The sequence below is a fragment of the Anabrus simplex genome, chromosome 1, assembly GCF_040414725.1.
Source record: "Anabrus simplex isolate iqAnaSimp1 chromosome 1, ASM4041472v1, whole genome shotgun sequence".
Classification (NCBI taxonomy): Eukaryota; Metazoa; Arthropoda; class Insecta; order Orthoptera; family Tettigoniidae; genus Anabrus; species Anabrus simplex.
Genome location: NC_090265.1, coordinates 1,007,529,586 through 1,007,601,674, shown reverse-complemented (window position 1 = coordinate 1,007,601,674; position 72,089 = coordinate 1,007,529,586). Strand labels below are relative to the sequence as shown.

The window sequence follows — 72,089 nt, the reverse complement described above, 5'->3', positions numbered from 1 at the left end:
AACACAGTAACTTGCATGTTTACAGTGGCTCTGTAGTGACGTAAGATGGTGGCGGCCGCAAGTTTCCGGCTTCAGTAGCACCAATGCTACGAGATAGGGCGCTGCCAGTCTGTTTACTAAATGTCTGTGTTTTCAATGTACGAACACTGATCACCTTTTGAAAACATGCTTTAGAGCGCTGAAACCGACACTCTTCACTTCAAAGCCACACAGCAACAACATTTCCAACTAGATGCCCGTCAAATGCACACTACCTGACCGCTCCTGTATCCTATTCGCGCATGCCCGATCCTCTGCGAGTGTCTGGACTACGTTGCCACTGCTTTATTTACAGCCCTCGAAGATGGAACCTAAGACTAGAAATAACAAATGACTGATACTTGCAGGAGGATCCTGATACTTCGCTTCACCCACTCAGAATTCACCAGTCGCTTCTTCCACACACTATGAAAATAAAATGAATTCAAACTCTCGTGTTAACCATACTCAACTATTGTGATGTACGTATTAGTTGACACTCTCGAGGATCAAACAAAGAAACTGCAAAAAACCGTAAAGTCTTGAATTCGTTTTATTTTTACATTAAAGTTTACCACTCATGTCGCCCCCTATTACGAGACACTAGGCAGATGAGATATTTACACGTTGCTACGCTCATTCTCCAACTTTTAATGAAGCAACCCCGCAGTATATTACCTGAGACCAGGGCCTCTCAAACGCCCAAAATCTAACGCGGGCAAACTGAGGCGCAGAGTTCTTGTGCACAGTGCATCGGTTTCCACTCGGCACAGCTCGGACCAACGCTTCATCTCTGGGCTACTCGGCTAAACTCGGCTCAACTCAGCTCGGATTTGGAGCGCTACGGAGCAAGTGAGGAAGAGGGAGGCAGGCGGAGCGAGCGAGACAGGCGTGGGGAAAAAGAGAGACAGCGCTATTGCTCCAAATCGAGGAGTGGGGGTCTGCACTCTGGTCAACCAAGCGAAGTCGTCTTTTGCACCGCGCACAGTGTATGCACCAGATGCATGCGCCCTGATTGGCCCTGCCTGATCCTAGCTACCTCTCCTCCACTCATCAGCATTACACTCGATCTAACTCCTTTCTTACAATAACCATAAATCGTACATCAGTGTATAACCGTTCAGTAGCGTACCAAAGAGGAGGAGGGCTTTAACGAGGTGGCCGTTCCAGGCGACGTAAGGGGGTGGGGGTGGGGGTGGGGCGCCAAAATCCAAAATCGAAAAAATATTTTTTTAGTTTAAGAAAATATGTTTTCGGGGAACAATACGGTTTTATTGGTTAAATTTTCTTTATTACTTTGTTAAATACTGCAGTAATATTATTTAGAAATGAAGTAAACGTTTCGTTTTAAACTATTTATAGACGATACGAAATAGTTCGTGGGCGCCGAGCACACAGGGAAAGTTTACGGTGTGCGGGCGAACAGAGCGCCTGAGCCGGAATCAGAGCGGTGATGAAGAGGGAATTCGTGGTTGATGACGGTGCCGGCCGGCGCGTTGGGGGGCATCAAGTCCCAACAGAATTGACGATTGCTAGTTTGCTAGTCATGAAGTGTATTCCTTAACCTTAGTTTCATCATCATCATCATCATCATCTGTTTACCCTCCAGGTTCGGTTTGTCCCTCGGACTCAGCGAGGGATACCACCTCTACCGCCTCAAGGGCAGTGTCCTGGAGCTTCAGACCCTTGGTCGGGGGATACAACCGGGGAGAATGACCAGTACCTCGCCCAGGCGGTCTCACCTGCTATGCTGAACAGGGGCCTTGCGGGGGATGGGGAAGATTGGAAGGGATAGGCAAGGAAGAGGGAAGGAAGCGGCCGTGGCCTTAAATTAGGTACCATCCCGGCATTTGCCTGGAGGAGAAGTGGGAAACCACGGAAAACCACTTCCAGGATGGCTGAGGTGGGAATCGAACCCACCTCTATTCAGTTGACCTCCCGAGGCTGAGTGGACCCAGTTCCAGCCCTCGTACCACTTTTCAAATTTCGTGGCAGAGCCGGGAATCGAACCCGGACCTCCGGGGGTGGCAGCTAATCACGCTAACCACTACACCACAGAGGCGGTCAACCTTAGTTTACTTTATTCATTTGTGGAGTTGAGTTGCGTTTATTTCGCAGTCGTTGTGTATCAATGAATTGTGAATATACAGTGTGTTTGCACGTTTAGTTGAAAAGTACGATAAATTCCTGTTCATGCACACCTAGAAAATAGGTAACTGTAATTAGCACCAGCAAAAAATATTAGGTGAAATTCTCTAAAACAATTTAAAACTGAAAAAATTACAGTGTTTCCTCTGTATTTCGTTTGCTATTGGCTGAAGCAATTTTAACCTAGAATCATTATTGATCAACACCAAGAATCATAACTGATAACAGTAAAAATAACGTAATAGTAATATGTAATTTGTTTCTTTGTATTTCATTTTCCATTATGAAACGACACAAGGCAAGTAGGGCTCAAAATAGACAATTGAAACAGTACGTACCAAAGCACTTGAGAGTTCGAAATCGTTTATGACAGCTTTTATGAATGGATCACTGAACTCTGAAAACAATGAAACTCAGAAAGAATGTGAATTTGACAGTATCAACAGTGGTTTCCCATTTTCACATCAGGAAAATGGGCTGTACCTTAATTAAGACCTATCTGTGTCGGTGCGACGTAAAGCAGCTTGTAAAAAAAAAAAAAAAAAAAAAGAGAAAAGTAGAAGACTTCGACGGAGTACAGGAAGAGTAATATTGTCTCATACCTCCTTGCATACTTTCCAAAGACCCTCAACAGTGGCGGGACGTCTAGAAGAGGCCGAAGGCACGGAAACCATCGGCGACGAAACCGGGGATTTGACAGCGATGTCACTAAATGGTACGACACGGACACCCGTATCTGCTTCTTTTCTCTCGTAGTAGGTGTCTGATGATCTGGCAGTACCGGTATGACTTTATGCTTTATCCTTGTGCATACAGACATTTGAAGCTTCCTCACCGTACAGCTGAGGGATATCTTCGTCAAAATAGGGGCTCATGACATTCTTCTGGAAGTATATGGCGTTGATCTTCACATTTTTGGGCACTCTAAGGATTCTGAGTTTACCCCGGTTACAGTATCCTGCCACTACCATGAAATCCTAGCAAACATTTCTTTGTTTGCCTTGACGAAGTTTGAATGCCCCGTTTGTCCTTTTGCGCGATAGAAAATTGCGCGGGGTTGTTGGTGTCATCCAAATAAACCAAAGCTTCATCCAAGGTAACAACTGACTGCTATTTATCCCCTGCTAGGTAGTTTTCATATCATTTTCTGGCATTAGTGAACCGTTCTTTAACGTGCCTTGACCGAGCTCGATAGCTGCAGTCGCTTAAGTGCGGCCAGTGTCCAGTATTCGGGAGATAGTAGGTTCGAACCCCACTGTCGGCAGCCCTGAAAATGGTTTTCCGTGGTTTCCCATTTTCACACCAGGCAAATGCTGGGGCTGTACCTTAATTAAGGCCACGGCCGCTTCCTTCCCACTCCTAGCCCTTCCCTGGCCCATCGTCGCCATAAGACCTATCTGTGTCGGTGCGACGTAAAACAACTAGCAAAAAAAAATAACGTGCCTTGCTTTCAAAGCAAGCCCACGTGCCTTATGCCGCTTTACCACGTTCAGATCTTCTTTAATTATATTGTAGAATGTTAGACTGTGTCTTTAGATGTGCTTGTGTGTCGGGCAAAGTGTCTTTGAGTTGGTGGAATTTCCTTTAGGACACTAGCCTTCAACTTTTTAATGATGTCCGGAATCCTGGATGGTCGAACTCTCTTCAGCGGCGGTTTTTTCGAAGTTGTTGCGTCTGTAGGGAAACCATTCTGATGTCATTTTATCTCTTTGTCTACTGACTTGCTAGTTTTTGAGAATTTTCGTTTTACACTGTTGTAAAATCCTCGATAATGAGAAATTAGCATCACAAAGGCCAGCAATGTAGCCTTGCCATATACTGTATCTGCAATTAGGCACGTCATGAGGCAACAATCGTATGATGTTACCATATGCGGCACTTCTCTAAATCACATTGACCAGACAGAACAAACAGGACATGCAGCTGCTTCCAGGAGCGGCATATGCGCTCAAGGTCGCGTCCTGTATTAACTGGGGCAATCCCCCGTAGTATCCTTCCTAACTCGAGAACCAATAGTACCGGGCGAGTTGGCCGTGCTGTTAGGGCCGCGGAGCTGTGAGTTCGCATACGGGAGATAGTGGGTTCGAATCCCACCGTCGGCAGTCCTGAAGATGGTTTACCGTGGTTTAACATTTTCACACCAGGCTGTACCTTAATTAAGGCCACGGCCACTTCCTTCCCATTCCTAGGCTTTTCCTGTCCCATCGTCGCCATAAGACCCATCTCTGCCGGTGCGACGTAAAGCAAATAGCTATTAAAAAAAAGGAACCAATGGTGTATATTATAACTTGTTTGTTTATAAATTATTGTAAGACTCATCATTATTACCCAGTTGCATATAAAATGTTGTCAATATGATATCATATACCTTCTTTTCACTGCAGATTGTTTGTTTAAAGCTCCTCTACTCCCATCACTATCATCATTGTCACAATCATTATCTTATTAATTTTTAGGAATACACAATTTAATCTTTGCCATAGAATGTGGTTAAGTGTAAGAGAGGGCAAAGAACCTTAACGTCGTTATTTCCAAAGATATAAATAAATAAATAAATAAATAAATAAATAAATAAATAAATAAATAAATAAATAAATAAATAAATAAATAAATAAATAAATAAATAAATAAATAAATAAATAAATAAACTATACTCCTTAAGAAAAAACAAAAACATGCCTGGTGGAATGATGAGTGTGATATAATTTAATTTCGTGTGGCTATTTCTAGCCGAGTGCAGCCCTTGTAAGGCAGACCCTCCGATAAGGGTGGGCGGCATCTGCCATGTGAGTGTTATTGTGGTGGAGGATAGTGTTATGTGTGGTGTGTGAGTTGCAGGGATGTTGGGGACAGCACAAACACCCAGGTCCCGGGCCATTGGAATTAACCAATGAAGGTTAAAATCCCCGACCCGGCCGGGAATCGAACCCGGTACCCTCTGAACCGAAGGCCAGTACGCTGACCATTCAGCCAACGACTCGGACATGAGTGTGATGAATTAATCTTAAAAAGACAACGAACTTGGAACATCTGGAATGCAAAAAAAAAAAAAAAAAAAAGATAAGAATAGGTACAACCCGAAAGCTTGCACCAAAAGGCCTCAAAAAGATCAAAATGCAACATATGGAAGACCAACTAACATCAATGGAATCAAACTTCAAATAGAACAACGCAAGGGACTTTCATAAAAACTAGCTTAAAGAAATACACTCCACCAAGTTTACTTTTCACAGATCCAAAAACTCAGAAAACGGCATGTAATAACGCTGAGAATTGCAGAATACTTGCAGAAAGACAATATCATTGATGAATTATGGAAATACTCCAGTGACAATATGATACTGTGTTTAAACAGAGATCATCAAAGAAATTTGGGAAACAAACCGTCTACTATCAGAATGGACATCTGCACTAATACATCAACTACATAAAAAAGGGAAGAAAACAGATCCTAACAACTATAGAGGAATCTCCCTTCTGTTAGTAACCTACAAGATCCTGTCCAAGGCGCTTTTAAAAAGAGTAGAAGATATACTCGACCCACAATTAGGAGAGTATCAATCAGGATTTAGGAAGAGAAGATCATGTGCCGAACAGATATTAAACTTAAAGAACATGCGGTAATTGAAATGAGGAAAATCAGGAACTTGAAATATGTAGGCTAGTTACTTTTGTAGATTTTAAGAAAGCCTACAATTCAATTGACAAAAATGCACTAATTGTCATTATAAAGGAATTAGGACTCGATAATAAAACAACTGAAATAATTAAAGCAACGTTAACAAACACAACATCCAAAGTAAAATTTAGGGGCGAACTCTCAAAATCTTTTGAAATAAAGTCAGGTGTAAGGCAGATGGTTTGTCACCTCTGATTTTCAACTGCGCATTAGAGAAGACAGTTCTATCAATACTAAGGGTGTTCAACCAGGAAAAAATCCAAATAAAATCACTGTAGATTGTCTAGCTTTTGCAGATGACATGGCGTTAATTACTGACTCACTGGATAATGCTCAAGAACAAATCAGAGAATTACAAAAACAAGCAGCTAAAATAGGACTACAAATATCATTTGAAAAAACAAAGTTCATGACAAACATCAGGGATGCCCCGCAAAATATGACAATTCATGATAACACGATATGTAAAACAAATTGCTTTAAATGCTTAGGAGAGTAGATAACGAACTACACAAAAGAAAAAGCAGCTATAAAAACTTGAGTGCACAAAATGGAATGGATGTTTCACATGACAAAAAATGTATACAACAAAAATCCTTATCCTGGAAACACAAAATTGAGACACTACCAAACAGTAGTCAGACCTGAAAATTTCACACGTATATGCGGCAGAAACACTTAAACTAACAAGTAATGGAGATCTCGAAAAACTAGAGAAGGTTGAAAGAAGAATTTTGAGAAAAATACTGGGAGCTAAACAAAATAATAGTACAGAATACAAGTTAAGACCAAACATAGAGCTATATTTGAAAACTGAAAACTAACTGATATAATGAGGAAAAGAAGACTACAATTTTTCGGACTGTTTACAGAATGGATGACAACAGACTAACCAAGCGCATCTTCAACCTTCTGCTTAGTTACAAATCTAAACCCACATGGTTCACTGAAATTGAGAAAGACATGAAAAATGCTGGAATTGAAATAGATACAATAAAAACAGAACACTTTTTAGAGAAGCAGTTCAAAAGGCAGCGTTTCAGAAGCGGAAGAAACCAACAACTAGAAGAAAGTGGATTCAAGAAGAGAAGGAACGACACTCGAAGGATTAAGGAAATTTGGAAGCAAAGGAAATCGAACACAATGAAAAGTAACCAAAGTTGATTCATCGTACCCTCCAAATGGGTTATTCGAAAGAAGAAGAAGGAATACATAAAAAATTAAAAAAATACTTTTAAAAGCTCGTTACGCCCAAGCCTCCCCAGCCCGAAGTTTGCAATATCTTAGTAACACTACTCCTTTGCTGGAAATCACTCAGAACACATCGTGTTGCTTTCCGTTGGATCTTTTCCAGTTCTTGTATCAAGTAGTCGTGGTGCGGGTTCCATACAGTGGAACAATACTCCAGTTGGGGCCTTATCAGAGACTTATACGCACTCTCATTTACATACTTACTACAATTTCTAAATAACCTCGTTAAAGGATCATTCTTTATATTAACACTTAAGTACTTACAGTGATAAACAAGACGAATTATCACCCCAGCAACACAGTAATTAAAACTGAGATGACCCTTCTTCCTGGTAAAACTTGCTGCGGAATCTAAATTGTCATCCCATTCACCATCATACCAATGTCTGATGTCCATTTCACAACGAAGTCCAGGTCTTTTTGCAGTCACTCGCAATTCTGTAACTTATTTTCTACTCTATACAGTACATCATCACCCTCAAATAGCCTTATCTGCGATTCCAGTTCTTTACTCAGTCGATTTATATGTATGAGTGAACATAAAGATCCAACAATACTGCCCCGTAGGAGCCCGTCTTAATCATTACAGGATTAAATACTTCACAAACTCTAATTCTAGAAGTTCTACTTTCTAGAAATGTAGTCATCCATTTAACCACTCCTGTGTCTAGTACAATAGCCCTCAATTTCGTCAGTAATCTCCCATGATCTACCCGATCAAAAGCCTTGAATACGTCAATAGTGATACAGTCCTGAATCTAAAATATATCATGCTGAAATCCTACACGTTCAGCCTCACTGGAATAACCTTTCGGAAATCAGAACTATTTTCAATCAAACCAGTTAGTAATTTCCCAAACGTGTCTAATATAATAAGAAATAACGCTTTTTCAGAGCTTACAAACAACATATGCCAAGCTGACTGGACTGTGAATATCTACTTTATGTTTATCACACTTTCCCTTTTACACAGCGGATACTATTCGAACTCTCCATTCATTTAGTACCGCACCTTCATGCAAACGGTAATCAAGTAAGTATTTCAGGTATGGCACTATATATCAACCCATTACCTTTACCCATAAATGTTATCAATCCCTGCTGTTTTACTGGCTTTCAGCTTTTGTACCTTTTTAAAATATCTTTATTATCATAGGTAAATTCCAATAATTCGCAAGTATTAGTCGCCTCTTCTATCTGGACATTATCCTTATAACCGGTTACCTTTACATACTGCTGACTGAATACTTCTGCCTTCTGTAGGCCTCACATACACACTCCCATTTTTCACTAATGATCCCTGGAATGTCCTTCCTGAAACTTGTTTCTGCCTTAAAGTATCTATACATACAATTCCATTGCTCCCGAAAATTCGTATGGCTGTCAATTGTTTGCCATCGTGTAATCCTTAGTTGACTTTCTTTTTGCTAAATTCAATTTTCTAGTTAGAGCCTTGAATCTCTCCTCTGGAATATGATACCGAGATAGTTTAGGGTAGAAGTTTCGGTGTGAGGCTGATTATTTAGTGTGTGGTGAAGTTGGTCAGTAACACGGTATTTACTTCTATGGTTTTTGAAAATGGCATTTTATTCACATTTATATATATATAATAAGAGTTTTGTCTGTACATTGCTCAGAATTCGAAAAGAATGGTATTTCTGTGTCGGTCATGTCCATATTAACAAGAAAATGCACTTTTTACGTTTCCGTAATTTCTATCTGCCTATCTGTCTATCTGTCTATCTGTCTATCTGTATGTATGTATGTATGTATGTATGTATGTATGTATGTATGTATGTATGTATGTATGCACACGCATCACGCGAAAACGGCTGAAGAGAATTTAATGAAAATCGGTATGTGAAGTCGGGGATGAGCCACTACAATCCAGACTATAAATCATTTTACTCACGCTGAGTGAAATGATAGTTTACAGGAAGGCCTAAAATTAAATTTCCAATATTTATGTTATTAGTGGTCTTATCGATAAATACTACATAAGTTATATAGAATTAAATTTCCGTTCATTTATGTCATACATTGTTACCGTACCGGCTTTGATAACACAGATATTAATGAATTTGTATTTTTGTCCATATCAACGCAGAGCCACGAGAAAATGGGTTAATATAATTTAATGAAAGCCGGTATATAGAGTCGCGGAATAAGAAACTACAGTCCCAGCTATAAACAATTGTATTCGCCCTATATGAAATTGTAGTTTAGGGGAAGGCGCCTAAAATTTAATTTTTAAATACCTGTGTTATTGGTCCTATCGAAAAGTACTATATAACAAAATTCTAGAGAATCCAATTTCCGACCATTTATGTTTTATTCAATTTTACCGTACCGACTATGATAAGAGTGATATATCAGAGTCGGAAGAAAACTAAATGTGAAGGCCTACAATATTGAAAGCGCACAACATTGATCAATAATAACATTACATTGATCATTGTTTGTGGTGATGTTCTTTGTCTCTTATGCTGCCTCTCAACTCCGATAGATGGGGTTACTGCTGCGTACCGTGTATAACAACCTGACTGAATATTGGCGGGAAATAGCTGGGGAGCTAGGAAACTTTCTTCTTTAGCATGCCATTCCTCTGGTTCATACATTTTCTGATACCGTATGCTGGTACGTAACACACTGGTTCATCATAGTATTCCAGCTATTCGATCCCTACTCTGACGAGCTGTTTTGAATGAGCAGTGTGCACTCTTAAGGCAGAGGCTCAGTAGTAGTAGTAATATGACCTGGTCTAGAATTACAATTTAGGCATATTCCAAATTATAGCACCACAATTCACTAAATAACTCAAAGTTCAACCCTGAAAAGAGCCGTTTCTTAAAAAGAACTTCTTTCTCTTCACTTTTATTAAATTCTACATTCATTTTATTCAAAATTAGCAGTGAAGAGGGGGTATCTCCTGAGGCTTGGAGGAAAAAATTGGCTCCAAGTCAGATAGATTTTTCCGCCGCCAGTGTAGTGAATTGAGATTTTCCAACTCATCGGGTACTCCTAGAAAACAGATTAGTGAAAGGGCATAGCTTTTTCCCTGGGACTCTCAACTATTCGACACTTCGCCCTGAAAAAAGACTACGAGTGTTCACGGATCACGGCTGTCTGCGGCCTGGTCATTCCAGCTCTGGAACTTTGGACTGTTAGATCGGCAGCGTAGTACTGTTCATTAAAAGTGAGAAAATGTGTGGTTTTTCATTTGATCGAGTATTTCATGTGAAATCATTGCTTTTACTCGCGCCATTCCTACTGACGTCATTGTAATGACCTATGTTCATTTCAGTTGGGAAAACCATTAAGACAGTCTTTCTGAGGATGTAAAAAGGCAGGTGGAGAGTGAGTGTCTGCCATTATAATGAAAACTCTCCGACCTGATTATTACTGATGGTAGGCAAGCAGGTCTACCATTACAGTGAAAATTCCCTAACGCAGTCTTCATTTGAGAAAAGATGTTTGGTGATTTCTCCGTCGCGTTTCTAGGGTAACGTTAAGAGCTATGCAATTTCATACAGTCTTGTTCACAACGTGTATTCTACCTAACCTACAATTCTGTATACAATGTAAAATTCCGTAGCGAAGCATGGGTACATCAGCTAGTTAATTATATGCCAGAGATTGAGCCATTCTTCGAACACATTCACTCTGTATAAAGACTGAAGGCGGGTTTGTAGGGTTCAAAGGTTTATTACGAGAGCAAGTATTGCAGTATTGTCGGCAAATTGATAAAGTCTAAGCAGTGGGTATTGTTGAGGAAAATCCGTACCATTAAGGACACATATTACTGAGTAAATCGACTACCTTGGGGTACGCCCGCTTTGAGATGAAAGGAGTTTGCTAGGGTATTATGTACTGTAGTTTGAGCGGATTGGGAGTGAGCGAAATTGGCAAGGAAACGAATTATTGTAATAGGAAGAGGAAGTTGATGAAATTTGAAAATGATATCCGAGAACCAAACCTTGTCCAATGCTTTTTCAATATCGAGGCTGATCAAGTCTGCCCGATTTCTTGGTTTTACGTAGGTTTTTATAGATGACGAAAGATGAAATACGTGATCGTGTGTAATATTGGTCGGAAACCTGTTTTGGATTTCGGAATGAGTTGGAGTGATTGTAAATAGCATCGGTACGGCGAGTAAGGATTGTTTCGAGTATTTTGTACAGAGCTTATTGGACAATATGATGATAATTGGAGTAAGCTATTTTGATTGAGCAAGCAGAGACAACAGCTGTGCTAAGCGAGTGCTAACGAGTGGGGACCACATTGCAACAACATAAGGCTGAGATAGGAAGTTGGAAAAGTAGATGGATGAGTAAAGAGGTAAAGAATAAGAAGATGGCGGATGTGAAAGAGGGGATATTGGCAGCGCTGCTTGTTGCAGTGGTGGTAGCAGTGTTGCTAACAATAGCGGGTGGAGATGAATCCGGGTGCAGGACCTGTGAACTGTCTTGGATGGGAAGAAATTAATGCAATAAAGGAGGTGTTGAAGGAGGCATGTCAAACGGGGAAAGTAAGGGAGTTGATAAAGGAGCAGGCTAAGGATATAAAGCAGTGCATCAAAGAGGAGATGAAAGAGTTAAAGGTGAAGGTTGAGAGCAATAAAGAAAAGATAGAAATACTGAGGAAGAAGATCAAATACCTGGAGGTGGAGCTGGTAAAGGTGAAGGAGCTAATGGTTATCAGGAAAAAAGAAGGAGGAATATTTTTATTTATGGAGTGCAAGAAGGTGCAAGAGAAAAGAAAATGGATCTATATAAGGTGGTGGATGTGGTGCAAAATAAAATGAAGATCAGTGAGGTGGACACTGACGATGTGTATAGAATAGGGAAACGGAAGGGCATTAGGCTCATTAAAGTGTCGTTGTCATCCAACCTGATGACGGTTATTGTGCTAAGGAACGCAGGAAACTTGAAAGGGGATGAAGTATTGTTGAAGAGCGTTACGGGTAGTGAAGCTCGTAAATTGAAGATTTTAAGGAAACGTTTACGGGCACCTAGACAGCAAGCAGCAGCTGGCAGTTGGGAACGGAAGATAGTCACGTGTATGGTCGGTGAACAAGCTATAGGAATTGGATGGCAAACATCACCAGGTTGGCGACCAGTCGGCTAGTGAAAGTGAAAGGAAGGTCGAGACAAGCGCAGATGTGATGATGGAGCAGTGAATAGCAGTGACGAAGTGAGCGAAGTCCACTGCACAGAGGAGGAAGGGTAACGGGGAGAACACCGAGTGAGGAGGGTTTGGAGCCGACGCACGCAAGCGGAGCAGTGGAAGGAGAAAGAAAAAGATAACTCGAAGGACTGGATAGGGGAAGAAGGCTAAGTTTAAAAGACTTGTGGGGTAAGAAAAATAAAGGGCAGGACGAAAAGCGGGTAAGGAGTGTGGTAAAATGGTCAGAAAAGAGGATATGGGAGCCGAAAGAGAAGGAGCGAGGGTAACGAGAAGTAAAGCGACCAATGTAACAGAAGGAAACAAGTATAAGGGAGGAAAGGGAGAGGACAGAGAGGGGGATAGATAACTACGTTGGAAGATAGGTTTTGTAAATATTGAAGGGGTGATAAGCAAATTGGGTAACGGGGAGGTGGTAAAATTAGTGGAGAATTTCAATATTGGGGCCCTTTTGAAGACATGGTTAGATGTAGGGAAGAGTCTATCGTGGAAGGGGTTTGAGGCAAGAAACATAATGTTAAAATAGGGGAATAAATCCAGGTGGCATAACATTATTACTTAAGGAAAAAATATGCGATTTGATTGAAGTATTAGGAAATGAGATTCAGGGGTGATTTTGATTAGGTTTAAGCGAGGCATTGGAGATGCAAAAGAGGTGTGCCTGGCTTTTTTATATGACCACCATAGAGGCTCGGCATATGCGAATGATAATTTATTGAGGAGCTGATAGAGGAAATTATCGGAATCAGTGAAAAGTATGAAGAAGATGGGATGATATTGATGGGAGACTGGAATGCAAGAATAAGACGCTTTAATCCAGTATATAACAAAGAGGGGAAGCAAATAATGAGGGCTGAGAGACGGAGTAAACATATAGGGAGAAATAGTTCTCGGTAGGTAATCTGTACATTCCGAATGGATGGTGGACTGGGGATAGGGTGGGGAAGTTGACTTACATTACGAGACAAGGAGGGAGAGTTATTGATTTGGTAATCAGCTCAGGTAACGTGTTGGCAAGAATAAATAAGATTGAGGTTGTAGACTGGGTTTAATCTCACCATGTCCCGATATTTATAAACTTGAGAATGGAGCATGGGGATGGGGTGGGACAAGGAAGGAGGGGTGGAGAAAAGGGTATGAGACTTACTAAATATAAATGGACAACGGAGGTAAAAGTGAAACTAGATAATTATTTAGAAAAGGATTTCCATATTATAAAGGTATGGTGTGAAGTTGCCTTGAAATGTAATTATGTGGATAAGGCTGTACAGCTACAAGAATACCCCATTAAGAGGGTAGCAGAGGTAAAAAGATGCAGGGGAAAAGGAAGAAGAGGCAGAGGGTTGGTATAATAGGGAGTGCAAGGAACTGAGGAAAGTAGCCATGAGGGCGCTAAGAGAGTCCAGGAAGCATGGAGGGAGGGACGAGAGGGAAATTTTTGTAGGCTGAGGAGTGAGTACAAGGGAAAAATAATAGAAAGGAAAAGTTATGGAAGAAGGAACAAACGGAGGCGATTTACAGGGAGTGTAAAAACAAGCTAGGAGAAAATGTATGGGAGAGAATCAACAAAAGTAACAGGGAGGAGAAGAATTACGTAAAACCTAAAATTGACTATGAAACATGGGTGGAATATTTTCATAAACTGTTAGGAGGAAGGATGGGTAGAAGGAAGAGAGAGGGGCTGAAGTGATCGGGAGTGAGATAATAGTACGCAGTTTTGAGCTGTATAAGGAAATACCAGAGGAAGAGGTGTTGGAAGTGTTAGGTAAAGCGAAAAATAGGACAGCATGGGGTGGGAATGGAATAACAAGTGTATCTCGGAAAGAAGCGGAAGAAATAGCCTAATGAGGGAGAGTAAAGCGAAGTTACGTAAAACCTAAAATTGACTATGAAACAAGGGTGGAATGTTTTCGTAAACTGTTATGAGGGAAGGATGGGTGGAAGGAAGAGAGAGGGGCTGAGGTGATCGGGAGTGAGATAGTAGTAGGCAGTTTTGAGCTGGATAACGAAATATCAGAGGAAGAGATGTTGGAAGTGTTAGGTAAAGCGAAAGATAGGACAACATGTGGTGGGAATGGAATAACAAGTGTATTTCGGAAAGTGGCAAAAATAGCCTAATGAGGGAGAGTAAACCGAAGTTATTTAACAAGGTGTTCGAAGGTGCAAAATTTGCGGACGAGTGGAAAAAGGTATCATATTATGTATTATTTATAAAAATAAAGGAGTAAGAAATAATCCTAGTAACTACAGGGGCATAACTTTATTAGACGCATTGAGTAAGGTGTATACGGGCATATTAGCGAACAAGTTGAGAAAATGGGCGGAAGAATTTTCCATACTATCGATTTACCAGAGTGGTTTTAGGAAGGGACGGAGGACGATGGATAATGTAATGATAGTTTAGACAATAATTGATAAATATGTGAGGAAGGAAGGAAGGAAGAAATGTGTATATAGCAGCGGTGGATTTTGAAAAGGCCTTTGATACAGTGAGTAGGAGGGTGCTGCTTGAGAGATTGTGTAGGGTGGGAATTTCAAAAAAGATGAGACACACGATTGAGGCCATATATGAGGAAGTGTATTGTAGCATTAGCATAAAGGAAGGGGTTGTAAGGAGTTTAATTGAATGATATATAGCTTTAAAAGAGGTTGTAAATAATCTCCAATTCTATTTTTGATATTCATAAATGACATATTAGGCGGGCATGGGGAGGAGAATTGGGCTTCTCCTGTATTAGGAGAACAAGAAAACCCAGGTCTGATATTTGCTAATGATGTCTTATTGATGACGCTGACAAGAGGGGTTTGCAAGAAGTATAAATGAGGTATGGGAGTATGCTAGTAAATGGTCACTGAGAATAATAATAAGACAAAGTTGGTGGTATACAGGAAACGCAGGGAAAGGAAGACAAAGAAGAAATGGGTGATGCATGGAGAGGTAATAGAGGAGACTGATAAACTAGAGTATTTGGGTGTTTGTATAAGCAGGAATGGTAAATGGCCCGATCAAATTAAACGAGCAAAGTGGAGGGGGTTGGCAGCACTTTCAGATATAAGAATTTAGGAAAATAAATTCCCGGGTATCGACTATAATATTCAGAGATTGGTGTTTAAAGCAGTGGTATTAAGTAGGGTGTTATATGGAGTATTAGTATGGAGGAGTTTGAAAGGAACGTATTAAACTAAATCAGATAGTAGATTTAGTAAAATTGTGATGGGCCTTTCCAATTGCTCGGCTAATGTAGTGGCTATACTTGTGTGTAATGTGCACATTGAGGTTGATATCATGAAGAGAGTGTTGAATTATTGGAGAAGATTAAAGATGGGTGGGGGTGACCTACTCCTGCAGACGGCTTACCAGCATCAAATAAGAGTATGTATGGGAATTACTGGATAGATAAGGTTAAAAGTATTATTGAGAAGTTGGGTTTGGGAAACTATTGGGAGAAGGATTGAGAAAGGAGGAATGAAGTGTGTTGGAGGAATAATTTAACAAGGATTAAATATGTTCAAGCACAGGAGTTGGAAGCTGACTGCAGGAAAAGAGCGACCCTAACCATGTTTAATAGAATTAATCTAGTAGTTAATATAAGAGAGGAAATTTAAAAATGTTAGAGACAAGGTTACTAATTTGGTGGATGACGGGTATATATTATATGAATAAGGGATGGACGAGGATGAAAGACATTTTGATATGTAAAAATGTTAGAGAAAAGGGACTAATTTGGTGGATGACGGGTATATATTATATGAATAAGGGATGGACGAGGATGAAAGACATTTTGATATGTATATTGTGTGGAGAAACATGAGAACATTTTCACTTGTTAATAGTGTGAACGGTAACTCGAATGGAGAGAGCGAAATACATGACAATTGAAAGTCATGAAACAGCCGGGTAACGAACAGGAAGATCATAGAATGGGTAGTGAAAGAGTGGAAAAACAGGGAATATAAGTTTTTAGAGACAGTTAGAAAACGTTGTATAAAGATGTTAAAGGAAGCGGAATTAAAAAGTAACAGGGAGAATGTGGAAATAAGGTAGTTAGCGCGATATATATTTATTCTTCTTGTCGTAGATTCTGGTTGTTGTAAGTAGAAAGTAAAGATGGTGAGGTACGCAGATCAGCAGTAGAGTACAAGAGAGTATGTCAGAGTGGGTGTCCTAGGTCAGTGCTCAGCTACTTAACTCAGCGTATTAGGCGTTGGTCAGGTGGCGAGCAGTTGATTATCTGTGGGATGGAGTGAAAGAAAAGTGGGGGCCTGAGTAAGCTCAAGACGGTCACGTACGAAAGAATGACTGCAAGGATAGAATAAGAGCAGATGCCCGTGGTGGCAGGTCATCCGGAGCGGAGGTCAGGAGGGAACACCCACGCTGACATACACCTAGAATGAGTAGACATTTTAGTTAACCTTGTATTTGATAATTATATCACATTGTTATTTTTATCAGTATTTTCTCCAAACAGATCCATTATGTTGTGAAACTGTACAGATCTGGAGAAAATGATGGTTTATGTAATGCAACAATTGGAGTAGGAGGGCTGTAGGAGTACTGAATAAAGCGCTGATTGGCTGTTGCGGATCACGTGACTGTGACGTCAAAAAGCGTGGAAATTTTGAAAAGTGGGCGCGGGCCATTTGAAAAGTGGCTGGCGGGTGGCGTGGGCTGAGGTCTGGGGGATGATTTTAAAACTAAGCACGAGAACCGAACAAGGCCTGCAGAGCCAAGTTCGATGTCGATAAGTGTGCAAGCTTAACTTTAAAGGCTCAAAATAACTGGACGAAATGGCCGCTGTAATTCTTCTTATGGGGCATATTTCAGGGTGACCTGAGGGCTTCAAAGCTGAGCTTGGAATTCTGAACGAGATGACGAATATACATAATTCTTATGGGACTAGGGAAATGCTAGTGGGCTTTATGTCGCACCGACACAGATAGGTCTTATGGCGACGATGGGATAGGAAATGGCTAGGAGTGAGAAGGAAGCGGCCGTGGCCTTAATTAAGGTACAGCCCCAGCATTTATCTGGTGTGAAAATGGGAAACCAAGGAAAACCATCTTCAGGGTGTCGGATTCGAACCCACTACCTCCCGGATGCAAGCTCACAGCTGCGCGCCCTAACCGCACGGACAACTCACCCGGTATTAGAGAGGTGTTATAAAGCCTAATACGTATGCATTGCTTATATAGGATTAGCTTTGGCGGACGACTTCAGGGGCTTGGAGATAAGCTTGGAATTCTGAAAATGGCGAATATGCATTGTTCACATAGGACGAAGGATGTGGTGTAAGGCCTAATACGTAGGCATTGATTATATAGGAATAACTTTGGAGGGCTACGTCTGGGAGACGGTTCTGAGCTTGGAATCCTGAAGAAGATGGCGACTGTATATAGTTCGTGTGGGACTAGGGAGGTGTTGTAAGCCTAATGTGTGTACTGTTATGAATAGCTACCTCTGGAGAGCTAACTTATTGATTCACAATTTGTTACTTCGAGCTCAACACTTCATGCCAACCTTGCAGTCTCGTAGGAGCCATAGCACTTGTTTGGGCATTATAGGACCTGTTTTGAGTGATACAGGGCTTCTGTTCGGCATTTTAGGACATGTTTTATGGAGTATAGGACTCCTCTTGGTCATTAATGGCCTTCTTGGGTGCTATAAGACATGGTATAGGCGCTAAAGAGCTTCTTTTGAGCTTTCGTGGGGTAGGGTGGAGGTAGATGATGTGAACTGTCGATTTTTTATTTTTTGGTTATAACATTATGCTGGGAGATGCGGTAGCTATGGGCTCAAATTGGTGCGACAAAGCTTGTTTGGATTGCTATTGAGGCTTCTTTTGGATGCTTTGTGTTTAATTTAAATACTTCAATCTTCGATTCGACTATGAATCGATCCCCTGTAGAGGTAAAGGAGTGTGCGGAGGTAGGAGTTGAATTTGAATTGGAGGTGGGGGCGGAGAAGAAGTTGACTCGGAAATTGAGGTTGTGGTGGAAGCGGAGGCTGAATTTGAGGTGGAGGTGGAAGTTACGTTGGAGATGGAGGTGGAGGCGTAGGTAGAGGTGGAGGCGGAAGTTAAGGTTAAGGTGGAGGTGAATGTAAAAGCTGAGTTTGAAGTTGAGGCAGAGGTGGGGCGGGGCGGGGGAAAATCGAAGCATAAAATAAACTACAAACAAAGAACAGATATCAAATATGTTATTTTCTAAGTACTGAACCGTTCTGTTCATGGCCCATTAGAAGCAATATTAATGTAATTGCGATATGCAGATGAGACCACAATGAGATGTTATAATGTTAGGTAATATTGTGCAACATGACGCAATAGTACGCGTTTTTGAGAGCATCATAACTTCAGTTTACGGTGCACTTCTCAGCCATACAAGAGAGAAATAAAGCCAAGCCAACTGTTGAGAAAAGTGCTTATAATGTAACGTCAACACAATTTAACACAATTGCTCCAGTTTATTTACATAAAACAAGTTTACAAAAACAAGTTTTATAATGTAACGTCAACACAATTTAACACAAATGCTCCAGTTTATTTACATAAAACAAGTTTACAATTCACTGCACTAACCAAGTGATACATTAGACGCCATGAGCTACACTACAACCGAAGATTACACAAACAAGATGTCCCTTGTAATCTCCATAGATATACCAATAACATATGACACGGCAGTTCATGGAATAAATGTGGTTCCGTAACATCCTCCCACCTTGCAATCGTTATTTTCAATTACAAAATACGCCGTACCGCAACTGAAACACAAACACATAACACAATAAATAAGTGAACACAAAAGCAAGGTCACATCAAAAGTATTCACAAATCAAGTCTCGATGGCACTTTAATTCTCGCTCCCCCCCGTTTGACAATTTGATCATTCTAGCGTCTCTATCCGTTAGAGGTGCACACAACTCCAGAGGATTGGAAGCAACCTGAAACTGTGGCGATCACTTCACCACATGAAGAGTTCAAATTATCAGGGCGGGGGGAGGGTTCTAGAGTTGATCGTCGCCTCGCAATCACACAATACAGTATATAACTCTTCACAGTATACAGAGGCTCGTCCCAAGATTCGTCGCGGCAGTTTTTTCTCTGTTCTGACTAGTCTCTACCACCAGGCTGCTGTAGGTGGGATGAATTTCCAAGGAATCCTTCTCACAGCCGAGTGGGTGACAATCTCATCCCAATCCAAAGTTTTCAGGGCATTATTAAGTCCTATGAAATTGGACCCGCTGTCTGCGTACAGCACAGAAATTCTTCCACGCCGGGCAATTAATCTTCCTAACGCCAGAATGAAAGCATCAGTTGTCAAAAAACTGCACCAGCTCCAGATATATCGCACGCTACACCGCACAAGTAAATAATACAACCCACGCCTTGTCTCCAGACTTTAGATATAGTGGTCCGGCATAATCTACCCCCGAGACCTCGAACGCTGCTGTTGAACCCACTCTATCCTTGAGCAATGGAGCAAAAGCTGGTGCTGCAAGAGTAGCCTTGTACCTTTTACATTCGACACATCTTGCAAAAACTCGTTTTGTCACTTTCCTAACTCCAAGAATCCAGAATCTTTCCCTGAGTTTAGCTAACAGCATCAGTAGTCCTGCATGCTGTGACCGATGATGCTCGTCCCAAATCAATCTGGTCACGACGTCATGGTTTGACGGCAACAAGGTGGGTTTCGTGAATTCTTCACTTTCTTCCCCGAAGGTAAGTTTTGTTTCAACCCTCAGAACCCCCTTTTCGTCCTCGAATACCCTGACGTTCTTCTCAAGTTCCTGCTCGTGATCTCGAAACCATTCCTGCTGCACAACTCCCAACAAGGTGTTCTCAGCCTGTTGCATTTCTTCACCAGTGAGTTCACCTCTTCTTGCTTGTTTTGCCTTAGTACGGTTGAGGAAAAATCCGATGATCCAACCAATCATTCTGACTATCTTGACATAACTTGAGAAATACAAGAGGTGCGAGCAAGTCAGGAGAACTACACGCCACACTTGATATAACTGTCTTGCGTTTCTCAATATTGACTTCCTCTTCAGGTGCGGCAATTTCATAAAATGGCCACTGCTATGGATTATCCTTGCCACCGTGTTCCTTCCCACCATTTGCTCTTAATGAGTGCCTTTGGACTACAGCACCTTGATGGAAGATCTGCTGCGTTCAGAGTTCACGGTAGGTGGCGCCAATAATCAGTATTGGTGTACTATCGTATTTCATGACAACGGTTACCCACGAATGTACTCCGGTTGTCCGCCCGTTTTATCCAAGTCAAGGCTAGTGACGAGTCGCTCCGAAAGAATGTTCCGCACCGTTGTAGTCCCAACGCCTCTTTCACTTGGGTAGAAATTCTGGTACCAATGATTGCTGCCAACAGTTCCAAACGTTGTATAATGACATGTTTGACAGGAGCAATCCTCGCTTTAGCCTGGACCAACTGGACCGATACCTCTGCGCCTCTCCTTGCCCTCAAGAATACACAAGCTGCATAAGCAAGTTTACTCGCACCACAAAATACATGAAGACTGATATCTTCCCCTCCCCAGTCCACTTGTACCATTCTCCTTGGAAGGCGACATCTAGCTAACCATTGCATCTGCTCCACCCAGTTCTTGAATTTACTTGTAATGCTATCCGAAAGCTCTTCGTCCCATCGAAATTTGTGTTTCCATGTTTCTTGCAGCATTAGCTTTGGTTGTAAGGTAGACGGACATGTGGAGCCAATTGGGTCGAAAACACGCTGAGCCACAGACAACAGATTCCTCTTGGTAACTGGACAAGTGGTCATCGCAATGGTTTTGACATCACAGAGAAGCTCGTCTGTAGTGACATCCCATAAGAGACCCAGGGCCGGAACAAATCCGTCTTGCATCACAGCTGTCTTCTTGATGAACGGGGCTGCTGACACATCCGCGAAGTTCAAGTTGTGCTGTAGACATCAGTGCAGTAGCTTCCCTCACAAATTTATGTAGCTGTTCTTGACTGGCTTCACTTGTAACACAGTTGTCCACGTAGAATGAGTCTCTGAGTCGCTCTGGGGTACTATTCAGTTCCTCAGGCGCATGTCTCAAGTGATGTGATATAGTCGCACCCAGTAGAAATGGACTAGACGACACTCCAAAAACAAACCTGCAGTGCCTGAGGATTGCCACCTCTTTGTTACGACAGAACTTCCATAGAGAAATCTTAAACAATCCTTGTCACCTTGGGCTAACTTGATTTGTAGAAATGCCTTTCACCAAGCTCGATAGCTGCAGTCGCTTCAGTGCGGCCAGTATCCAGTATTCGGGATATAGTAGGTTCGAACCCCACTGTCGGCAGCCCTGAAAATGGTTTTCCGTGGTTTCCCATTTTCACACCAGGCAAATGCTGGGGCTGTACCTTAATTAAGGCCACGGCCACTTCCTTCCCACTCCCAGCCCTTCCCTGTCCCATCGTCGCCACAAAACCTATCTGTGTCGGTGCGACGTAAAGCAACTAGCCAAAAAAAATGCCTTTCTGATATCAGCTATCACTCCAATAGCATGTTTTCTGAACTGTGTCAACAGGTTGGGTATTAATTCCACCAAATTGCACCCCTTTTCCAGACAGCCGTTAAGTGAGTTGACTCTTTTATCTTGGGCTGAGGCATCGAATACAGGCCTAATTTTGTTGGTCATACTATATTCTTTTATTACTGGCTGGTGAGGGAGTTAGTGACTATCATTCTTGCTGGCAAAGGGTAACATTTCCACTATGCCTTCTCGCAACCATTCACGAAATATTTCATCATACGCTTCCAAATTGCCAATGGTTTCTAGTCTTTTGCTTACACTCAATAATCTCCGCTAGATCGTAGTTGTCTCTCAGCTGCGGATGTCCCACATTCCAGGGTAGGCATACCTCGTATCTTCCTTTTTGGTCAACTTTCACTGCCTTCTCTAAGAATTCAAGTGTCTCTGCTTCCAGAACACCTTTGGTTTTGACATCTGCTGGATCGCTAATGCCTATGGCTTCCAGACGCCACAAATAAGCTACAGTAAAATCTGCCGTACAAAAGAGGTCAGTTACTGTATTGCAGTTGCTGATTATGCTACGCTGCCCCATCACCGTCCAGACCAGCTTATTTTCGAGAGCAACCATCGTGTCATCTAAAACTAATCTGCAGCCTGTTAGCAATTGCCCAATTACGTCTGCCCCAAGTAATATCTTTACATCAGGAACATTATAGCCTACATCTGACAAGGTTATCTTGCGGTTTCGAAGCACTGGGTAATACCGCTGGGTCTCAAGCCGGGGTACAAAATCACAAATTTTCTGTTGGTCCAACATAGTAATGGTGCACTCAAGTTTTTAATCTAAACTTCTAAGAGTAACCTCATATATAGCATGTACTTCTCGCCCTGTCTCTACTCCACCAAACAGATTATGTATTAACGTCTCTTCCCCTATATTCTCCAGCTCAAGCTTATGAACACTGTCCTTCGTGATGCATGATCGGTGAGATCTCGAGTCTAGTAATACTCTTGCCAAATTAACAACCTTGTCCACAGACACTTTAACTACAACAATGTCTGACCCTTTTGATGAGACAGTAAGTTTTATGTTCTACCTGGTTCATTTCCTTTCTCGACTGAACTTTTCTTGTTGCTATCGACTGGAATTATATCCTTTAAACCCTTGCACATAATAGTGCGATGCAGGGTGCGAAATCAGAAATAAATGGTGGGGGGGAAGGGACATAGGGCTTAACTGCTAGTGCTTATTTCAGGCAGTATTTCGCGGGAGGGGGGTATAATTTCTCCTGTAATTGAATTACCCCCTCCTCCTAGACAAATGTAAATTGTAGATCTTTTTGTTTGAATTTTGTTGTTATAACGAGAATGATAAACATTAGAACATTATTCCCATCAGCTGAGAAGTTTTGTGAGACTGTCGCTTTCTTACGAAAGGCCAGACCAGGCGCGATTTGTCCTGGTTTATTGCTTTATTAGTGGAACCATCCTCTATCAGGGCAAAGTTTTGACTGAAAAAAATTGTCGGGTTGTACACTGCTTAAGTGAATATTGTCCTATTGGCTACTTATCGGAAACACACCCACTCCAATTACAGGAGTGGTGTAAGCTCGAGCTACTTAGAGAAATGACTAAGGAGGAGAGCTTCAAGAAATTCATATTTTTTCCCGGGTTACAGATGGACTTGTCAGAGTGAAACATGAATAATAGGTTGCAGGTCCAAATTGCCACTGCTACATTGTTTCATTGCTGAAGGTCTGGCAGTCACTTGAATTATTGCTGATGTTTCCATAAAAATAAGTACAGTAAAAATCATTAATTTCAGTCATAAATTATATGTTTTCTACATTTTCCTCATAATTTTATAATGAAATAATCCCACCGGAAATTTTAGTGTGGGGGTGAACCTTTGAGATAAAATAGTCGGTGGGGGGTAAATTCCTCCCTTCCCTCCGCGATTTCGTACCATGGACTGCGATGCCCCTTAAAACAAATCTAGCATTTAAGTACAACTTTGCACTTTTTGCACCATAGCTCACCTTGAGGCAATGAAAACATGCTCCTTTCTTTTCCAAAACTTCTTGTTTTTCCTCGGTAGTGAGACCCCTAGCATTAAAACGTCCTGAGACATGTGGTTCCCCTTATCGCATCAAATACATGCCCTATCACTCCTTTCCTCTTCACTCGAGAAAATTACTGCTGCTGTCGGTAGATTTTCTTTGTTGTTTTGCGATGCACCCTCACAGCCACCTAGTAAATTGGTACGAGCCAGAAGGAGACGTTCTTCACTTTCTACCTCTTGTCTCAAAAATCTCAAAAGTGTCTCGAGATAATTAGATTGGTCACCCTTCTTATATGCATGTGACAAACGAGACCGCTCCCATGCTTTCAAAATGTCATCTGGTAGTGCTAATTCTACAAGCGGGTAAAGCATTGCCGCATATTTATCGCTAATAACCCCTAGTGACTCTAGTGCCCTTAACTGGGTCTCCAGTTTATCAAAAAGACTCCGTAGACTGTTGTCATTTAGTATGTTACTCCTTTGAAGTAATAATTGCAAGAGTTCACGAACGTAAATCTCAATCAGAAGTTCATCTCATGCAAACCTCGATTTTATTTGCTCTATAGCTTTCTGATAATTTGATTCTGATGGTGGGAAACTATCCACGAGTTCTCTATCTGATGTCCCGAGTACAGAAGCCTGGCAAAGGTATTGGAATTTATCCTCTTCCTTGATTTCGTCATCCTCATGTATCTTTTTGAACTGCCCCCAGTAGTCTGTCCAGTTACGTACATCTCCATCGAACTGTTTAAGTTCTAATTTAGGCAATCTTAAATTTCTTTTACTCCTGGATTTACTAGAACTAGTACTAGCAATACTATTTTCACCATTATCACCGAGTGTGTCATCATGCAAAAAATTCTCATACCTGGTCATTAAGGTTAACCACAATTCGCGGTATCCCTCCATGATTTCGTATTCGGCAGTGATTTCTTCTTCTTCGTGCTCTGCGGCGTACCAAACATCACGAATTCTTTCATCGAACCCGAATAATCGTTCAGCTTTGTCCTCGAAGATGTTGAATCCTGCGGAGACCTCTTCTCTTGTGGGTTGTTCTGCATTTAGCTTCTGTTCAAAGTCATTGCCAGCAAGTGTAAACAATCGGCGCAATTGTGTTCGTTCACTTTTCAATTTCGTAATTTCTGCAATACTTACGCGGAAACTACTCCTGTCGCCGTCGCCAGATGTTGAGAAAACTGCTTATGACGTAACATTAACACAATTTAACACAAATGCTCCAGTTTATTTACCTAAAACAAGTTTACAATTCATTGCACTAACCAAGTGAAACATTAGATGCTATGAGCTACACTACAACCGAAGATTACACAAACAAGATAAACAGTGCTGTGTCCCTTGTAATGTCCATAGATATACCAATAAGATATGACACGACAATCCATGGAATAAATGTGGTTCCGTAACAGTAACCACTTGACTTCGGGGATTTCTGATGCCAGTACCTCTGCCAGAAATAAGAGGATAATTCAGACCTGATGGAAAGAAAACTTGAGACATATCTCCATCCATGGAGGGAATATAAAAATTATAAAACGATAGGAATAATAAGAGCAATTTTATGAGTGATTTGATATGCCTCATCAAGCTAATTATCATCTCTTCGAATTAATTGACATTTATCTCAAATGCCGTGAGAAAAATTCCATCCCCAGGAGAGAAACTCAAGTGGCCAACGCGGGGAAAAACATCGCGTGGCTTGGGACAGTCACTCCAATAAATACTGCGCTGAGGGGATTCTTTACTCTGTACGTCTCGTGTGTCGATTGCTCTTAGATAGAACAAAGCATTCATACTTGTGACTCGAAGTTAGAGATATTTCTTTGTCTGTGTGTCAAGCGAACAACAAATATAGTAACTGTGCATCTTAAATTTGAACAGTAAACTGATTAAGATGATACTAGGTAGAAATAATTTATTTTGCCAAATCATCCTTCGCATAATTAAATCCAATGTAGCCTGATGATCACTTGTTCCAAGTCGGTGTAAGCTCGGAGTGAACAGAATAAATTCAATTGCCTTAGAATGAACTATTTCACGTGGACAGAAAGTAAGTCGCAGAAACATTAGGCGCTTAGCTTGAATAAACGCCGTAAACTGTATATATGTTAATTTGTGTGGCATAGTGTAAGAAAGCTGAAGCCAGAACTTTATTTGTACGCGAAGTCTGTGTGCGATCTTATACAAGTATCAGTCCAAATTTTAGGCAAGTAGCTACAAGGAGTGCACTAAAATGCAAGATAAGCACACACGCATACAACCAGTTACGTATGATAACACTGCATTTTCTTACAGTTGCCTTAGATCACAAACATTCGCCCGCCAGGGCTAATCTATCACGGCGCGTGCCTGTTGAACGAGAGGGTGAAGGTGGACATCATTAGCCGCTGGGAGAAGATGCATTACCAAGCGTTGGTCATCACGTCCGCTTGAGACATTGTTAGCAGTAGGTCATCACGTTCCGTACGAGACATCAGTACGAGGTTCCAGTTAGAAGAAAGAAGACCATGGTGATGTTGCTGGTGTCGAACCGAGGATTGCTGCCTTGTGCCAACGACGGTAACATGAGTTACTAAAGCTGTTGTCTCCCATGGAGGATCGTTAAGTGTAGCAACTAATAAAGGTCAGATAGATTCTAACTTATAAGCATGAGATAGAATTAGGATAGCTTCGCCAAACATGTAAATAGAGATTTAATGCCCTTTAGGCGAACATGTAAATAGAGTTTACACTCAGGACAGGCATGTACAGTCAATGTAGTTTATTTGTTTGCATGTTATTTTCCATTGATTATAGTTTAGGATGTTTTCTTTATTGCTGTACATAAATTTGCCATTCCGTGAAGAAGGGATTGTTTTGTAAGATCGTCAATAGAAGGACCTGCGCAATCTAGACAAATTTGTAGGCAGACCTTGTGCCTTAGGCATTAGCTAGACAAATGCATGAGCATGTTTAGAAATAAATTTCCTTTGATTGCCAGCTGTATAAGCTGTAAGATCATCACAATAGTTCCTTTAAATGCATCTTCAGACAATAAGCGGGAGTCGAACAGCAGAATATTCATGCAGAGAAGTAAGGCCCAGGTGAGATGAATGTGTTTAATCAGCCCAATGATGCTAAGAGAGAATGTGCCCTAATTTGTGTAAGGAACGCGAGAATAAGCGTGTTAATATGATTTATAATGGTTTGTATTGAGCTTTGTAGATGAGAATATGTGCGTGTAGAAATATGCACAGGAAATAAGAGTTACGAATGCTCTGAACTGAGCTCTATTGATGAATAAATTTGTGTGCTTGTATACGCAGAATAAGTAATAAGAATAAGAGTGACGGTTTCACGCTAAACAATGTCATGAAAGGGCAAGCTAATCTAATTATTATGTGTGGGCTTGTGTTGTATGAAAGAAGTCTCGCCATTAGACGGAACTGCTAACCTACCAGCTGGGTAGACTCGTAAATGACCTCAGGAATGCATGATGGCCCCTACACCACCCCTGCCGCTTGTCTGGAGTTGTCGAGGGAGAGAGTTCTGACGTAATTTGTTTGGGTTAGCTGTTCTTTCACCGAGCAGATAAGAAGGTCGTTGCCTCCACCGACAGTTTTAACCAGGTTTATGCACGCTCTAAAAGTTGAAATAAAAACGCCTTTCTGTTTGTATTTTAATTTACAGGAATGTGGAGACACCTGACCTACTCTGCGCATTGCCATTATGTTGTTTCAGCATTGTGATTTATTTTGAGGAATTGCATGTCTCCAAGATGAATCGTAGGTTCATGTCTCAGTCATGAAGCGACGAGACTTGCATGTCTAGTGTTAAGTTCATGTTTATAGTTTAAAATGTCCTGTTGTGTAATGCAAATATCCCTAAATATAGGGGAATTGTTAGGTTAATTTGTGAGAAGTTATTCATCTTTAACTCATTTTTAATGTTGAATTTAAGGTACCAATGCCCCTATTAGGATCTGTCTGAACCATGAGAAAGCAGAATGAGAACGTATTCAGCAAACAGCTCTAAAGAAGAATGCATAGGACTTCCTTTGCTGGAAAGCTGGCAATGATCGAAGATGCCACTCCTTGGCCTTCAATTCGTTCAATATTTAATGTAAATTCATACAATTACATCGCCAGTTAAACATTATTGGAATTTCATCTCTCAGTTTTGTTAAATAAAATGTGTTATTTGATTATGAATCTTTGTTCCCAACTCACCTTATTTAGGTAAGTTTGAGGTAGTTAAACCCGAATTGTCCTGTTCCTCTTCAATTTAATTTATTTGCGCCCTTATTTAACCCACATAATTCGCCTGCTGAGTTACCTGAAGCTGTAGAAGAGGAAATCAGGAGTTCAGGTAAGCTATGTGCCAGGGTTTACGCACTGTTTATGTGATTAATTTTACCCACTATAGTATTTTTGGTTTGTTCTCAGAGAAAGCTTGAAAGAAACCGGATGCTACACGGCACAGTACACCTACCTTATATTTAAAAATATACGCATGAATGGTGGTAACGTTATGTGGAAATGTAACGAAACATTTTAAGCTCTAGAACAGTTTTCTATAATTACTAGTTTGGGAGATATTGAATTTAAAAGTGTTTTCACTCCTAACGTATTTCTTTACCCTGAAGTTTAAAGCACCTTCCGAGACTCAATTTTCATGTTGGAGGTTAATTTTACCTTGAAACTTTGAAAAGAAACAGTCGGGAGTGAGTTCATATATATCATCAATAAGAGAATTGTTTTTGATAAATTTTAAGCTAAAAAACCGAAACAAGTTCTGCATTCGGGAAACGCATGGATTTCAGCACTGTCGGTAGTCGTGAAGTTCATTTCCTTAAAATTTGAGGATCCAGTCCACTTTCGTACTAAATACCCACCATACATACACAACAAGAAAAAATTACCAACCGAGTTGGACATGTAGTTTGAGTTGCGCAGCTGTGTGCTTGCATTCGGGAGATGGTGAAACTTTAAACTAAATATTGCCAAGGTTACGTACAGTAGAAGCCTTTACAGTCCTCTCTCCGACACGCCTTCATAGCCAGCATGGATAATAATAATAATAATAATAATAATAATAATAATAATAATAATAATAATAATAATAATAATAATTCACAACTCAAGGATCAAAGTAGTTTATTTATTCAGGACTATTTCATAGTAAATTTTAATATCATTCATTTGAGTATTATTATCCCAATATTATTCTGAGGCAAATTCGCAGACATATGCCAGCTTCCATTCACAAGGTCCATCATGAAACTTCGCGTCTCTACTTGCATAACCGCAGTTTTGAGACGTGCTCTTCTCAGGTTGACCTCTATCCCAAATGGCGTATCCAGCTTTTTCCAGCGTGTCACCTGGAACAAAAATACTTATGGAGGCCTGGCAATTAAAACTATCTTCCTAGGACAGGTTACTTATTGAATATAAGCTCTAACTACTGACGGTCTCATTAGTTGCTCGACACTAATGTTATGATGTCAGATAATGCAGTTTCTTGTATCAGTATTTTCTGGTTTTGAATAGATATAATTCATTGGCATTACAAGAAATTTCATGGAATGTCTGCAAAATATTTTGATCTGAACACAGCTCCCCTGTGCCTTAATAAATTGTATTCTACAAAGTAAAGTGGAGATGATTAATGGCTCTCTGGTTTTCTATCACCTAGAGACAATTACCTGTAAGAAACATACATTAGGCAGTGACCCGAATGCGTCCACATTTATCGTGGTATTTAATGAAAACGGCGAACCTTCAATTAATGTGTCTAATGATCTCATTGGTTTATCCCTAAGGGATATAATCACCACATCTGCAAACCTGAGCTGGATTGGTGTAACGTTCTTCGCGTTTTTGGTATTGAAATCAAAGCAATATTTATTGATTACCTAACCAGTTATGGAGATGCGGGAAACCAATACAAAATCTCGTAGGGCAGTGTTGAGAGAGCTGGAAGATTAAGTGTATTCTTGTTGTTGAAATGAAATGGCGTAGCCTATAGCCTTTAGTGCTGGGAATGTCCGAGGACAATGTCGGCTCACCAGATGCAGGTCTTTTGATTTGACTCCCATAGGTGACCTGCACGTCTTGATGAGGATGAAATGATGATAAAGACGACACATACACTCAGTCCCCGATCCAGTGAAATTAAACAATTATGGTTAAAATTTGCGACCCTGCCGGGAATCGAACCAAAGGCAGCACGCTAACCATTTAGCCATGGAGCCGGACTTTTTGTTGTTGAGAACTACACACGCGTTGTCGAAAGATTTGCTGTGGGACTTTCCTACTTATGACCATTTTTCGATGGCTTGGTGAATTACAGTGATGTACCTACGCCGGGTTTTGTTAAGTGCAGGGTCATTAGTGCATTTTTTCAAAATCGACATTATCGGTATTTAAAATCGTGTATTATTATTATTATTATTATTATTATTATTATTATTATTATTATTATTATTATTATTAGCGTATTCTCCCAATAATGGAAGACGTTAAGCAAACAACTTAATCAAGCTTTCTTTGGGTTCTTCTTGTTCTTCCAATAGGCTTTCCCTCTCTCTGAGAAGGCTTGTTTACGTTCTTCCGACCATTTCGGTCTGCACTGTTTTTGCTTTGTTTGCTCTGATGTAACTTCCCACTTGTTGACTTTGTGTCTGAAGGTGTCTCTTTCTAAAATGTCTGTTGCACATATGTTTGCGTTTTTGAGGTCCTTTCAAAGTTCGTCCAGCCAAGGTGTTGAATTCTTAAGTGAGCTAACATAATTTAATATTCTTTTTGACAGTCGATTTTCTGGTTATTATTATTATTATTATTATTATTATTATTATTATTATTATTATTATTATTATTATTATTATTGCTTGTCCAACCTTTGTCCCGTTTCTCTACAGCGTCGGATATGAGGTGAGATTGATCTGTCGTGGCGGGGTTTTATGACCGGACGCCCTTCCTGAATCAAACTCATCGGAGGTGTTGATGAGATGAAATGAATGACGTGATATATGGTAGTAGGAAGGGAGAGAAGGAAACCGAAACTCCTGTCGAATAGCACCAAAGGGTCTGCTGAAAGCTTAACATATCTAACAGACGAATCGCCATCAACAGCGTCATATGCCCTCACTCCATATGAGAACTGGGGAAAGGTTTGGAATTTAATCCAGACTTTCGGCACGCAATCTAGTGATTATACATTGCATACCACCACCTCTCCTACTCTGCCGGCCAACATTCTACTGGTGAAAATCTTTCGACCAACGGGACTCGAACCACGGTGTCAGGCCATTTAGACTTTAACGCCTTAACGATCATGGTCACCAGGCGGGATTATTATTATTATTATTATTATTATTATTATTATTATTATTATTATTATTATTATTATTATTATTATTATTATTATTATTATTATATCACGTTATTATATATTTATTATTTTGTGTTCGAATAGAATATATTCGTAAATACGCTGTTAAAATCTTCTAAACGTACTTTTTCACTGCCTTAGGCTACAAGTTTTTAACATCTGTTTCATTTTGTACAATGAAAGTTATTGAGGCAGTGCCATATGCCATTAGGCTTTTCAATAATTATTATATATTGTAGTTAACGTTAATTCGTATGTACGATAGTTTTGACCCTTTACATTTACCGTAATATACCGTAACTCACCAAGATTGATGAATGAAACTGACATGATTAATCCATCCACTATGAAGATTCTATTTTAAAATATGAACTCCCAAATGCACAAAACATTAAATGAACTCAGGCTAATGAATGAAGACCACTTGACAATGCACAATGTTTCACATATGCACTGCAGAACTGTGAAAACGTTATGTTTCACAACAAGTAAGTTTATATGGTGTCAGCCTTATTTTAGTACGAGGTCGGTACCGGTATTGTTATTGTAAACGACACAGCTTTGATGCGCTCTTCTCTCTTCCAGTAGAAGAGGAGGAGTATTTATGCTTTGAGATCCACCGCACCAGTCACAGCACTGCCGCGTTCTAAGAATGCTGAATGACAGCTGCTTGTGACCCACGTTGAGTGATTTTCTGTACATATCGCAGTCCCAAGCACAAGGATTATATTACTGAAAAAGGGGAGGGTGGACTGTACCTTATTTCAATAGATTTTATTATTCTGATAATGAGAATTAGAGGAGAGAAAACGATTATGGATTTTTTAAAGATACCCAAACATAAATAGGCCCACATCAATTTAATTTTAATATAGGCTCAGTATTAAAAGTGGTTAACATTTCAAGGGGATTCAAACCCGGTAAATCCACCCCCACCCTTTTGCGTACTCCTCTGGTGAATTATGACATACGTGAGTCTGGTACAACTGATGCACGCATATAGTAGAATTTGGGTTACTTCCTCAATTTCGTTATTAAACCAAATAAAATATATAAAAATACTGTGATAATTATAAGTAATTTGTTCTCACATTACAAAGAATGAACAAATATAATGAAGGGATACCAAGAAAACCATTTAGAATTTTAATACTGTGCTTTAGTCATAAATGTTTTGCAAATATGAGCTTGAATGAATTGCCTTTTCCTACTGACAAACTCTATGGTTGCTAGACGATCTCCTTGTGTCACATTAGAACATTCACGATTATACCGGTTCATAGCACCAACTCGACGACGCAGCAAAAACACTCGAGAAAGTAATAATTGAAGCAGTCATCCCACAAAGAGAGAGGAAAGCAAAACCCTGGTTCGATGCTCAATGCTACAGGTAGAGACAATTCACACTGAGTCTCCTACAGCTTGCAAAACAAAACAATAGACCTCCTGATCTTCAGAAATACACAGAAACAAGAAGAAAATATAAAGAACTAATAAAAGAAAAGAAAGCCGCACATATAGATGATGAAGCCAGAAAAACGGCAGAAAATGCTATGAAAGATCCATACGTAGCACTCAGACGGAAGAAACCACAATATGCAAATGTCATAGGCATATCCAGGTGGGAGAAATACGAGCGATGGTCATTGCTTTGACGTTTTGTAAATGGAACGATGTGTCAGATACTTACATTATAACGTGCTTTAGATTTCCATCGTTCTCATTTGAGGTTTGGGTCTCACCGATAGCGTTGGCAGCCCTCAATATACGCCAATGATGTTGGTATTCATTTAATCAGACAAGGTAGATGAATTCCGTAAATTGTACGAGTATTTTAAGTTTTGAACCTAGACTAGAATTAAAGAAGTTAGGGCCTCTTCTACCGAACAAGAACAGAATGTTTATAAAAACTGAAAAACGTAAACTAGGAAGTTTAGTCCGGCACTTGTTATGTACTCCATCGAGAGATAGGTGTTGGCCTAAATCATACAACTCGACGTATCTCTCTTACGGTTGGGTTTACACGAAAATAGCTCATAGCCAATTTTTGCTATATATATATATATATATTTAAAATGCAGTGAAATATAAGGGAAATGTCAGTGAGAGGCATGTGGAAGTTAGTTCAGAAGCCGGTAACTAGCTGTATAGATTGCAAAGAGAGTTGCTGTGGAGATCGTTCCTCCAGCGTTTTAAAGGATTTGTACACCTGTCAGCAGGGCGCGTAGCCAAGGAGGTCGGGCGTAGTTACTGAAGGTTAGAACAATCCCTCCCCCATGGGGTTTTTACGAAAGAAAGTGAACAGAAGCTGGTAGTAAACAAGTGAATTTCGACTCAGTGTGTTGACTCTTTTGAATATTCACACAGACATGATCGTAAAACGGACAGATCTCTTGAATCTATTTTCCATTTTCTAAGAAGCCTCGAAAATTGGATTTCAGATCGTAATCTGAACATACCACTCGCTATGTGTCTCAGAATCTGGGAAACTATGTGAGAGGTGGACAAAACAATCATCATACACATGTTTGTCCTGTCAACGACGAGTACAAATACTACAGCGAGTCTCACTATAAATTACCACTACACTTGCGGAGAACTGTTCTATTAATGTCTTTCGAATGCATTCACACTCTATTTTCAGATTTTCATATCAACATGTCTGACTACAGATTTCCGCCATCATTGTTAGTCAGTTCTTGTAAATTTCTTTCAGTTATCAGTATAATTTCATGCGGTTTTTGCAATAACATGGAGCGAAGGAAATCATTTACTTACCAAGCAATGTAACATACTTTCCCTCTGTGTAACGGTCGTGAAAGCCGATGTGGGCGTAAACCTCTCTGGTTGCTCCCGGGATCTTAGGGTGTCTTGCAAAGAGAGTGCGAACTACATCGGCTTCTTGTTCTGAGTTGATGACTATGAGATGTGCTCCATCCAAACCACAGTTCTCCCGAGCCTGGTCCCATGTTACTGGAGTTGTGTACATCTTATAGTAGCCCAGTCCATTGATAACCTCGTAGCCATCTGGAGGAGAGGATCCGCTAACTGCAGAAAATGAAGAGGAATTTTATAATAATGAGATGCACATTCTATCGCAGACCTGATCCTGCTTAGTGCCAATGAGGCTAGTCTACCTGCATCTCGTTGGTCATCTCTTTAAGCTTTTATGTCTTAAGAACATTATATTGAATTCATGGGCCAAGATATCTCACAATACTACCATTCTGATGAATGTAAGTGATTGAACGAATATTTCATTGTTTAATAGTAAAGGAGCATTTTCTTCTTAACATACCAGTCCAATAAATTCAGAGACCACCGGTAGTGAAAATTAATTTAATTTGAAAACACGAGAAAAATAAAGTTATACACTAATATACTGATGTAGGCTTTTATACTGATGTATGTATTGTGACAGTTTCGATAGGCCGGATGGCTCGAATATATGAACCGAGTGGTATATCTTGGAGTTAGTGCTGTTTGCATTCACATTGACTTCACATGTGGACTTAGTAATCTTCTAATTAGTTGATCTGAGCCATATGACTTCATACTGGTGTCGGCGGGTAGGAACGAACCCGTTAGTGAAAGAAGGAAAGAAAGAAAGAAAGAAAGAAAGAAAGAAAGAAAGAAAGAAAGAAAGAAGGAAAGAAAAAAGAAAGAAAGAAACGCGCCTCGCGAGCGTACGATAAACCTGTAGACTATCATCGGCTGTATCCAACTTAGTAAACGACTAGTGATACTATTAAACAGCGTGCTGGAAAGGCAATGTGTGTTCCAATAATAGTAATTAGAATAATGATAATAATCAGAACATTTCTGAACATTATCTTGCGAGTAAAACAAATATGGGAACTTATTACAGTTGTGAATTTGACGAGGTTTCCGGTTGAGCACGCGTGCGCATGGCTTCAGGGACTCCAACTCGCCAGCTGATGTGAAAGTAGGTTACTGGGTCAGTGAGTCGCCGTACGTCAGTAGTCTTCGACACGCCATTCAGCGAAGGACTTGGTTCGATAGCAGACGGTGATACCTTATGCAGGATCTGAAGAAGTCGAACTTTGATTTAACGTAGTTGTATGCCCCGCAAATATATATCATTTGGGCTATTCTGTTTGTCAACGCACAAAATACAACAGACGAGTTTCCTACAGTATATATATTTTTGGACAATATTTCCAGGAATTGGTGGTGTGACAAATTTATTAATTTTTATTGTACCAGTTTCAGCTTCAAATCCAAGAAGAGGGCAGTTACAAATTTCATCATGGTGATGTTACATAACGCCGTGTGTGTGTGAGTGCTGTGATGCAGGCCTAAACTATGAGACCGTAGCTGACAGCAATGGGTTGAGAGGAAGGCACATATAATTGTACCATTGAGGACGACCAGCCATCCAGCATCATGAAGACATTGTAAAGCTAAGTCGACGCAATTGTATAATAATATCTGTTCTGTAGTGGGATAGTTATGTAGTTATAATTGGTAAATGGTCTTGCAGTTTGTTGCAGTTGTGTAGTTGTAGTATTTTGCCATATTGTAGTACCAATAGATTGACCGTCACATATTTATCTCCGTTAGATAGGTTTAATATAATACTGAATGGTATACGTGATTTTTAATTATGCTCGGTGAACCAGTTGGTAATAATTCTCATGGTTTCATCTTATAAATTCATTATAGCCACGATTGGTGGAGAATGATGTTAGAATATTCGAGTACAAAGATCAGATTTTATGGATGTACTGTCATCGCACTGAAGCGGATTATACTTGCATATGTTATCCGCTGGAATATAATGGTGTGTGATCTTTGAACTTAAGTCTTGAAAAATGATTTTGTTACTTTGAATCAGAACCCGTGTATGTAAATGCAGAGTAGAGGTAGTTAAATCGAGACTCGAGAACCGGTAGATGGATTGGATCTTCGAGAATTACATACGCGTAGGACTTGTTGCGTGATGCTATTGTAATGAAATTTTGACATCCCGGGGTGGATCACAAATGTATCGCCGTGTAATATGGGTTTTATTATAGATTTTACTATTATTAATGTGATAATTTTGTATCTTCGAGAGAGATTAGATTGTAGTGCATAATTGATGTATTTCTTCGAGAATAGAGTCACGCCATGATTATAGAAAATGATTGATGAGGCATATGATAATTAGGTATTGTAATATGGTGAATATTTGCGTGATTTTGGATAATGAGTCTGCGTATATCTGAGTTTGACTATGTCTTCGATGAATTATGTCTAATTAGGTTCTATCCCGAGTTCTCCGTAATTTGTAACTGTAATGTTTGCGTTAACTTACAGTGGTTTTGGAACAATCTTCGAGACCTTGCCCGAATTCGAGACCTTTCCCGAATGTTCGAGGACTTTCATTCGGGTCATCTGCCTGAATATTAGAAACTTTCAGGTACACTTAACTATGATCGGATTATTCAATGGTATTCGGACGCTATGATCATCTTCCGTGTAGCCAAATGTGTAGATATTGTAATATATTTTGTATATTTTAGTGTAACGTAATATTATAATTATGGTTATGGTAGTTTGAGTTCACCTTTTATCTTATTGTCTCAGTCGTTGTTATACTATGTGGGCAGTGTTACATTCTATGATATTCGCATCCAAGATTTGTGATGTGGCGTTTCAGGAGTTAGATTTTGTGTTAGGCAGACCATTTGAAATTACTATCATGATATTTCCAGACTTTGGTTCATTTATTTAATTTCGCTAATTCAGTAAGCGACTGGTAACTGAACAGATAATTATTTCGTTGAGTCGATTAAGTTTAAAGAGAAATTCTAGCATCAAATTATGTCATGGTAAAATTTAAACTCTGGGTAAATAATTGAAAACTTAAATGTGATTATCGTACAAAGTTTTATTTTTTATTTTTTAAAATATTTCAGAGTGGATCATCAGAACCCAGAGCTTTTATTTAATTTAATTAAATCTGTTTACTTGAACAAAATTATCGATATAAATATGTAACTGTGATTTGTTAGGGTAAGATAGAGTGAAAAATCATGTACCACCCCATTTGATTTATTTTGTTTGTACGTCAAGAGCTGCATTTTAAATTATATTAGCGATCATTTTCACAGTTATAGTTATTAAAGGATGACAATCTGAGATTTTTGTTAATAAATCATGCCACATGTGAATTTTACTTTGCATTTTCTTTATTATATGCCACAATTTAAATTCATTTTCCTATGCATGCCACACCCTTAGTTATTTTACTTGGGCGACCTATTTGCGAACTGAGCACCCCTGAGGTGTCTCAGTGTTCTCCGGCTGTTGACTAGTATTAACGGGTACAGTATGTATGTATGTGTGTGTGTGTGTGTGTGTGTGTGTGTGTGTGTGTGTGTGTGTGTGTGTGTGTGTGTGTGTGTGTGTGTTGAGTGCTCACCCCAAAGAGTGATTGGAACCTCAACAACTCCGCTATCAGTTCTCATAGATGGCCTAGGCATCACGGTAGAGGTGTTATACGGAAATAAGGAATGAGATTATTTCCAGTTGCTTTCCTCACGAGTCATAAGTTACTATTACATATCAGTCTGCCAAACCCACTGAAATGCACGCACCAACTAACCTATGAGTGACAATGTCACACCATTCACAACAGGGACTGGCTGCATTATAGGCATACTGATGCCTGGCCTAATATCCTGAAAAACGATAAGCCTGTTGAAAATTATAATTTGTCTCTACTCTTCAAACTTTTGTCCCATACTTTGTATTTATCTCGTATTATGTATACAACAGTCAAAAATAGAGTCAGTTTGATTTATTTTTGCCTGTACGGCTTTCTGGGAAATCGGCGCACAGAATTTCAAGTTTTTAATTGTTAGCCGGCTCGGTTTTCCCTTGGTGGATGGAATTTACACCATCAGAATGTTAGACGGCAGGGTAGAAGAGGTGGTGGTATACAATTACTAATCCCTAGATTGCGTGCCCAGAGCCTAGATTCAATTACAAACCTCTCCGCATTGTTCATATTGTACCCTTACCATTGACAGGACTCCAGTGTCATGAGCTTACACTCATGAAGTATTATCTAAGGAAGTGGTTGCAGCTCGCTGTAGTCACATCGTCTTCTGATTGGCAAGGTATAGAGGAGGATATTAACTACTTGAAATGAAAGAAAGAATTTCCTAAATTGGGATGTTTAACCAAAAAAAGTCATAAAGATGAAGAGCAAATTAAAATAAATTATGACATGTCGATAAAAAGACACCATCAGAGTAAATTCTGTGAAATTAAACGTTCCCATTACATTGGTCTAGCCTAGTTAATGGCTTTATAAAGTTGACATTTACTAAACGAAAAAATAATGAAAAAGCAGGAAAACACGAACCTGAAAACTAGTTGGTTTCAAGTTAACCATATTAACTTTGAGCCCAATAGCACTCAAAAATAAAATAAGAAACAGCACATGCTATGATGACAGAAGGAAAGTATCTACTCCCTTAAGCTAACATCCGCAACGAAATAATGACCATCACTAACAGTTTATATGAAACGCGAAAGGAAAATGCACTAATATAAAATCTGGAAACCATATACCAGTGGTCAAAGTCAATCACCCTTCCATGGAATTTCATTGTATAGGAACTAAATATGTCAAGCCAGGTCATCCGACCTAACTATGAGGGAATACCGAGCTGACTAGGTTACAACACACGAAACCATCGTCCTGGATCGAACCCTTGCCCCCTGCAACAATGCGCATACATTTAAATAAAACCTCAAGAAAAATATAAACCCTTAAAAATAACGGAAAGTAATCACAACCATGTCAAATGACTGTCCCAGTTGTATCGGGTATAGCATCCATCTAGCTATGGCTGAAATTCCATTCTAATGAAGTCACACCACCGTCATTACAGATTGTCTTTCAAATATCAAACCACCAGGCAAGTTGGCCGTGCGGTCAGGGGCACGCGGCTGTGAGCTTGCATCCGGGAAATAGTGGGTTCGAATCCCACCGTCGGCAGCCTTGAAAATGGTTTTCCGTTGTTTCCCATTTTCACACCAGACAAATGCTGGGGCTGTACCTTACTTAAGGCCACGGCCACTTCCTTCCAACTCCTAGGCCTTTCCTATCCCATCGTCGCCATAAGACCTATCTGTATCTGCAACTAGCAAAAAATATCAAACCCCACCTTCGCTAGGACAGGTCATACTTACAAATTGATCCGACCTGTGTAGCTGATGTTATTACTGATAATCAAAGACACCTCCAATGTCGGTTTTTACCGGTACTCATGAATATCATCCAAACACACCGCTACTGACGAAAAATGTAAATAATAAAAATGAATTCACTCTTTTACAAAACAAGAAATGTGTCATATAGCCGCATAAAAACCATTGCTATACCTTTATTCAGAAAACTAGGGTTATCCTACAGCTTTCCCAGACGAAAAAATAACAGTGAACAATGCATGAACTTAAATATCATTAAAAAGTGAGGCAAGATATTTATAACACGATCTTCTCATCAACTCCGTAAATTCAAATCATTGAGGCCACAGAACGGTATATTTCAAATAAAGTTCGCTTGAAAATCAATGAGCAAGTTTCGCAGAACATACAATTCTACGTGGCATCCGAACCAATAGACAAACTTCACAAGGTCACTTCTGACTCTAACAAATATCACATGTGCCCTCTAGGCTAAACCATGGATCTAAAACTGGTATACACACAGTACCAAGCACACGGCAATGCCAATATCGTGTACACACATATACATCTAGAGGGAACTAAACCAATACCTGGATACATTCCACTCACTGGAACAAAATACTACTGTGACTGAAGCAACGAGAATATAATAGCATAGAGATGAGAGTTAATAATAAATTTTTGTTCCAAGACAGATGGCCCCTTGTACTTTCAGTCCGCAATCAGAGATTGCGCAGCAATGCGCACTGTGTGCAATATCTTACTACTATTATCAACATATAGCGCAGAGGAGAGACTTACGCCGTAGTGACGCGCATCCAGTTTTCCCTCCCTCCCCTCACCTTTTATACTATTCCCCCCTCCTCCAATACACCCCCCTCACCTACTATGACGATTATAATGCAGTTCTACTATTTCCATTCCCAGTATTATCATTAATATATTTTCAAGTATTTGCTATGTCCTAAATAATTGTAATGATCTGATACCCTTAGTTCGTATGGCATACTATGTTATTGAGAGCATAGTCTCACACAACAAAGTAGCTTTACCTTGAAATGAATGAATGACACATTACCACAAATCTGTATTATGACAAATAATAAATTCTTTCAAAAGCAAGACAGCAGAGCATAGCATACCGTACGCAGGATATGGATATCACATCAGTATCCAAGTACCACATGAAAATAAACATAATAAAGTGCACTGAGGCAGGAAATATGTATATATATATATATAAAACATTAATAGAAACATTCAGCTTCCAGCCCCTGAGATGTACTCAAACAGCAAATACAGGATTTCAGGATGACTGGCGAAGATATATTTCTAATAAACAAGCACAAGGATCAAAGATTTACAGTACAAGTATATACGCAGTTGGAATTCAAACAACACAAATACTGCAGCATCACGGGAACTATCGCATAAAATCGACATTCATTCGAACAAAGTTAATCTATTTGGTAAAGTCGTATTCAGTGCAATCCAGCGATATTATCTCAATAATAATTGACGTTATGCGACTGATTCTTGGTCAGAAGGCCCCATTGATTGAGGTTAAAATACTTCACTTCGAGGCAAACAGCCTTTAATTGCAAAAATCACTGTTTCCATGCCCACTTGCCTACAACTATCTACACGTTGTGAATGACCTCCAGCGCCATCTAAAAATTAGGACTGGAACTACCTGAAGCCAGCTACAGATTGGAACCATAAGCCCCATCAGACTTTCACCGGGGTGGTCTGAAGTCAGCTGATACTCTACCACGTAACACAAATGCCAATCACAATTCTGCCAAAAGTACAACTACGCTGAGAATCTTAGGCCTCAATTACCTCAAAATATGACGAAAATCTAAAAAATAATGACTAACATGACACTTTACACTCCGGAACAAACGTACGCAAAATTGAATAACCAAAATTCTCAAAGAAATGACACACTTGACATTCGTGAAACAATATTATTATTATTATTATTATTATTATTATTATTATTATTATTATTATTATTATTATTATTATTATTATTATTATTATTACGGAAATATCGCGGACTACAGAGGTGTAAGAAGGTATGGGCGTGAATGGATGGACAGATACAAGATGAGAGCGTAATTTAAAACACTAAAATTTGAAATTCTGTTTCTTTACTTTTTTTGACTTCAAACTTTGACAATTAATCTGAACGAACAACAGCAAATAATAGTTAAATGGAATAATGACTTGAAGTCAGTAATCAGCTACCATGAAGAAGATTTTCGATACAAAGGTTTACAAATGACTGAGCATGCTAGCTCTAAATGTACATAATTTCAAAAAGCATTTTTGCTCCACACAATTATACTATAGGAGACTGAGCTCCAAAATTTACAACAGTTCAGTCTCTCAAAAGTACAAGTTCCTTATCCGAATTTTACACTAGATCACTTCGGAAACAGTATTTACTGTCATTTCTGCTCGACAGTCTGATCCACACTGGTCTATAAATAACTAAAATTTAAACGAGGGCAATAAGTGTACAAAGAAAAAAGGTTAAGAGAATCGGCCATTAACAAAATGATAGGAGGCGAAACACTTGCACTCTTCTTGAAACCTTTTGGAAAACACTTATTATATGCGCTTATGGCCCGTAGTTACAGGCTAAGCCTATACTACAGAGGGTGAATCGATGGAGAAATATTAAATTCCAAAAGAGAGTAAAAAATTTTGAGTTTTAGAAAATCATAGTCACTCCCATACCAAGTTGAATGGGAATAAATAGAGGGTGAACACTCTTTATTCATTAAGTTACATCTTTCCCAGCAGTCCTTAGACTTGCCTGAAAATTTACATTTAAACGGCGACATTAAAGTTTAGAAATTTACATTAAGAAAGACTTTTGAAACCTTCTCCTCAAGTTGACTTTCTGGAGCTATCACATATTTAAAATATGTCTGCCATTACCTTGAGCTGGTGGACCTTCCGGCGACGGGAAAGACTGCCTCTGACTCCACTTACGCCATATGCACTCCAGACTGGAGCGACGAAGAAGACAAAATGACCCAAAAGCGCCCAGCTTATATAGCAGAGGGGAAAAGTCCAGAACACTCTGTACACACCCACAAAAATATTTACCAACATTTCTGATTGGCTGGTAACATACAGAAGAAGGTAGCCTTAGAAGTGGTGACACCATCAGCAAAAAAGTATACAAACACTTCAGTTTAACAAACATATAGAATAGAGTTTTCCCTTGAAAATTAATTGTCCGTTCTCCCGCCAGATGGGGCACATAAGTCGATAGTAGAGACATCTGAATATTAAAGGTTCAAATTTCTCTAAATACACAGTTTCAGATTTATAACACAGATGACCTTCTAGCGGGTGCGCAGTTCAAATGAATGGAGGTGTACCTCCGGTACAATTATTATTATTATTATTATTATTATTATTATTATTATTATTATTATTATTATTATTATTATTATTATTATTATTATTATTATTATTATTATTATTATTATTATTAAATTCCCCACTTTAATTTTCTATGGACGTTATCTTCAAAACACAAATGAACAAACTGTTGGATACTATAATACACGAATGCGACTCCCGCACTACGCCAATACATTATTTTACATGCCCACAGGTTCTTCGAATCCTCAGAAAACGAGGTCTGCTTTAATATAAAATGAAAATGGCATTACTCAGCCGCAAATAAAACGAAACATAACAGAGCATTATAACTCTAAATATATACATTTTAGATTTGATTAACCTTTCGATGTGGCTCCTCGCCTGGTCGCCATTACGCCAGCAATCCCGTTGGAATTTATCTCTGCATGTTAACCATTTGAAGGGATACGCTTAATACACTGATTCTCGGCTCTACACGAGTCATTTCTATTGCTAAAATTATACAAACTTTTTAATAACAATTTTTATAGGATACATACTATTAGACACAGAAGAAAAAGAAACACTTTCTCAGGCACATGGATTCGCGCTAATCTCGCACACGTATTATATTGCAATGTTATCACGCGCGCGGCCCGTAATTGCAGACATCTTACTTTCGTCCTCCGCAATTTCAGACAGCCCGTTCCAGTTAGTTCCACCAGGTGTTTTCTTTCAAATTCTCCTCTGCTTCCAGGTAAAACAAATGTTACCGTATCAAGCGAGTTGGCCGTGCGGTTACGGGCGTGCAGCTGTGAGCTTGCATTCGGGAGATGGCGGGTTCGAACTGCAATGTCGGTAGTCCTGAAGATGGTGTTCCGTGGTTTCCCATTTTCACACCAGGCAAATGCTGGGGCTGTACCTTAATTAAGACCACGGTCGCTTCCTTCTCAGTCTGAGAATGTCTGGCTACACATTATAAAATTCACCTTCACAGTCTTTAATATTTTCTACACAGATGAGCGATCTCAGTTCGAGCCTCCTAGTTTTGAAATTTACATTACTCACATTATGTTCACTTGGTTCGCAGATCACAGTACTGATAATTGCGGTTATCGACTCCTTACTAGTATTATTGATTCGCACTTAGTCCATAAAATTTCTAAGTTCGTATTCTGACACAGACCGTCGTGGACCGTGCCCACGGGACAGCGGTAGAAGCAATGGTCGCTTCCCATACTCTCAAGCTTAAGTAACCTACAGTCTGGGCGCCAAAATTCCGGCGTAATTCTGCGGTGACCAGGTTCCTTTTCTGAACCCGTAGGATTTCATTACTTGAAATTAGCTGGTTTTGCTCCAAAAATTCACGCCATCGAACTGATGTTAGACACACAATTTTCCGTAGCAGGTTTCTGGTAAAATCCCCTGGGCTTGGGTAGATCTATTTCTTCATCCGGAGACACACTGGTCATGTTTCATACAAGCGCTGTGTCGCTAGCCTTGAAAACACCTGGAACGCCACGCACGGTCTTAAGTTTGCACAAGTCTTATTTTTACTTGTTTTTATAATCCAGGAAAATCGCTATGAATGTTACTGTTATGCCGTTTTAATTTCAACTCTGAATATTCTCGAGCATTTGTTTCGTGTAAAAATGAGGAAAAAACGGACAACCATCTTCAGGGCTGCCGACAGTGGGGGTGGAACCCATCATCTCCCGAATGCAAGCTCACAGCTATGCGACTCAAAGCGCATAGCCAACTCGTTCGGTTGTCACATTTTCCACTCTAGAACCTTGTATTGAATTCATAGCTTGAGACATTATCCAATTAGCTTCAGCTCGCATCATTTTCTCTGATTCTCTGCTTTCCGAACGAACTAGTGAATCTTTGAACGATAGAATGGAGTTTACATTTGTGGAGTTAAGCCGCAAAATATAATAAGGAAGTCGAAGAACATCACTGAGTTTGTTCGGATAAAGTAAACTAACATTCATTATCACTGAAAGGACAGTGTTTAGCTTAACAAATAATATCGATTACCCTTTTCTAGTTTACACGCAGTACTCCATAATTGTTATTGAATATTTAAAAAGTTATATATGAAAACTATTGTTATAAAACTTTACATCAGGATTGAAGTTACTACATTAAAACTGAAATCTGTCTGAATAAATAATAAAATAATTAATAACCACTGCAATATGATTAAAATAATAAAAATGAATAAATAAAATTATCGCCTCACGCTTGGGCGTCAATTGAAATATATATTATGAATAAATAACTTAAATACATAATAAAATAATTAAAGTAAATAAATTACCGGACGAGTTGGGCGTGCGGTCAGGGGCGCGCGGCTGTGAGCTTGCATCCGGGAAATAGTGAGTTCGAATCCCACTGTCGGCAGCCCTGAAAATGGTTTCCCGTGGTTTCCCATTTTCACACCAGGCAAATGCTGGGGCTGTACCTTAATTAGGGCCAATGCCGTTCCTTCCCACTCCAAGCCCTTTTCTATCCCATCGTCGCCATAAGACGTGTCTTTGTGCGACGTAAAGCAACTAGCAAAAAATATATAAATAAATTAATAAAAATAATATTTCGAAATGTTCGTAGTATGTGCGCCAGAGTTCGCCATAAAGGGTCCCTCGAATTTTGATAAAGGATGATAATTCTCTGTCCCAGGGCGTGTACATAAAGCTGTGTACTGGTACATCTGCTTCAGGTCTTACCTAACCTTCTGAAAACGACTAAATAGGTAGTAACTGCACCTAGGTTCATAAATAACTCCACTGATTCTAAAACAACTAACTATATCCTGAATAACATCCGTGCATGACCAACTCATCAACACAACAAAATATACATAAAATACACTCACAAAATACCACTGGAAGACTCCAAATATACAAAAACAACAACAGTGAGAAACCAAAAGCGAGGACCAAGCTGCAAATTGTAGTCAGACCGATGATAATTAATTACAACGCATATGAGTACACTTCACTGTCTCTGTATATCAACACAACATGCACATTCTCATTATTGGCACTTGTTATATCACAATGAGACTGTACCTTATAATTCTGTATTCACTGATTCAAACACTTGGTTTAAAGATACATTCACTTCGGACAACACACGCTTGTCGTTCCAAAACATAAATTCTGGAAAGTCTGAGATAGAGTATCCCATAGCCTTCACCAACATATAATACCCAGCCACCACAAGTGATGCATTACCAAGTGCCTAAGAATTCCACAGTTGTTGCTTATTACCACACTTCACATTCCACAAACATTACCAGACTACGTTCCACCAAAATTACATCTCCTCTTCCTACTAAAGTTTGAAGTCCAGTCCACTACTGAAATTTGAAGTCAAGTCCACTCCAACAAAGTTTGAAGTCAAGTCTTCCTCCGCCTTTTTTTTTTCGGGGGGGGGGGGGCGAAGCCCGCTCCCCCCGCGTGACCAACGACTCAATCTACATGGCCTCCGACATGCTATTATTTCTAAGAAGAAGAAAGAGATAGCAGGGAGGAGTGGGAAGTGATACAAGGAGTATCTGCCGGTTTCCGAGTCAGACTCGCTACCACGGCAAGAGTTTATGTTAGGTATATGGTGTTGAAGTATGGTATTGAAGGGTCAGGGAAAAACCACATAGGCAGAAAGAAGAAAGAGCCTACATGTAAAACCTGACATCTTTTGATAGCACATGCAAGGATGTGGGCTGGAAAAAGACCAGAGGTTGTGTTAGTTAGGAACAGGTAACATGCACAAAACATAAACCAATTCCTCGCCATTCCATCGCCTGGGGATCAGTCCGTCTGGGCACTGCTGGGACTAGCGCGGTCCTTGCCGGCTGCGGAGCCATGCGTCGAGTACCACTAGGGCCTGTCGCACGGCTCCACCTCCTTGGGGTACCTCGTACCCAGTCTCCGATCCCGGAGAATGAGGCCAAGCCCGCCGAGGCGGGGGCCTCCTGGAATGGGGTGGGTCATGGCGCCGGGCCTCCCTCCTCTCTGCCCGCGCCATGGCCCTGTAGACTGGGCAACTGCGGTGGGAGGCCGGGTGGCCCCCGCGCAATTGGCGCACACCGGCGCCTCCTTAAGTGTTGCGCAGGCCGCGTAGTGGTGATCACCACCACAGCGGTTGCACTTCACTTGGAGTCCACAGCTAACTTGACGGTGGCCCCACCTCAGGCAGCGGAAACACTGCAAGAGCTGCTGAGGGGGACGTTTTACTCTCACCTGACTGCCGCTACCCGCTGAGGTCCTCTCCTGATTGGTTCCTCGGTTGACTGCTGTCCTGGGAGCAGTCTTGGGTTGCGGCTGGGCGGCCCTCTCCTGGTGGGCCGGCGTCGCCTTCTGCTTCGTGGTCCGGCGTCGTCTTCTTCTTCTTCTTCTTCCCGGGCGTGTCTTCTCGGCAGGGGAATAGGCCTCGTCCTGGTGACGCTCCTCCCGGCCTGGTGACCCCAGGGTAGCTGATGGCTCCGCTGCGTCGCCGTCTTCTTCCTTCTCCTGGCTGGCGGCGGCGGCGTCGGTCGGTGCTAACGCTTGACTGCGTTCCCTGTCCTGTGGGGCGCACATCGAGGTCTGCAGCTCGATAGACGTGCTGGCAGGCTGGGCCTGGACAGCAGCCTCAGAACGCCAGGGGGCGTCCTCCTCCACTGAAGTCGCACAGTCGCGGTGCCAGAGGGCGTCATGCCCCACCTCCGTGGTGGCGTCGCTGGTCGCCGGCTGGGTGGCCAGGACTAGGTCGGTGTTAACCGCCCTATTCCTTAGCCTCCTCGGCGTCTCCCTGGTCTCCGTCGCGGCCCTGACTGCGCCGGTGTTCATCCCTGGTACTCCGTCCCTCCCTGGTAGACGGATGACCTGGAACAGAGAAGAAAGCTCCCTCTCTGCGTCGCGCATCCGCTCCTGGTCGTGATGCCTGATGATGAGGCCTCCTGGTAGGAAGCTCTCGACGGCCATGGTTGTCGAGATGATCCTGCCTCCTCGGCGAGGGCGCCGCATTCTGTCCAGGACGAGGCCCCGTTCAGAAGTTACAGGGCGCCCCGGCCTGTAGTACACGAGCAGCGCTTCGTGCGCCGGGTCGGTGTAGCCTTCGGAGAAGAAGAAGCCGTTAGGGGGGGTCACACCCGTCCCTGTAAGGCTCCGGCTCCTCCTGCGGCAGCTCCGGCTCGGGTGCCGGGGTCTCCGGCACAGGTTCCAGCGTCTGCGGCTCCGTGTTGCTCTCCGGTGTCATGCCGGTGAAGAGATCTCGGAGCAAGTGCCCGATCGCCACCACCCGTTCCTGGGTTGTCATCGTATCCGCCTGGTTGTCCATCCTGGTCCTCCTGTAACAAACTCTGAAAGAGAAAGAGCGAGCACTGAGAAGTGCTCAGCTCAGACAAATGCTCTTCCGAAATCGTACTAATAAGTACCGCTGCCTGGTTAGCACTAGAAGTACTGAGCGCCTGGCAAGGAGAGAGAGAGCGCAGCGGGAGGCACGTACGTCCTTTCACTTCGGCAGTCACCTCGTCCTTGTCTTCCTCCGCCGTTTTCACACATGCCTATATAGACCTCAGCTTCCCCTTACTCTCACATGATACGTCTAGACTGATCCTGGCCAGCCAATCATGAGTAGAAGATCCTCTTGTCATTCCAAGACCACGCCCTTAACCACTTCCGGATCCCAAGACAATAACAGAATCAACGGACTTTGGGTGGTTGTTCCACATGCCTCATACAAAGTTTCCGAGTTGTTAATAGCATAGTTTTCCCATCCGTTTGCACAAAACAAATTACTCATATCATATATCGAAACCTTTCAACTTAAAATATTCAGAATAGATATATACAAATGAATTAATAATAATAATAATAATAATAATAATAATAATAATAATAATAATAATGACAATATCTCTTACTTCTGAATACAGTGTGAGAGTGCGATATATGTACTATCACAAAACAAACTAGAAACTAAGACCAACCTGTCACTATAGCAGTCAAATGAACGCACTTAGCTTCTCTACATGCTGCTACTCCGTGTTCCATTTCGAGATTCACTTGTTTTGGCTTTCTTACTTGATCTGAATCCAAGGTCAGCATGTCTACCTGAAAAGCGAAACAGTTTACTTAAGATGTGTAAGCCATAACCAACTTTTATCATACAAATCTGAAACCTATGAGAATGAGATTGATTTTTTGCGCGAGAACATCTACTTTTCTTTCGTATTCTGAGAGAAGTACATCACTAAAATGTTTACTAGTAGTTAGCATCCAGTAAAATGTTCGTTGTTACACGTGAATTTACATATCCACTGGGCATATAACTCAAAACGGTCCTGCTCAGACTTCTTGGTGAGATGCTATTACTTCGAGTTGCATCTTCCCTGGTTGCTTAGTTTTATCTCAGGAACTATTCATGGAATCATAAGTGTATCTAGACAGAATGATGAGAACAATGTTATAATTTATGTTTTTTAACGTTAAACAAATGGTACAGCTAAAACACGTTTCTTCTTGTTATTCGAATGCCTTGTTTTCAATGGACATTGATGATCATTTTGCTTCATAAGACTTTGTTGGTTCTGCTTCCAGTTAAAGCGACTGATGTCAAATCGGACCATTGGCGTATGTTCTTCGGTCATGAAGCTCGTCTTCTTCCAGCTCCTCTTTGGCATTCTATTTCCCCTTCAGTAAACAGGCTGGGGAGGTATTTCTTATTCCACATTGTATGGCCGTTTTCCTTTCAGTTTTTATAGATTCCTCTTCTTTATTCGTACGACGCATTATGTTTAATTTGAGACATGGTATATCCATAATACACGAAGCATACAGTGATAACACCATAGCTCAAGTGCTTCCTCAGTAAGCGTCCATGCTTCCATTCCGCAATAAAGAACCGAAAAAATATAACGATTGAATCTCAAAATTCTGGTTCTGAGATGGAAATAACGTTGTAAGTTGCACAAAACCTTTTTCGAGTTTGCCGAATGAATAGTTAGTTTTAGGTCTCAAAATAATCGACGAATCAATCACATTTGAGCCTAAAGTCAATGCGGCATATCAAATACACGTTTTTCTCCATTCTTCAATTCTGTGGAGTTCGTATGTAGAACTATGGGTCATTATCAGGGATGTATTTTCCTTTCATGCAAGGTATTCATTGGATGCGTTACGATAGCGCAAAGAACTGTCTGAAGTATTTTAGGTTGTTTCAAGTCAAGTATTAAAAATTTCATCTCTCAGAAGTTCAAAAGTTCCCCGCAACTGTACTAGTTCTGCTGCTTGACTACGTATGTTGCTGGTGTAGTCTTGCCATCTATTCCACTCTAGACAGAAAGAGAGAGCAAATAGAGAAGTTAAGGGTGTAAGGTATTCAATCTTAAAATTGCATTCGGTGGCCAAGTTCTGAATCCCTCCGAATGATGTCGCTGCAATTAAAACTTGGTCAGACTTCGTCACCACACACGTGCTACCCTCTGCCATCTGTTATCAACTTGGAGAAAGTCGGCATATGCAAGTTTACAACGAATGGGGTTTACGGATTACCCCCTGGTGAGAACCCAACGTGACGAAAGTGACCAACGCCATTGGGGTGATTTACCTCCAGTGCTTGAGTAGTGGCTGACTAGGGAGTTAATTCATTGTGTAGTTTGTTGATTAGTGAGTTCATTCTTTGTGTGCTGTCCCTGTGCTATTCCTCGTGTTCGGTGTTTTATTCTGTTTTGTGCGTTGTAGTATTAACGATGGATGAGTCTAAAACGGATATAATTGTAAATTTGTTTGAAAAGTCATGTACAGTAGATAGATAGATAGATAGATAGACAGATCATCAACACGTTGTTTGCCCAATTATAGTTGATTCAATAAAACAGTATATACAACAAATAGGTACACTTTAAAAAATAACACTAATTTCCTAAAATAATAACCAAATTTAAACCAAACCCAGAGACATTTATATATACATATTTACAACACCTTAAATAAATAACTTCAGGCAAATTGTCATTTCAAAGTCGGGGTTTTGGTAACAATAATTTGTAACCTTTGATTTGTAACCGCGAACATAGAAGAATTTCTACTCCCCAAACTTAGGTTTGTTTAAGACACAGATGGACTTGTTCATGGCGATGGTTAAATAAACTTCTTTCTTGAAAATAAGTGTCGTGTTTTGTTTTGTTTCACGTTTAACGGGACCCATGATAAGACATAAACGGTACCTTGTGCGTTGTAAATAGTTATGGATTATAATTCGATAGTTAGATGAAGGGGATCCACCGTTATTTAGTAGTATTCTATATAGGATTAGGATAGTTTTGTTGTATCTAAATGATACCGATTTCATAACTGACGTTACTATATCTGAAATGGAATATTAAGGGTACCGGTATAGTGACAGTGAATGTGTTTTATAGTGTTGACTATGATATGCTTTCAAGTTTTAGTAGTGCATTATCAATTCGGATTTAGACGAAACCCCACGAAGGCTAGCTGACGGTGTGTAGTTCAACCAGAATTCTATAACTTCGGAATATATAGTTTCTTTTTCAGTAATAAGATGTTATGATTATGTTTGTTTTCCAGGTTTTTACTTTTATTAGTGTGATGGTGGAATTTCATCAATGTTAGTGGTGTTGCTTCCCCATGCGTTTTACGAGTGCGGATTGTACTCTATGCGATGGTGTTGCTCATTAAAATTAGAAACCACACATGTTTATTTATTTAGCACTACACTGAATTATTAACACGACAACGTGTATATTTTATATGCCATTTTATTTCAGACCCTGCGAGCAGCTAATATTTAACAGCCACATGAACGGAGAGATCATTGGGTCGATCTATATTAAAATCAGTTTTATTTCACTTTACCGTAGCGATGGTAATGATTATTAAAGTTACTTCTATATTATTTCGCTATTGATAGTGGTAATGGTTACTTAATTCATTTTAAGAAACCATCCATAGTTGGTTGCTTTACTCAATTTACTACTGTTATCGTCACCGTTCATAAACGATTGGGTCGTATAAATTTAGTATGGGGAATCCAATGATAAAAATCAAATTTAAGTGCCTAATGAATTGGTTCTCTATTTAGGATTGCATTTTAAACATGTCCCTAAAGTTAGTTATTTATCAGCTTAAATATCAATTGGAGATATCATTTATTATTTTGTGGTTCAGTGAAACTTTTCGATTAAGTGTCTATTTTAAACAGTGTTAAAGTAACATGTTTTCATGATGTCAGGTTGTGACACAACATGGTGCAACAATTTTATTTTGTTGAGTTTAACAATAATTCTTGCTATTGAATTTTGCAGTTGTGATTAGCTGCCACCCCCGGAGGCGCGGGTTCGATTCCCGGTTCTGCCACAAAATTTGAAAAAGTGACACGAGGGCTGGAACGGGGTCCACTCAGTCTCGGGAGGTCAACTGAGTAGAAGAGGGTTCGATTCCCACCTCAGCCATCCTGGAGTGGTTTTCTGTGGTTTCCCACTTCTCCTCCAGGCAAATGTCGGGATGATACCTACGTATAACTTAAGGCCACGGCCGCTTCCTTCCCTCTTCCTCGTCTATCCCTTCAAATCTTCCCATTCGCCACCCCCCCCCCCCCCACCTAAAGCCCCTGTTCAACAAGCAGGGTTGGTTTTTCCTTTGAACTCAGCGAGGGATTCCACCTCTACCGCCTCAAGGGCAGTGTCCTGGAGCTTGAGACACTGGGTCGGGGATACAGCTGGGGAGGAGGACCAGTACCTCGCCCAGGCGGCCTCACTTGCTGAACAGGGGCCTTGTTGGGGGGATAGACAAGGAAGAGGAAAGGAAGTGGCCGTGGCCTATAAGTTAGGTACCATCCCGGCAATTGCCTAGAAGATAAATCCACTTAGAAGATGGCTGAGGTGGGAATCGAACCCATCTGTACTCAGTTGACCTCCCGAGGCTGAGTGGACCCCGTTCCAGCCCTCGTGCCACTTTTCAAATTTCGTAGCAGAGCCGGGGTGGCAGCTAATCACGCTAACCATTACACCACCGAGGTGGACATTTCTTTATGCTACCAGTATTTAATGTTTGTGTTTACTTTAGTTGAGAAAAGCCAGAGTTCATTGGTATGTATACTTTCCTTTGCTTTGCTTTAAACGACAACTGTTACCACTTGGGAGTTTGCTCATCTTTCGATGGCAGTCGCTTAAGTGCGGCCAGTATCCAGTAATCGGGAGATAGTGGGTTCGAGCCCCACTGTCGGCAGCTCTGAAGATGGTTTTCCGTGGTTTCCCATTTTCACACCAGGCAAATGCCGGGGCTGTACCTTAATGAAGGTCACGGCCGCTTCCTTCCAATTCCTAGGCCTTTCCTATCCCATCGTCGCCATAAGACCTATCTGTGTCAGTGCGGCGTAAAGCAAATAGCGTCTTTCGATGTAGCCTAGTTGCTTTACAGTGTTGTTCCTAGTCGGTATGGAGCCGATGAGTGATCTGGGCATGGCAGGGATAAGTAGGCTATCTCTAATGCTCGAAATGTTTATTTCAGTCTTCGTCATCGTGATCTGGGTTTCATTCTTAATTATTGGTCCTAGTGATAATTATGAAATACGGGAAATATTGGTCTAGTAATGGAAGGTCATTATCATCAGCTATTTTTGAAACTGAGATTTTGTCTTGATCCGTTTATATTACCTTCATGGCTGGATATTCTGAATGCTCGAACTTCCACAAAATGTCTACAGAATGGGTTCAGAATTTTCCAAGGTAGCACCGGATTCTTTTTTTAAATTTTTGTATCATTATTCATTTGCACTCTACCTTATCTTCATCCACGTTAAATTTAAATAATCTAGATTGCTATTGTTAAATGCGCCTATCAGTTCTTAGGTTCATTATAGATTTTTTTACATATGTGCTGTGAATTGGATGGTGGAATTCTCCGCTTGGGTGTTAGTTGGTCATTGTCTGCAGTATTTCTTCTGTGTCTCAAGTCAGCCTTTGCCTTGCTATTAATACACATTTTGACTTATTATTCTGTTATCAATGTTGACAAAACTTGTGGGTGGAAGTTAAATGTGTTTTTTTTTTTTTTTTTTTTTTTTTTTTTTTTTTTTTTTTTGCTAGTTGCTTTACGTCGCGCCGACACAGATAGGTCTTATAGCGACGATAGGACAGGGAAGTGCTGGGAGTGGTAAGGAAGCGGCCGTGGCCTTAATTAAGGTACAGCCCCAGCATTTGCCTGGTGTGAAAATGGGAAACCACGGAAAACCATTTTCAGGGCTGCCGACAGTTGGGTTCGAACCTACTATCTCCCGAATATTGGATACTGGCCGCATTTAAGCGACTGCAGCTATCGAGCTCGGTGAAGTTAAATGTCATGTGCCCTATTGATCATACAATATTTGTTCAGTTTGAGAACTTTAAATGGCCTGCAAATACATAATAACATGTCCTATGTGGCAGAAAAGATCGAGTGAACTTGTTGAAAGAAGATGTAATACAATTCATTCAAGGAGGTAAACAAATGAAATGAAATGGCTTATGGCTTTTAGTGCCGGGAGTGTCCGAGGACAAGTTCGGCTCGCCAGATGCAGGTCGTTCCATTTGACTCCCGTAGGCGACCTGCGCGTCGTGATGAGGATGAAATGATGATGAAGACGACACATACACCCAGCCCCAGTGCCAGCGAAATTAACGAATGATGGTTAAAATTCCCGACCCTGCCGGGAATCGAACCCGGGAACCCTGTGACCAAAGACTAGCACGCTAACCATTTAGCCATGGAGATTCAAGGAGGTGGATAAGTACGTACAAATTTAGACATATTAACTCAAACTATTACGCGTATGTAATACTTTGTTGGATTTTACAATGAAAAACGGGAACATTGGTCATTTTAATTTTAAGAATAGGACGGTGATGGAAACACGTGCACAACAGAATTGTCTACGACAAAGAGAAATATACGATCGCCTTATTTCTTAGGCATTAATTCTTAGTTTTTGTGAAAGTTCATGGTTTTCTTCCTTTGTTCCGCCTTTTCGGTGGAATAAATCATGTAGACTACCTTGTTTAATTAGCTACTGCGCAATTATTCTTCGAGAATAAAACCATTCACTATCTGGAAGGGTGGAGTACCAGGTGAATAATAGTAGACAATGTCACAATTCAGGAAATCTATAACGAATGTGAAGATGGACAGAGGATTCCTGGATGATACTGACCATCGTCTGATTTACTGCGGATAGAGTAGTTTTAGAGCCAAGATATCTAAAGAGCTGCCGACTGATGTGGATAACAACTTTTCTGATTAGTAAATGCCTAGACATGATCTGAAGAATATCCAAAAAACAGACTGTAAGGAGGCCCAGATACTAAGAGGGTATAAATAACACAAAGCAATATAAAACGATGTCGAAGCAGCATGGGGAATAATCGTGATAAATGTGAGGGAACTGAAGACAATGTATTGGCAAAGGTGAATTCTGAAGAAGCTGTAAATATAAATCGAAGCTGCTAGATATCAAAGAGTATGCTCCTTATGACGCCGAAAAGTGGTTAAAAGAGTAAACTTGTGTACATTGTGAATATCTAACTCCGTCTGTTACTATCAAATGAATTGAGTTTCATTCAATGGAAAGCAAGTAAAGAAGATAAGCACCTTTTACAAAAACAATAATTAGCAAAACAGTGCGACTAAATCAGTTGCGTCATGCTCTCATTAAGATGTCCTTATGTATTGAATTTATAGACGTAAGTTACGTATTTAAGTAAATATTTGTTTATAATTTTTAAATTATGTGAATGGTATATAATATAGGCGAAATTGGTTGCAATGTAGACTATAATTTACTTTCTATCGTACTACATACACTGTTTAATTTAATGAGACCATTAATTAGTCTGAGATGTTGATTATTTAATATTTACCGACACTATCCTGTGTCCTGTTAGGTTACGAAGACTAGAAACCAGTAGTTTCACATTTGAGACTTCTGATCCTGAAGTAATGTCCTGTGAAGTGCCTCTGACGGCCAACGCAAGCAGCGATGACCAAACCAGCTGTAAGAAAAATACAAAATTAGATTATGCTAATAACATCATTGCCGTTGTTATATTAAGGGGGTAGGTAACACATATCAGCTTCTTGTAATGTATTCTTTGTATAAAATTATCGATCCTGAATAGTAAGTGCAGAGTAGATGTGTTTTCTGAATCAAGGTATGTTACAATTAACTAAATCTAAGACTGAAAAAGATAGCCCGTCATTTAATGTAAGAAATCATTACGGTAAAAGTACCTGGTACTACCATGGACAGTCACCGTGGTCTGAAATCGAGGAGAGAAGCTTTTACTCACTTAATGAGGAAATAATAGACTGATTATACAGAATGTCTTAAAATAAGTTACGGAAATTGTAAGATGACTTAATGTTCTGAAACAAAAATCGAACTCTAGCGTAATTTATTTCCTTCTAGTGAAAGCTCACCGGAAAATCTACACGTTGAATCGTGAGCAACTTCTGTGTCAGCCTATGAAGCGTGTAGCCGGCCAAGCTGTCTTGCTTGATAACCTTGAGCGATGTGTTTACGTACTATACATACTGTATGATTCGAAGCAGTGTATCGATTCATTCAAGTGTCAGAGTGAATCGATCCACAGGAACGGCGAGCTTACGGCACACGATTCAGCTTACTCCTAGCGGACAGTGTTGAGTGGCGCACTCACGGCTCACTAGCGGAACTTTGGCGGGGAGCCGAGCTTCCGCTGCAGCGAGACATACAGTGAGCCTTGGCACGCCGAGAGAATCGTACGCAGTCACGGATCAGTGAGACACAACACACACAGGTTCATTATCAGTACACTGGACATTGGCGGGGAGCCGAACTTCCACCGAAGCAGTACATACAGAGCAATGGTACTCTGAAAGAATCGTATGCTATAATGGACTCTCGAGCTCAGCTTATTTGAAAATAATACGCCCTTGCATTCACTGCCCTCTTCTTACAGGGAGATTTAAATAATATATGGATTTATTTGCAGTGTTAAAAAGGTAGTCAAAACATAATTCTAAAGTAGCTAGTAAGTAGGTAGGCTATTAGGTTATACTATTTGTTAATTTAATGAATCTTAGTATTATAACTTAGTTGACATTTGACAATTAAACTCTACTCTAGCCTGCACTATGACCACTCAAAAGTACCTGTTTTATATTGGGAAGAACGGCTCAGTATTCTCTCACTTTATATGTCACATCGTTGCACAAGACGTCAATCATATGTGGACAGTAGTAAGCCGACTGACGCATTAACTTAACCAACAGTATGTTGAATCAGAAAACCAGTGGTCTTCTGTACATCTCGGGTAGCCTATACAAAATATGACGATTTAAAAAATCCTCTGCTGATAGAAAAATACATATTTTCAAAAATGTCTGAGCGAGTTGGACGCGCGGTTTGTATCGCGTAGCTATGCGCTTGCATTCTGGGGATGGTGCGTTCGAATCCCACCGTCGGCAGCCGTTAAGTTGGTTTTCCATAGTTTCCCCATTTTCACACCAAGACATGTTGGGACTGTACCTTAATTAAGGCCATGGCTGGTACCTTCCTACCGGGCGAGTTGGCCGTGCGGTTAGGAGCGCGCAGCTGTGAGCTCGCATCCGGGAGATAGTGGGTTCGAACCCCACTGTTGGCAGCCCTGAAGGTGGTTTTCCGTAGTTTCCCATTTTCACACCAGGCAAATGCTGGGGCTGTACCTTAATTAAGGCCACGGCCGCTTCCTTCCATCTCCTAGGCCTTTCCTTTCCCATCGTCGCCATAAGACCTATCTGTGTCGGTGCGACGTAAAGCAAATAGCAAAGAAAAGAATAAAAGCTACCTTCTTAATCCCAGACCTTTCCCATCCTGCGTATCCGGAAACCTTCGAAGTATTAGAGTGACTAGCATTTTTTCCTAAGAAAGGAGTTCATAGTATGAAGACCCGATGACTGAATGCTGTTGCTGCTGTCTTACCAGTACATGCTATTATACACAGATGCAGTAGGAGCGGTGACTCTAATGTGCCGTGAATCGGATCACTGTATCGATTCAGTAACGTGAACGGGATCAAATGAATCGATTCAGTAAAATGATTCGAATGTCCCATCACTAGTATACTGACGTATTGTTCGCTCACATGCAACCTTGCTAGTAACGGCGGCGTATCACAGAGCAACATCTGATCATCATGCCCGAATAATGTAGCGTCTTTATTGTGATCCATGCGCTAGGGTATCCTGAACCGACTGACGTAGAAAACCGAAAATCTAGTAGCAAAACTCCTCCTGGTTTGGGGTGACGACAGTGCATTGTTTCATGAAGCATATCGGTAAACACAGTACATTCGTGCGTGTCAAATTGCGCCACACTACAAAATAATATTACTGAAATGACATACCCACGTAACATAAGTAACGTAATACAAATAAACCATGCAAGGACGTCCCATCAGTAGAATACTGACAGTAGGCTACATTCTAGAGTATAGGCTAATAAAATTAAATTAAAAGTAGATCCATGCCTTATTATTGTGTTTTGATATGTGTTAATCAGAACATCTTCTATATGTTATTTAGATTTCTTGACGAAATAGGCCGGGCCTTTGCTGCTCGACTATAGAGCCCTTAGGCCATTGAGGAGATATGTTGAGTGATAATTTATTTATGTTCATTGTTTGTGTATCGTACGTACCGTGAGCATTAATATTTCATTTTTATAGTGTGTTTCACGCGGCGCAGGGCACAAACGCGAAAACTTACAGGTAATGATGCTTTCCCGATGCCGCGCTTGTCCACTTCCTTCTCCTACCTGTCGTGAGTCACGCAATGCATACTACTGTATTGCGTGCCAACTGCACAGCACATGTAAAACGCAGATACCGTGCTTTCCTCAGTCGGGCGCTCATGTCAGTACACCGTTCGCTAGTAAGGATTATGATCATTTCTCCGTACCCCATGCATATTCCTTGGGAATTTCGAATGCTAATACACTGACTGACAGTGACAATGCAACACCAAGGAGGAGTGGTTCGAAAGGGATGAAAGTTGGGGAAAAAACAGAGACGGCACGGACGAATAATTGATGTTTATTTCAAACCGATATGCGGGTTACACAATGCGCACGGCATCGACTCAGTAGGATGTAGGACCACCGCGAGCGGCGATGCACGCAGAAACACGTCGAGGTACAGAGTCAATAAGAGTGCGGATGGTGTCCTGAGGGATGGTTCTCCATTCTCTGTCAACCATTTGCCACAGTTGGTCGTCCGTACGAGGCTGGGGCAGAGTTTGCAAACGGCGTCCAATGAGATCCCACACGTGTTCGATTGGTGAGAGATCCGGAGAGTACGCTGGCCACGGAAGCATCTGTACACCTCGTAGAGCCTGTTGGGAGATGCGAGCAGTGTGTGGGCGGGCATTATCCTGCTGAAACAGAGCATTGGGCAGCCCCTGAAGGTACGGGAGTGCCACCGGCCGCAGCACATGCTGCACGTAGCGGTGGGCATTTAACGTGCCTTGAATACGCACTAGAGGTGACGTGGAATCATACGCAATAGCGCCCCAAACCATGATGCCGCGTTGTCTAGCGGTGGGGCGCTCCACAGTTACTGCCGGATTTGACCTTTCTCCACGCCGACGCCACACTCGTCTGCGGTGACTATCACTGACAGAACAGAAGCGTGACTCATCGGAGAACACGACGTTCCGCCATTCCGCTATTCCCTCATCCAAGTCGCTCTAGCCCGGCACCATGCCAGGCGTGCACGTCTATGCTGTGGAGTCAATGGTAGTCTTCTGAGCAGACGCCGGGAGTGCAGGCCTCCTTCAACCAATCGACGGGAAATTGTTCTGGTCGATATTGGAACAGCCAGGGTGTCTTGCACATGCTGAAGAATGGCGGTTGACGTGGCGTGCGGGGCTGCCACCGCTTGGCGGCGGATGCACCGATCCTCGCGTGCTGACGTCACTCGGGCTGCACCTGGACCCCTCGCACGTGCCACATGTCCCTGCGCCAACCATCTTCGCCACAGGCGCTGCACCGTGGACACATCCCTATGGGTATCGGCTGCGATTTGACGAAGCGACCAACCTGCCCTTCTCAGCCCGATCACCATACCCCTCGTAAAGTCGTCTGTCTGCTGGAAATGCCTCCGTTGACGGCGGCCTGGCATTCTTAGCTATACACGTGTCCTGTGGCACACGACAACACGTTCTACAATGACTGTCGGCTGAGAAATCACGGTACGAAGTGGGCCATTCGCCAACGCCGTGTCCCATTTATCGTTCGCTACGTGCGCAGCACAGCGGCGCATTTCACATCATGAGCATACCTCAGTGACGTCAGTCTACCCTGCAATTGGCATAAAGTTCTGACCACTCCTTCTTGGTGTTGCATTTGCTCTGTCAGTCAGTGTATTAACACTCTTCACCGCTAACGTTGTATTGCGAATTCAGTGCACTACGTCGTAGGACATAAGAGATATGAACCAGTTACCCCTGGCGATTAACTAAACAGTTTAGGAAAAAATGGATGACGAATTCTCTCTTATATTAGTGGGTTTATTATGTCCGTACATTTTCCGCAACTTATTTTCAGGCACCCTGTATTCTTACACCCAGACCATCGACCTCATACATGGTACATTCTTAGTGTGCGCTGCTACGGGAAATACATATTTGATTTATTTTCTACATAGATTTTTTTCGGTAATATGCCCATATTTTCTCAAGTGCAGCCATTGCCTTTAGCGTTTGCCCGACCGATAATATGTGCTATTTCATAGTACGATATAGTGGTAATATTGTATCTTTGCGTTCCTATACTACTCTGTATTAGCAATCGACAGTCGCTTGACTTAGCCAATAAAACGTCACTTTTAAATGTCTTGCTCTCATTCTGAGTTGTGTAAGCTAAAAATTGAACAGCTGTGCTCGTCATTTGTCTGGCTGAAACATTAATCTACGATTTGTATTTATGTTTGTGTTTGTGCATTTCACCTGATCTGTGGAATGTCCTTCCACCCTGAAATAACTTAATTCTAAAAAGAATAATAATATCTGAGAGAAGTAAGCTTTTACCATGAAAACAGTTAAAAAGTCGACTACATAGTGATTTTTCATTTTGGATACCCCAACGTCACATGCGCAAATATTTCATTATGTTGCCTACATATAATACACGCAAATATCTCATTGTATTGAGGGGGGGGGGGGAATAGAATGAAACATATACTAAATGTCATCTTCAGCTTTTTTTTTTGTTTTTTTGTTAGTTGCTTTACGTCGCACCGACACAGATAGGTCTTGTGGCGACGATGTGACAGAAAAGGGCTAAGAGCGGGAAGGAAGCGGCCGTGGTCTTAATTAAAATACAGCCCCAGCATTTGCCTGATGTGAAAATGGGAAACCACGGAAAACCATCTTCAGGGCTGCCGACAGTAGGGTTCGAACCTACTATCTCCCGAATACTGGATACTGGCCGCACTTAAGCGACTGCAGCTATCGAGCTCGGTCTACAGCTTTTCTCAAAAGATGTAAAGTACATCCGTTCAAAGGTAATATCAGGACACAGAAGGAGAAAGTACTGTAAGTGCTTGGCAGGAGGCAATAGTGTGCGTAATTTCAGATTTTACGTCATTGTTCATGTAAATATATATGTGATTTCCGTTTAGTTAAATGTAATTACGTCTTTTGTAATTGTGATTTTTTCTCCATAGGACATTACCCTGTTTGCAAAATAAATATTTTGATTGGTGAATTGAATTAAATTCACAATTAAAATAATGTGATGAGGTCATTTCCCTGTCTAGTATTGGGGATGTTCTTGTACTTTTGAGCAATTTACATCCGTACTTGAGGATGACAAACTTGCAATGGAAACGAACATTGCTGCTGCGTCCTCTCCACATGGTAATTTTGTATTGTCTAATTAACTAACAATACGAATGCACTGAGACAGGCTGTTTTGGTCGCTATTTACAAGTGTCAAAATAAAGTAAGAATCTAAAGACTGCTAAAGCTCGGGCAAGATTATACTCCGCACGGCTCTACTTTTAAATTGACGTTTTGGCAGATTTTGGCTCCGTCTGGTGATTATGCGCTGAAGCATAGGCATCCAACCAATCCCAATCTGCCATTCATATCGATTTATATCGGCAGAGCACGATCTCGAAACCCAGTTGCCAATTCTAATATTTACATTCGCCACGTGGTTAACCTATCTCACTCAGCGTGTATGGCATTTGGTACGCTTCGCGATCTTTTGCATTTTCCTTCAGTAATTAGTGTGTTTTTCATATTGTTGGAGGGTTCTAGTGACTGAGATCAGTGTAGTGCTCCCTTTGTAGGCCATAACCTCGTTCCTGTGCCAGCCATTAGCGGTGAGTGATGTTTTATTTCCTCATTCTCTTTTATTCTTAATAATATATTCTCTTATTAGTGTCAGATGTTGTTAGTAAGTGTAGTTTTTGTGAATTTGTTTTCAATCCATATTCATTAGTTTTTCTGAGTACGGTATTACATTTTACAAGGGCTGTTTACCGCAGTCGTATTGCATCAGCTGTTCTCGCGGGCGTAGCGCGCTGGCAACGGAGCAAAGGCGATGCTCATTTGTTTTGCGAAACTTCAATTTAGAAGTAAGGCCGTGCGGAGTATAGTACGCGAACCTTTTCTTGAGCCCTGAATTCCATAGTGCATAATGGGAACTAGGGCTCAAGAAAAAGTTCGCGTACTAGTTATGCTAGTTTACTCACGGCACTTCCCACTCATTTAATGGAAAATAATATTCATTCATTTGATAGATAGCTTACAGTAATTAATATAATACTTGAAATTGTTGCATTGGCAGCCCTACGGTACACACATTTAAATGTGCTCATTTCTATCCATTAATATCCTGCTTCTCTCGTCGACTCACGCATGAACATGTCTTGTCCACACGACATCATCCCACACTAAATTCGAAGAGTTCAAATGTCCACAGCGAAAGGCGCTAGCCGCCCAAAAATGGAGATAAATTTTAACCAGCGGCTATCATGTCGCGGATGATCCCAGCAACGAGCTTTGTCTGAACATAGATGAAGTCGGCTATATCAAACGTTCATACTTCATGAACAATCTTCTAGATGGAAACAAGACACCAGATCAACCATGTTTACTCTCAGAAGACTTCGGGCTGTAAGCTGAAAAGATTTAAAAGTGATAGAATAGATGTATACTTAGACAGAATGAATAAAATGCGTCTCATTGATACAGATCATGGTAGACTAATAATAATAATTGCTGTCTCAGTTGATCAAGGATAGAATGTTAGACACAGTATTCCAAAACTGCGTGTTCGATCGATGTAGTCGACTTTGAAGGACAAGGAAGTACCTCATCATTTCTGTTATAGTTGTTGGCGTGTTATAAACGTCTTGTGGCGTACTCAGATCCCGAAAAAAACTCTTCAACCTTAGAAACCGAAACCTCTAGATGACAGCAGAGTCAGGTTATCTAAAACACCACTTGAGAAGATCTGTAATCCGATATCTGATGCTATATGTTGTATGGCTTTAATTTTTCCAGCTAGATCAGGGCCTCTCAAACGCCCAAAATCTCACGCGTGCAAATTGAGGTGCAGAGTTCCTGTGCACAGTGCATCGGTCCCATTCGCCTTGGCTCAGACCAACGCTTCGTCTCTGGGCTACTCGGCTAAGCTCGGCTCAACTCGGCACAACTGGGCTCGGATTTGGAGCGCTACGGAGCAAGTGAGGTAGAGGGAGACAGGCGGAGCGAGCGAGACAGGCGTGGGGAAAGAGAGAGACAGCGCTATTGCTCTAAATCGAGGAGTGGGAGTCTGCACTCTGGGCAACCAAGCGAAGTCGTCTTTTGCACCGTGCACAGTGCATGCACCCTGAGAGGCCCTGAGCTAGATACTGCAGCGTACAGTGTACGTGTGTGGTGTTTCTCGTTTAATTGTCGATATAGCGAGCTTAGGATTTCTTGATAAAAATTACCCTCCGTTGGATCGAACATGAGTAATCTACTATACATGATGCTAGCTCGTGAACCATTCGGTCGCTAGAACCAGTGTTCTTGACGACATTATAGTCTGTATGAAAGTATAAGTTACACTCTACACTCCACGGAACGAGACACGTCTCCAAAAAGGAAGAACTTCACCAACGATCCTATCATAATAATATTATGTTACATATTCAAATGCCCTGCAGAAGGAACTCTGAAAATCATCTCCGCAGCACTGATATGGGCGACAATATCTGATATTTCCTGCAGTATAAAAACAGAGAACGTGGGGATAAGAGTCAAATCTGCGAGACATGGCTTTCTAACAGTTCACTGGAGTCTGTTGTCTGTCTCGTGACGATGGGGAGGCTTCAGTTTATCACCCTATTATTTTGTCCAATATCACACAAACAGAAATCCAAAACAACGGCTTTAATACAATATTGTAAAATTGTAAAACACCTGGGATATCGGAGGAAGCCTATCTGAGGTGCGACTAAAATGAACACATGAAAATATTTATTATCAAAATGCACGTGCTTTTATCTTAGCATAGATTTTTTGGCTGATTGTGTTGTTTTATCCACAGCAAAGTTAAAATGATTACAACAAGCCTTGTTTTTTTTTTTTTACTTTACGTCACACCGACATAGAAAAGCCTAATGGCGACGATGGAGTAGGAAAGGGCTATGCAAGGAAAGGAAGTGGCCGTGGCCATAATTAAAGTACGGCGCTAGCATTTGCCTGGTGTAAAAATGGGAAACCCGATTCTAGGCGCTCTTTTGTACGGGAAGGATTATATCAAATCAAGATCAGCAATATTGAACAAAATATGAAACTGTAAATGGCCAAAGAGAGCAAGGAAGCGAGTACGTCACAACAAGCCGCTGACAGGGAGAGGCATGCTTACAAATGTTCCTCAGAATCTGTGCAGCAACTTGAGGGAAGAACAAAATGTCATCATGCACATGCTAAGTTTTTTCTTTACAATCTGCTTTACGTCGCACCGACACAGATAGGTCTTATGGCCACGATGGGATAGGAAAGGGCTAGGGGTGGAAAGGAAGCGGGCGTGCCTTAATCAAGGTAAAGCTTCAGAATATGTCTTGTGTGAAAGTGGGAAACCACGGAAAACCATCTTCAGGGCTGCCGACAGTGGGGTTCGAACCCACTATCTCCCGAATGCAAGCTCACAGCTGCGGGTCTCTAACCGCACAGCCAACTCGCTCAGTGACATGTTAAGAGATTGTCCCGTCAACGACTGGTACTGCTGCTAGTGAATAAATAAATAAATAAATAAATAAATAAATAAATAAATAAATAAATAAATAAATAAATAAATAAATAAATAAATAAATAAATCAGCCTTAAACGAGACTGAGACTTCCGCCGAAGCTACATTTTGCTTTGGACTGTGACAAGAGGCAGATGCAGAAATACTGCATCCATCAAGAAATAGCAACAACGTTTTGGTGCAGGCCCGTCTGGTGTTTTACATTATCGAGTGCATGGGCTTACTTACCATTTAAATATAATCTTGTTTCTTTTAGGTGTAACTAAGTGGTCCTATAACTAAGTAAGCATCAAATGACATAAGGACATGTCATGTAGTAAAATCTTATGTTGGAATATTCGTGATAATTTAACTCATGCCTAGGGCCCGAATTTTTTTGTAATATTTTACATGTTGCTTTACGTCGCACCGACACAGATAGGTCTTATGGTGACGATGGGACAGGAAAGGGCTAGGAGTAGGAAGGAAGCAGCCGTGGCCTTAATTAAGGTACAGCCTGGTGTGAAAATGGGAAATCACGGAAAATCATCTTCAGGGCTGCCGACAGTGGGGTTCGAACCCACTATCTCCCGAATACTGGATACTGGCCGCACTTAAGCGACTGCAGCTATCGAGCTCGGTCTTTTTGTAATATCAAAGTGAGAAATAAGTACATAAAAAAGTAGCAAATGATTAAATATGTGATATTTATAAAATATGTACTAGTATTATTGCACTTCCGTCGTGCTGACCACATACGACAGCTCGTAATCTGCAGGCCTTCGGGCTCAGCAACGGTCGCTTGGTAGGCCACGGCCCTTCAGGGCTGTAGTGCCATGAGGTTAGTTTGGTTAGTTTATTAAATAATCAAATTAAAGGCATAATCAATATACTTTAAACTCGTCGCCATAAGACCTATCTGTGTCCATGCGACGTAAAACAACTTTAAAAGTAAAATAAAAAATTAAACAGTTATTTATACTCTCGGTAAATCGCGGAGTATATGACACAATATCTGTTCTTGCAAATAGATAGAGAGCTTGTATAACGTAAGATTCCGTTTCAAGACTGCACGGAGTTTGTTGTTCACTCTGAACAATGAAAGGCACCTAGCCAGCCCAGATTCTGATAAATGATTAGGCCTAGTACTGTTGTACGTAGTTGAGTCACTCAGACCTTGCATTTCACAGAAAAAGGGTTAGACATTCCAATTTTAAAGGAATTTTAAAGCCAACTTTAGCAATTGAAATATATTCTGTTTGAGAGGAAATTCACCATTTAGTTTACTATAGTCTAAAAATTTAATGAACTGACACAATTTTTATTTTTTTGAATAATTTCCTAGATACGTACATTTACATATTACGTAAAAATATTACTAAGAATATGTAAAAATCTGTAAAATGAAACAAAGGTTGTCCGCCTCTGTGGTGTAGTGGTTAGTGTGATTAGCTGCCACCCCCCGGAGGCCCGGGTTCGATTCCGGACTCTGCCATGAAATTTGAAAAGTGCTACGAGAGCTGCAACGGGGTCCACTCAGACTCGGGAGGTCAACTGAGTAGAGGGGAGTTCGATTCCCTTCTCAGCTATCCTCGAAGTGGTTTTACGTCGTTTTCCACTTCTCCTCCAGACAAATGCCGGGATGGTACGTAACTTAAGGCCACGACCGCTTCCTTCCCTCTTCCTCGCCTATCCGTTCAAATCTTTGCATCCCCCACCAAGGCCCCTGTTCAGCACAGCAGGTGAGGTCGCCTGGCCGAGGTGCTGGTCCCCCTCCCCAGTTTCATTCCCCGACCCAAAGTCTCACGCTCCTGGACACTGCCCTTGAGGTGGTAGAGGTGGGATCCCTCGCTGCGTCCGAGGGAAAAACCGACCCTGGAGGGTAAACGGACTAAGAAAGAAAGAAAGAAAGAAAGAAAGAAAGAAAGAAAGAAAGAAAGAAAGAAAATAAACAAAGGTATAACCAACTCGGAACCACAATTCATCGACATTTTACATTTTCAGTTGTGTACAAGTAAAGGAATGGAATATGTAATTGCATAAGGTTACGAGCCTTACTCATGACTGTTGAAGAACCAAGGATTGTCAATTGGAACAACGCCAAAGTACATCTAGATAAGAGATAGGCACTCACCCAGTAAATCTCCATGGCACGTCCGTGTCAAGCTGAACCGCATCACGGTCATCAGGATTATATAGGACGGGCAATAACATTGGGGATTCCGCGGACACTTCGCAAGTAACAGATACACTTCAGCAACAGATAACCTCCTTGACTTGCTTATATGACAGCAGTAATTAAGCATGTATGATAACGAAGTTACGAAGCGACAACAGTTTAAAATATCTTCTTTGCCTTAGGGATTGTACGATTTTACGTACATTTTCAATGACAATGACGGTAAAGATTAGGAAATAATTGTATAAAACAAAGAGAGAACATCAGCTGTGTAATTAAAATGCATAATTTGTATTCACTTGTTGCACATAAATGAGACGAAGTCGATTTATCTTAATGATTCCTCCCACCCCACGCGGTGTCACAGACCTTGACATACAGAGCGACTGCTGCCCGCCCCAAAAGCCTGCAATTTACGAGGTAATACGCGAGCGCGATGAATTCACTCGGCCATTAATCTTGGCTTTCTGGACCAGGGTCGTATCTCACCGTCAGATCACTCCTCACGTGTTCTCGCGTAGGCTGACTGGACCTTGAATTATACAGGTAAATAGTCCTGGTCCGCCGATGACCTAAATGTCAGGCCCTTTAAAACAGAAAACAAAACACAAACTGTGATTAAATGCCACCCCAGGAAGCTCGGGTTGGATTCCGGACTCTGCTACGAAATTTGAAAATTGGTACGAGGGCTGGAACGGGGTCTATTCAGCCTCGGAAGGTCAACTGGGTAGAGGGAAGTTCGATTCCCACCTCAGCTATCCTCGAAGTGGTTTTCCGTGGTTTCCTACTTAGAATAATAATGTTATTTGCTTTACGTCCCACTAACTACTCTTTTACGGTTTTCGCAGACGCCGAGGTGCCGGAATTTAGTCCCGCAGGAGTTCTTTTACGTGCCAGTAAATCTACCGAGACGGGGCTGACGTATTTGAACACCTTCAAATACCACCGGACTGAGCCAGGATCGAACCTGCCAAGTTGGGGTCAGAAGATCAGCGCCTTAACCGTCTGAGCCACTGAGCCCGGCTTTCCTACTTCTAACGTCAGGCCATGGCTGCTTCATTTCCTGTTGTTTGTCTATCCCTTCTGATCTTCCCATACCCCCACAAGGCCCCTGTTCAGCATAGCTGGTGAGGCCGCCTGGGCGAGGTAATGGTATTCCTCTCCAGTTGTATTCCCCAATTCAAAGTCTCACGTTCTAGAACGCTGCAGTTGAGGCGGTAGTGGTGGGATCCCTCGCTGAGGAAAAAAACAACCATGGAAGGTAAATGGATTAAGAAGAGAATCCTGACCAGGCTGGTAATCGAACCCGGTGATAAACGGATTCGCTACTCCTATACTTCGAGACCGACCTCTCTTCATATCATTTCGTAACTCTTTCTCTCTGCAACGGCATTTACGCAATACTCTTACCTTATTTTGACACTTAATTCTAATGGGGAGAGTTCGAGTGTGAGCCCAAAACTATTTCTTTAGAAGACAACTTTTATCTTATTCTTTTTCGGGACCCATTGAATTTCGAAGATTTTCTCCTCCTGTAAAGAATGCATCTGCACTCTGTAGGCCATTACTTTATTGACATATCGTTAAGAGCCATATAATTTTTCTCTGCAAAGTTTTATTTTATAGAACGCGTCCGTGTTTGATGTTGCAACTGTCTGTATTTGTAGTCAATTAATGACGAAATTATCTCAATTTCAGTTTCCTTTGTGGACGATGTTATGTCAACTTGCGATTAAATTCTTTTTATTCAGTAACATTTACGCTGTTGGCTTCTTAGGGCTTAGTTAGTGAATCACATGGTCTTGGGGCTTTCGTAGATTTTTGATGTTATTAAAATGTCTGGCTCCTTGACTGAATGGTCGCCTTCTGTTCATAAGACCGCGGGTTCAATTCCCAGCCGGGTCGGGGATTTTAATACACCCATACACCACGCACAACACTGTCCTCCACTACAATAACACGCAGTTTCCCGTACATGGCATCTAACTTCTACCCTTGTGGGAGGGTTTGCCTTACAAGGGCTGCACCAAGCTAGCAATAGCCATGCGAAATAATAATAATAATAATAATAATAATAATAATAATAATAATAGTTTTTATTTTCATTATTTTTATTTTATTTATGTATTTAATTGATTTACTATTAAAATCGTGGAAACCAGTGAAGATTGGCGGCATTTCATCAAGAAGAAGCATTCTTATTACAGTACTTACGCTTTTATACAGTTCTCGAACGTGTAGGCCTAGAACGGCATATTCCTCATTTATCATTAGGTGCGTTTATCAAATGAGCCTTTCTTTTAACGTTGACGAAAAATAGCAATCCTCAATTTTTCTCTTCAGATTACCGCTTTACGGAACGCCAATTTCATTTATCTTTGTTATATCAGATGTTGAAAGGTGAATCATATTAACATGAATAATGTTACCATAAAATGACCATATTATGGTGATTAAAACAGTTTTAGAATAATAGAATGAAATAGAATACTCCCGTCCCTTAGTTACGGATCGCCTCTAACTGAGGAGAGAGTAATCATTTATTGCAATTCATATTATTTTGATACATGCATACTTTTCTTATTACATTTACATTTATTTATTATTACCTTAAAAATGACATACCTAATTATTATTTACACCTAATCTCTTAATTATGGTTTTTAAATATTTATTTTTGTCCTAGACATTAACGACCACATTTTAGGAAGGCTCAATGTGGGACGATTTTAGAAGGAGAAAGTGGGACGGTGAAATTCTAACAGGTTTAAAAATTAAGAGGTTAAATTTCAGCACAAACAACTTTTAATTATGTATGACTAGCTAAAGTATCCGTTGTTTTAACGGATTTATGAGCAAGGATAAAAACATGAAAATCCACGCCTGTTTCCAGTCTATTGACCGGGTCAGGAATGGAATGGAATGGAATGATTGAATGAATGAATGAATGAATGAAGCAACCATCTAGCGGCGAGGATAGGAATTAATAAATAATAATAATGTTCTTTGTTTTACGTCCCACTAACTACTCTTTTAAGGTTTTCGGAGACGCCGAGGTGCCGGAATTTAGTCCCGCAGGAGTTCTTTTACGTGCCAGTAAATCTACCGACACGAGGCTGACGTATTTGAGCACCTTCAAATACCACCGGACTGAGCCAGGATCGAACCTGCCAAGTTGGGGTCAGAAGGCCAGCGCCTTAACCGTCTGAGCCACTCAGCCCGGCAGGATAGGAATTGTGCCGACTGCCGAAGCCTGTCGCACTCCTTTGGGGCAATGATTAATGATTGATAGATGAAATGAAATGGTAGTGGGGAGCTTTGCTGGAATGAAAGATGACAGGGAAAACCGGAGTACCCGGAGAAAAACCTATCCCACCTCCGCTTTGTCCAGCACAAATCTCACATGGACTGACCAGGATTTGAACCACGGAACCCAGAGGTGAGAGACCGGCGCGCTGCCGCCTGAGCCACTGAGGCTTCATGAGCAAAGATTAAAGTGGTTAAATTAAGGTGGACCGCAAGTACGTGTATGTCTTAAGCACCCTCTTATAGACGATATTTACAACCTTCTCATCGGGTACACAAATATATATATATTATGCCGACTCGGCACTTGAGAGCACACCACGTAAAACTGGCCGTGACTGAAGCACTGGTTCTCTACTACCTTCAGTGTCTGACCTTGCGACTTGTTTATTGACATTGCTAAGGTTGATCTCACAGGGAAATGCATTCTCTTGAAGATGAAAGACAAGTCCGACGGTGTTAGTGGGATGCGCAGGATCGAAATACGCTCACCTTTGGCGCAGCCTGTCAATATAATGTCCTCGATAGTATAGAGCGCGATGGCTCTGACCACCAGTCTGGTGTTATTTCACAGGCTGGGTGCATCCAAACTGTGCAAATTGACCGGTGCGCCCACTTTAAGATGGAATTTGTTGGATGGAACCCCACATATTTCCAGCAAGTTAAAAAATTCCATTGGATAACTAATGGCCTGGTCATCGTCCATAATGGCACCAATGAAGAAGAAAGCAGTGCTTTCCCTGGGTAACATTTCCATGATCTTCTGTTAATAATATTATATGCTTTATGTCCGACTAACTACTTTAACGGTTTTCGGAGATCCAGGATCTTTTTGTCGATGGAGTTCACATACTCATGTTTTGGAGCAAGTATTACCCGATCTCACAACCAGTCAGCTGACAGGTAACACTTAGGAAGTAAGATTATCTGTAGAATTGGCAGAGTGCCAAAGTCCGGAGGGAGCATGATTCTCTGCTGGTCGTCAGAAGAAAATTTCACTTCGCCTATCTTAAGGAGATCCGCCAAAAACTGTCCTGAATCTATTTCGTTGTGCAGATGCACCCCCATGCTCTTCGTTAGACAGTTTAACAACACGGTTCCACAGGACACACATCCTCATGCAGGCGTAGTTCTCGTCAGTAGTGGTACATTTCTAAATGATTCGCAACGTCTGCCTGAAGTCTTCGGTAACAGAACTACCAGAACTACGCTGGTTGTTGCCCTTCAGATCTTGCAGTGTGCTGTGAGGTGTCTCAAGAGCGCGCTTGTGAACCATGGTGGACTCATCCCATACCAAGAACTTACACTGACGCAGCAGCGCCACCCGCTCCGAGTCTTTGGTGATATCACACGTAGACAATAATTCGTTTTTGGTCAAATACAAAGGGAGTTTGAAGGTAGAATGTGCCGTTCTTTCACCAAGTAACGGTGTGGACGCAATTCCCAATGACGCTACAGCTACTGAAATGTAGTTAACTTTTCT

At 41.0% G+C, this 72,089-nt stretch overlaps 1 protein-coding gene across 1 annotated transcript; it reads right to left on the bottom strand.

Moving 5' to 3' along the window:
- Positions 1 to 28,980: 28,980 nt before the first annotated feature.
- LOC136875602 (hemolymph lipopolysaccharide-binding protein) lies at positions 28,981 to 67,299 on the bottom strand. Its single transcript, XM_067149144.2, has 5 exons — positions 67,256 to 67,299; positions 55,736 to 55,867; positions 48,809 to 48,932; positions 34,012 to 34,281; positions 28,981 to 29,221 (listed from the first exon to the last, which is right to left on the bottom strand). The coding sequence occupies exons 1-5, from the start codon at positions 67,268 to 67,270 to the stop codon at positions 29,064 to 29,066; spliced, it is 699 nt and encodes a 232-aa protein (XP_067005245.2). The 5' UTR covers positions 67,271 to 67,299; the 3' UTR covers positions 28,981 to 29,063.
- Positions 67,300 to 72,089: the final 4,790 nt, after the last annotated feature.

Bases quoted from the DNA above. Each gene is read 5' to 3' on its own strand.
- LOC136875602 (XM_067149144.2), bottom strand. The intron at 34,282-48,808 runs GTTGGTCTTAGT...CATTTTCTGCAG, and splicing joins TTTGACTGCTATAGTGACAG to TTAGCGGATCCTCTCCTCCA. The intron at 29,222-34,011 runs GTAAGTAAATGA...TTTTTGTTCCAG, and splicing joins AAAGTATGTTACATTGCTTG to GTGACACGCTGGAAAAAGCT.